The sequence below is a fragment of the Coenobita brevimanus genome, chromosome 30, assembly GCF_032717465.1.
Source record: "Coenobita brevimanus isolate Jiangsu-jjx chromosome 30, ASM3271746v2, whole genome shotgun sequence".
Taxonomy (NCBI): domain Eukaryota; kingdom Metazoa; phylum Arthropoda; class Malacostraca; order Decapoda; family Coenobitidae; genus Coenobita; species Coenobita brevimanus.
In genome coordinates this window covers 25,527,906-25,596,296 of record NC_136983.1, presented here as the reverse complement: position 1 = coordinate 25,596,296, position 68,391 = coordinate 25,527,906, and the positions used below count along the sequence as shown (strand labels likewise).

The 68,391-nt window shown below is 42.0% G+C and overlaps 1 non-coding gene and 3 pseudogenes across 1 annotated transcript; 3 read left to right on the top strand and 1 right to left on the bottom strand.

Moving 5' to 3' along the window:
• The first annotated feature begins 17,055 nt into the window (after positions 1 to 17,055).
• LOC145395260 (NADH-ubiquinone oxidoreductase chain 1 pseudogene) lies at positions 17,056 to 29,569 on the top strand (annotated as a pseudogene).
• LOC145395338 (small subunit ribosomal RNA) lies at positions 26,505 to 27,304 on the top strand. Its single transcript, XR_013896581.1, has one exon. It is a non-coding gene; the product is annotated as a small subunit ribosomal RNA (ribosomal RNA).
• A 267-nt stretch (positions 29,570 to 29,836) lies between the features above and the next one.
• On the bottom strand, positions 29,837 to 31,028 carry LOC145395171 (cytochrome b pseudogene; annotated as a pseudogene).
• A 2,281-nt stretch (positions 31,029 to 33,309) lies between these two features.
• Positions 33,310 to 35,103, top strand: LOC145395259 (NADH-ubiquinone oxidoreductase chain 5 pseudogene; annotated as a pseudogene).
• Positions 35,104 to 68,391: the final 33,288 nt, after the last annotated feature.

The following is a 68,391-nucleotide window of genomic DNA, read 5'->3' as shown; positions in this document are numbered from 1 at the left end:
TTTCGCTTTCCATCAACAATCACCACCACCACAGTGCCTGGGACATTTATGGTATCTTAGGTCCTGCTTCCCATTGTCCTACTATTGATACACTGTGTGTGTCTATTGTCAGTCATGAAATTACAAGGATAGAATCGGGCCAGTATTCACTGTTACAGAGGTATTTCGGAGGTGTGGTATGGCTAGGAAAATTGCGTAGTCTAGCGTTGTTTGTGCAGGGATCCAGTAATGTAACTAGCCAACCCAGATCCATGTAAACACAGTAGATGACTGCAACGATTGTCTGTGATAAACGGTCATAACGAACAGCAACACTGGCAACCTTATGCATGCCTGTCGGCTGTCTGCCATTATAAACCAAGGTTTTAGTATGTAGCCACGGCTACACAAAACATAAAGGTGGCATGGTGCTGCTGGGAGAGTGTAAAATAGCGTATACTGTAGTTTACGTGTGTTTGTGCAGGGAGTCTGGTAATACACTTCACCGACTTATTCACACTCATGCCAAGATAGCAGACAAAGTAGCGGTCTTAGTGACTATACTGACTGACTATTGAAAACATTTTCACCTCCCAGCAGCCTAAATGAGATCCTGTTTTCAGCCAATAGAAACATTAAGTAATACAGTGAACAATGCAATTAAATATGTAAAGTAAGGAGTGTTTTATCCACCGTGTCATCATACAGGCTTATACAGTATAACAGCCAAGAATAAGATGGACCTACAGTAGGATAAAAGTTGAGTGTTGGTGGAGCATCCAAGTAAATGTAAGCAACATTGGTGCACCAGCACCTGGATGGTAAAACTCAACCACTGCGCTTGAGGCAAAATACTCCCTGGTTCCGAAGCTACCCACGTCATCCAGTAGATTTACACAAGGTCATTGATAAGACTGCAGTCTCGTCGTAGTCATGGAATATGATAATCAGTATCAGGTTTCGTTACTCATTATACAAGGAAGGGCCCGGATTTTGTTTGTGTGTGTTTGTGTGTGTGTGTGTGTGTGAGAGAGAGAGAGAGAGAGAGAGAGAGAGAGAGTTTCTCCCTTTCTCTTTCCTTATATATATACATATATATATATATATATATATATATATATATATATATATATATATATATATATATATATATACATAAAAAGAGATTCTCTCTCTCTCTCTCTCTCTCTCTCTCTCTCTCTCTCTCTCTCTCTCTTAAATAGCCTGTAAACAAGGAGACTTGTTATTCGCACACTGTCACAGGTGGGTGATATGAGGCTACCGTCACTGTAGCAAGACACCCAGGGAGAGAAGGATCACCCTATCCTTCCCTGGGTCTATTATGTCGTATTGTAGCAACTTGTAATGACGCCATGAATGCACCACGCTGTATGTGTGTTGATCTCCCTCTCTCTCTCTCTCTCAAAATGCCGGCCCTTCCTTGTATAATGAGTAACGAAACCTGATACTGATTATCATATTCCATGACTACGACGAGACTGCAGTCTTATCAATGACCTTGTGTAAATCTACTGGATGACGTGGGTAGCTTCGGAACCAGGGAGTATTTTGCCTCAAGCGCAGTGGTTGAGTTTTACCATCCAGGTGCTGGTGCACCAATGTTGCTTACATTTACTTGGACGCTCCACCAACACTCAACTTTTATCCTACTGTAGGTCCATCTTATTCTTAGCTGTTATACTGTATAAGCCTGTATGATGACACGGTGGATAAAACACTCCTTACTTTACATATTTAATTGCATTGTTCACTGTATTACTTAATGTTTCTATTGGCTGAAAACAGGATCTCATTTAGGCTGCTGGGAGGTGAAAATGTTTTCAATAGTCAGTCAGTATAGTCACTAAGACTGCTACTTTGTCTGCTATCTTGGCATGAGTGTGAATAAGTCGGTGAAGTATATTACCAGACTCCCTGCACAAACACACGTAGACTATACGTTACGTTACACTCTCCCAGCAGCACCACGCCACCGATATATTTTGTGCAGCCGTGGCTACATACTAAAACCTTGGTTTATAATGGAAGACAGCCGACAAACATTAATGCTAAAGGAATATTGGTCCCGCAGGATGAACAGTGTATGAGTATAGACACACGATGAAATAGTAAAACGCGTCTGGAGTTAAGGAGGGCAGGAATGTGTCAGATCTTGTATGAAAACTAATATATGAATGTTTACAAGAGAATATAATATACGATGATCAGTGTTTGTGGATGTTGTCACAACTATCCAGACTAATGAATTAGCACCTCGAAGAGAGCGACATTATAATTTTATGGTCTGGACATCCGTAACACCGTAATTTCAGGTATTATAATACAAGATATGCATTCATTATGCAAATAAAGTATCTCATTACCTCCATGTAATCCATCAGTATGATGACTGCACAACATTTTTGCATAACAAGCCAATAGCTGTCCAACACTGAGAGTAGCTATAATCCTATACAACAGGATATCTACTTATACCATGGTTTGCGAATATAATTATTGTTATTCCTCACAATAAAACAGTCTAGATGATGCACAACATGGCACGACCGTTGTGTCACATGGATAATCACGAATCTTTTTTATGGCAACCCTGGTTCAGCCACAAAAACGTTACAGCAGTTGAGTCGCACACTCACTAGAGTCAGGTGAACCACATTTCGAGACACCGAACATCACACCTTCTAACATTTATGCTTAACTACATTTGTTCACCACATTGTATGACGAACATTAAGTCTCCAACATTCATCCAATACACGTTATTGCATACGGAGTAAGCAATAACCTCAGAACATCTGCATAATCCCACCCTTCATCTTTCTAAACGAAACACGACAAAGTTTCCATACTTTCGCTCCCACCACCCTTCCTCCCTCCCCTCCTTCCCACCTTGCTTCACAGTAATCTCCTGTCAGAGAAACAATGGGAACCAATGACATCACTATTTTTCTTTCTACCTTCCACTATACATACGTGGCAAACACTTGTCTTTGCAGACAGAGAATGACTTGATAAAACATTGTTTCTGTGGGTACTAGATACTGTAGCGGAGGGGAAGTTCTGCCGGGTCTGGCCATTCACTTACTATTACTACGATGTAAACAAACACAGTGGTGCCACATTTCACCAAACACACCACCCTCTGTACTCGTTAGAAGAGGAGGTAACAGTATATATATATATATATATATATATATATATATATATATATATATATATAAATAAATAAATATATATATATATATATATATATATATATATATATATATATATATATATATATATATATATATATATACATACATATATATATACACACACACACACATATATATATATATATATATATATATATATTTATTTATATATATATGTTTATATATATATATATATATAAATATATATATATATATATATATATATATATATGTGTGTGTATACAGTAATCCCCGTACTATCCGGGCGTTTACTTTCTGGAGATCCCCACTTACCGGACATTATCATCCCGGGATTCTATATTCCCAAAATGGTCCTAAAACCGCAAAAAAATGGAAACAAGTCCGACTATTTCTTTCCCTGTAATTTGAACTTGGCGCGTGCTGCACGAAACAGCTTTGTTTTGGTGCATCATTCCTCCAAGATCCGCCAGAGCACCCCTGCATACTCCCTACTTATCGCCCGTCTCTTGTCATTAGTGCACGCTCGTCGTCATGACTGCCCACATGTTCGCTTTTGTGGTGGTGCCTTACCTGCTGCAGGCTCTCCTACTGCTCTCATGCCTCTTCTTCACGTGTGTGATGATGGCCCTGCTGCCTGAGAAGAGGAAGAGAGTGGTTTTGACTGTGGAGAAGAAGAGGGAGATATTGGAGAAAGTGGATGCGGGATGGTCTTCGTCACACATCCTTCGTGAGTTCAACCTGGCCCGATCTACTTTTTTTGACATCAAGAGATCCAAAGACAAACTCATGCAGTACGCGGCTGACTTCTCGTCGAAAAGCAAATGCAATGTGGAAAGGAAGATAATGTTTACTCCCAAGTATGGTGAAGTCGACCGCTCCACGTTGATTTGGTATCGACAGCAACGTGTTGGTGGTGTGATGGTGCATGGCACGGTGTTGAAGGATGCTGGTGAGAAGTTCGCAAGGCTTCTTGATGCCCTAGACTTCAAGGCATCCGAGGGTTGGATCTTCGCATTCAAGTTACGACATGGCCTAACCAACCGTAAGTCTCATGGCGAAGCTTTGGACACTAACGAGGATGGAGTAGAGGAGTTTCAGCACAAGGTGAAGGGCTTGATCGACAGGGAGGGCCTCAGTCTCTGTTGAGTCTACAACTATGACGAAACTGGTTTATTCTATCGCTCTTTGCCTATGAACACTTTAGCCGATGAGACGGAGAAGCATGTACCTGGCCGCAAGCTCTCCACACAAAGGATATCTGCTTTGTGTTGTGCTAATGCTAACGGCATGCACCGGCTTAAGCCCGTTATTGTTGGCCGTGCAAAGCAGCCTTGGTGTCTTCATGGGGTGATGGATGTTCTTCCTGTCGTTTGGTAAAATTCCTTGAAGGCATGGTTCACAGCCCACATCTTCAAAGACTGGTTCCACCACCATTTCGTCAAGGTCATACATTACCAGACAGAGAAACTGGGAATCGCACGCGACCAGGAAAAGGCCCTCCTTCTCCTCGACAATGCATCTGCCCACCCATGCAACAAGGACTTGGTGGCTGAGAATGGCTGCATTAGGTGCATGTTTCTGCCACCTAATGCTACTGCTCTCATCCAACCAATGGACCAAGGAGAGATCGTGGCAACAAAGAGGCTATACGGACGGAAGTTCCTGGATGAGGTGATGATTGTTCTCGAGGACGAGGACGAGCGCAGGGAGGGATGGGACACGCGAAGCCAGCGGACTTTGGAAAACCTTCGCCGCTACAACATCAAGTCTGCCATTTACAACTGGGCCAGTGCATGCAAGGAAGTCCCTGTCAAGACTCTAGAAAATGGTTGGTCTTGTCTGCTTCTCGGAACAGATGTGGAGCACGATTTCCTAGGTTTTCATATGGATGACTTCCATGTATGTCTACAGCACGATTTCCTAGGTTTTGACGTGGATGATTTCCATGTATGTCTACGAGCGCATGGGGATGATGTTGATGTGGATGAAGTGCGTGAGTGGTTGGATGACGACGAAGGCGATCCTGGGTATCAGACCCTGTCTGATATCGAGATCACATCTTCAGTTGCAGGTGTCAGTACCCAGCTTGAAGTTTCCGACGAGGACGGCGACGATGATGCGGACTCTCAGCATGACACTAGTCCAGCCATCCCCAAGCTGAGAGCACTCCGGGAACACCTAGAGTTCATTCTGGACTAGCTGGAACACCCGGACTGCGACAGGGAAATGGGGCCCTTGGGACTTGTGAAGGAAGTGCGTGCTTTCAGGCAACGCATCTTTAATCGTCAGAATCGTCGTTCCTTGCATCAGTCAATGACTGACAGCTTTTTCAGGCCTGTGACCCCCGCTGTGCCCAGCCCTGGCTCCACTCCGTTACCTCCCCAAGACAGGCCCTCATGCTCCAAGCCACAGCCCAGCACATCAGCCACGGTGGAGTCACCGCTCGATGTGAGTTTGCGCCTATCTTCAGTGTCGTATATATATATATATATATATATATATATATATATATATATATATATATATATATATATACATATATATACATATATATAAATATATATATATATATATATATATATATATATATATATATATATATAGATAGATAGATAGATAGATATAGATAGATAGATAGATACAGATGCAATTGATTCACCATGGGGGATGCGTAGTCTCAATATGAAGATAAACACCAATGTGACCAGGAACATCTTTAATACACTGGTGACATTTCGACAACTCATTTGTCATTTGCACACCTATAGAAAATAAAATAAAATCAAAGTAAACACCATATCTAGGATAAAAATACAAAAACTTAATAAAAAAAAACAAAGTAAAACACCATGTCTGATAAAAATTCAAGTGAACAATTATTATGATTGTCAAGAATACTCCCCCAGTATCCCTGCTTGTCGTAAAAGGCGACTAAAAGGGTTGGCGGAGGGTTAGTGCCCCTCCCCGGAAAACAACTAACTAAAAAAAAAAAACAATAAGCCTCGGACAAGGACTGACCAAACGTTGACGACCAAGGACCGGACAAAGGACATTGCAATTGGAACGTGGAATGTAAGGGGAGCAAATGATGAGGTGAAAGAGAGAGAGATTGTCCAGGTGCTTGAGGATGCGAAAGTGGATGTATGTGGAATAATTGAAACAAAATGGAGAGGAGAAAGTGTGAGAGAATGGGAGTATGGATGGGGTATATGTGCAGGAGTAGGTGAGAATGAGAGGGCAAAGGAAGGAGTATGTATAGTTGTGAGTAAAAGATGGAAGAGGAGCATAAGACAGTATGGATCAGTTGGATCAAGGATTGTGTGGGTAAAGTTGAAAGTTGGAATACAAATGTGGGCGATTTTTTGTGTGTATGCGCCAACGCAAGATCGTGCTAGAAGAGTGAGAGAAGAGTTCTGGACAAATGTAGAAGTGTGCATGGAAAAGTTTGGAAGGAATGAGAGACTGTTTTTGATTGGTGATATGAATGGTAAAGTTGGGAATGTGAAGGTGGATGGAATAGTTGGTGAGTGGGGTGTGCCTGCTGAGATAGGTGAGAATGGGAGTGCGTTAGTGGACATTTGTGCTGGGAGGGGGTTGGTGATAGCCAATACCCTCTTCAGGCATAAAATGATCCACAGGTATACATGGCGAGTGATGAGAAGGGTGGGTGGTGAATTGAGTGAAAGGAAGGCAATGATTGATTATGTGTGTGTGGATGAAAGGATGCGAAGATGTATATTGGATGCAAAAGTTTATAGAGGTTGGGGGAGTGGACTTTCTGACCACTACTTGGTGGTGGCCAGAGTTAAAGTTCAAGTAAGATGGAGGAATAGAAGAAGGGAAAGACGAGAGGAAGGAGTAGTTGCAAGGAGAGTGGAAAGGTTACAAGAGGATGAGAAAAAGGCAGAGTATAAGAGAGAAGTGGAGGAACCATTGGGCAAATATGAGTTGGAGCAGATGGGGGACGTGGACGGTGTGTGTAGAATATTTACAGAAGAAATATGTGCAGCATCTGATGTGGTGTGTGGAAGGAAGAGAAGACGGAGGGGGGTGCAAGGAACAGCGTGGTGGACTGAAGAGGTGAAACGGGCTGTGGCACAAAAGAAGAAAGCATACAATGAATGGATGAGAAATAGGGGCGTGGAAGAAGTTGAGAGGCGGAAGAGAGAGTTATATGTAAAAAGAAAGAGAGAGGTGAAAAGATTAGTAAGAGAGAGTAAGAAGAGAGTGGATGAGGAATTTGGAAAGAATTTGAGTGTAAAGTGGAGGGACTGTAAGAAAATGTTCTAGAAAGAGGTGAAAAGAGTAAGACAGGGTGGAAGTGGAGTTAGCATGGGAGTGAAAGATAAAAATGGTAGATTACTAGTGGAGAAGGGAGAAAAAGTGAGCAGATGGAGAGAACACTTTAAGGAATTGTTGAACGTGGAGGATGAAAGTAATGCAAGTATAAGTGGCTGGGGATTTGCTGGAAGAAGGAGGGAGGTGAGAAGACAGGAAGAAATCAGTAGGATAGAAGTTGTGGAAGCAATGAAGAAAGTTAAATCAGGGAAAGCCCCAGGAATTGATGGAGTGTGTGGTGAAATGCTGAAGCATGGGGGAGAGATAGAAGTAGAATGGATGTGGAAGATGTGCAGATTGGCCTGGGAGGAAGGTAGAGTCCCGGAGGATTGGAAGTCAGGTATAATTATTCTCTTGTACAAAGGAAAAGGGGAAAAAGAAGTGTGCGGTAATCATAGGGGCATTTGTCTTCTTAGTATAATAGGAAAAGTATATGGTAGGATACTTATTGACAGAGTTAGAGAAAGAACAGAGAAATTAGTTGGAGAAGAACAGGGAGGCTTTAGGAAGGGAAGAGGTTGTGTAGATCAGATATTCATTCTCAGATCTTTAGTGGAAAAGTTTCTAGAGAAGGGAAAGAAGTTGTATGCGGCTTTCATGGATTTGGAGAAAGCATATGACAGGGTGGATAGACTAGGATTGTGGAAAGTGTTAAGAATATATGGAATAGATGGGAAGTTGTTGAATGCTGTGAAGAGTATGTACAATGGTGCGAAGACTGCAGTGCGTGTGGATGGTGAACTAAGTGAATTTTTCTCTTTGAAAGTTGGGTTGAAACAGGGATGTGTCATGTCTCCATGGTTGTTCAATCTGTACATGGATGGGGTAATAAAAGAGGTACAAGGTAGGGTAGTGGATGTTGGAGTGGCCCTGGTGAGAGAGGATAGTGTTTGGAAACTCCCTGTACTGTTGTTTGCAAATGATACCGTGTTGTTGAGTGAAGACGAAGGGGAGCTGCAAGGCTTGGTGGATGAGTTTGAGAGAGTGTGTAAGAAACGGAATCTAAAGGTGAATGTAGGGAAGAGTAAAGTGATGGTCTTTGAGAGAGGTGAAGTCAGTGAATGTACAGCGAGGTTGGATGGTGAGGAATTGGAAAATGTGAGTACGTTTAAGTACTTGGGTAGTGTGATGAGTAAGGATGGAGGTTTGGAGGGTGAAGTGCTTGAAAGGGTACAGCAGGAAGAAAGGTTGCTGGTTCTTTGAAAGCAGTGATAAGAAACAGGGAAGTGAGCATGGAAGTGAAAAAGTTACTACATGACAGTATTGTGATACCAACTCTAACGTACGGAAGTGAAGCTTGGACGTTGTTGGAAGGACACAAGTCAAGAGTGAGAGCCGTGGAAATGAGTTATTAAAGAGGAGCCTGTGGAGTCACATGGAGAGACAGGCTGACAAATGAGGATATAAAGGAGCGTTGTGGTGTTGATGTGGATGTGATAGGAAGCGTTATGAGGAACACACTGAGGTGGTTTGGCCATGTGGAGAGGATGGAGGGTGAAAGACTGACGAAGAGAGTGTATGTGAGTGAGGTGGAGGGGGAAAGAGGGAGGGGGAGGCCGAGGATGAGATGAAGAGATGGGGTGGAGAGGTATATGAGAGAGGGGGATGTGAGTTGGGAGCAGGGGAGTGAAATGGCGGGGGACAGGGCGACTTGGAGGCGATTATTTGTGGCCACCCCAAACGGGATTGAGGCGTCTGGCAATAGATAGATAGATAGATAGATGAGGAAATAAATCGTTCATAGCTAACGTTGTTTGGATGCTACTAAGTATAAGGGAAAAAAAAAGTAATAATACATAAGTCAAACCTTAAAAACAAAGAAAGGGGTGAAGAAGTTGTGTGTACCCAGTGTGGGCTGTAGGTGGTGAGAGAGGAGTGATTCAGCCAGGAGGCGTGTTACTTCGTCACGACAAGCGTGAACAACAGTAAAACCAGACTCGCTTATGGGGTGGCTTAACCTCTTAACCGCGGAACGTCACTTTCGTGATGCTTGGGAGCAAGGGATCATACCGCGGGGCGTCACTTTTGTGATTCTGTGTTATTTTGAATTCGCCCGGGCTTTCAAGTGGTGGCTTGTGTCATCTATCAGTACTGCCAATGTCCAACACTAGTCAGCACTCCTAATCTCATCTGCACTCCCATCCATTGTTGACAATTTAGCCATTTTTCCCCGTTCTTGACTCCCCTACCTACCTCCCCTCCATTACCCTCTCCTCTCGCCTGCCCAGCTGTGCTACGCTAAGTAAATATTCCCTGGAATTTTCCACTGATTTCATCCATTGAAAGAAGCCCTATTCCCTATTCTTATACCAAATAATATATACAAAAAATAAATAAGGTAAGTGAGAGTGCCATACACCTGGAATTGGCTAATTATCACCTGACAACACCTCACGTGCACTCGTTTGCTAATTTTCTCTGTTTATTTCCCCGTGAAATATGCCGAATAATCTATTCTCGTATTTAAAAAATATATAAGAAATGAAGGGAGAAGCCTAAGTGATATTTACATTCACCTGGAACTACCTAATTATTGCAGGCCACCACACTGTATTCTATGTTAAGTAAATCTTCCCTGGAATTCTCCACTGATTTCATCCATTGAAATAAGCCCTATGCCCTATTCTTATACCAAATAATATATACAAAAAAGAAATAAGGTTAAGTGATAGTGCCATACACCTGGAATTGGCTAATTATCACCTGACAACACCTCACGTGCACTCGTTCGCTAATTTTCGCTGTTTATTTCCCCTTGAAATATACCGTATAATCTATTCTCGTAATAAAAATATATATATAATATATATATATATATATATATATATATATATATATATATATATATATATATATATATATATATATATATATATATATATATATATATATATATATATATATTTATAAGGAGGGAAGGGAGAAGCCTAAGTGATATTTACATTCACCTGGAATTACCTAATTTATTATGTATTGTCTAGATTTCCTGCTAATCATTTCATAGCTATATATTAGCAGCTCTCACAAGGCTGATGTTGGCAGTATTGCACTCTCCCTAGGCAAGCCACCAGTATCAACTGACTGTTGTCTTTCAAGGTGAAAGTACGTCGGATTAGCGCCTGCCAAATTCTGCAGCTTTTTAGCCCCATTCAAAGGGCCCTGTGACCTCTACCCCCTACTAAAGCTCATGTGGAAAGAGGTAAAGGGCTCACAAATGATAGAGAGTGACTACGATCTTTCTGGTGAATAAAACAGTGCAAGTGGAAATGCAAATAATGTGTACTGTAATTAATGTGTAAACAGCAAGTGAAAGCAATGAATGTAAATATAAGTGAACAGTGGAAAGTAGTTTTAAAGTTACTGCAAGTGATAGTGCCTAACACAGTGTAAATAAAATAGAAATGTAAATAATGTAAATAAAATAGAGAAAGTAAATAGAAATGTAAATGAGTAGTATTATAAGAATACGAGTATATATACTAGGAGTAATGAAAGTGAAAGTTTCACTCTAGCATGTATGAATACTATGAGTTATGAAAGTGAAGGTGTAAGTGACATTCACTTTCAACGCTAGTATACAGGACGAGAAAGTGAATGCTACGTATTTTACTGAAAGAGAAATTGAATGCCTACAGGGACAATAAACTACTATTTTTGAAGGAAACTTATGGATAAAGACTGTAGTTATATATAAATGTTATATAGTAATAGAAATATAAAGTGTGAGGGGGTTTAATGAATAATAAATGACAGAACACCAGCGGCGAATGATAGCAAGTGGGAAGGTCATATACGCGCTTGTAGTTTTCATTGCTTTCACGGTGTTTTTTTTTTGGGGGGGGAGTAGGGATTCCAAACTATTTGAGAATCATAGAATAGTGTTTCTAGTGATAACATCAGGCTGTGGTAATCATATCACGAGTTGTCGGGAAGTGTAAAGTGGAGACTTCGTTACCCAACTTCAGAGGTCTCCACAAGTCCTATGGTACTCGACGAAGGCTCAACAAACACCCCAGGAGAAAGGTGAAGGTATGTGCCATAAGCATATGTGATTTTAATATTCTAGGACTTATAACTGATTTTTGGCAAATATTTTTAGAGAGTCTGTTGGAGTGCGAATATGCCCGCGGGAGTCGCAAATCAAAGCAAAACAAGTCTGCGGTTAAGGGGTTAAGGCTTCACAGGAATTTCGGATGGCAGAGAAAGGTGGCTTAGCCATAGGTAGACCAGTTCTATATGACCGTCCCCGATATTCTGCAATTCTTACTAGTAATTGCCTCTTAGTCTGTCCAATATAAGACGCATTACAGCGACTACATTTATAATTATAGGCAACAGATGATTTCAGAGCGTCAGGGATTCGGTCTTTATGTTTGAACCATTGTCCGATGGTGCTGCTGGGTTTGAAAAATGTTCTAAGACATACTTGAGGGTAAAATTCCCTAACTAAACTCGATATATTATTACGTATGGAAAAACTTTTTGGACCTAAAAATGGCAAGATACAATACACTGGTGATTTGTTTGCTGTGAGTTTAGGAGTAGGTGGATTACGGATCTTATTTAGTTGTCTTCCCATATGGGTATGTGTGAAAGAAATTGGGAAACCATTAGTGAACAATGTTTTCGTAAGAAAACTCAATTCCGAATGTAAAGCAGAATAGGATGAACAAATATTATAAGCTCTGGTCAGCAGGGTTGACACGAAATTGAGTTTAAACTGAATTGGGATTGCTGAGTTGAATTTCGTGCTTAATCCTATGAAAGTGGGTTTACGGTATACTGAAGTGGTGAAAGAATTAGTAGTTTTTTGGAATAGTATATCAAGAAAGGGAAGTTTGTTGTTTTCTTCAATATAAAAAGTGAAATAAATGTTAGGATGCCTTGAGATTAAATAGTTTAGAAAAAGGGGGATGTGGTCTGGAGAACTAAACAATAAAAATGTATCGTCCATATATCTACGGTAAATGAGTGGTTTGAAATGGGAGGGGCATTGCTGTAGCCAGTTTGCCTCATGATAACACAAAAATGACTTTGCCAAGCAGGGACCTACGGGATTCCCCATCGCCACTCCATCAATTTGCTTATAAGATTTTCCATAGGCCACCCTATAAGCGAATCTGATTTTTCTTTTGTTCATGCTTGTCCTGACGAAGTAACACGCCTCCTGGCAGAATCACTCCTCACTCACCATCTGCAGCCCACACTGGGCACACACGACTGCTCCACGACCCTTCTCTGTTTTTAAGGTTTGCCATGTATTATTACATTTTTTTTTAATTATTTTCCTTGTACTTAGTAGCATCCCACAAAAGTTAGCTATGAACGATTTACTTCCTCATCCTATCATAATAAGTCTTCATTTGTATTTTTATCGGACATGGTGTTTTACTTTGTGTTTTTACTTAAGTTTTCGTATTTTTATCATAGACATGGTGTTTACTTTGATTTTATTGTATTTTCAATAGGTTTGAAAATGACAAACGAGTTGTTGAAACGTCACCAATTTCTGAAAGATGTTCCTGATTACGTTGGTGTCTATCTTTATATATATATATATATATATATATATATATATATATATATATATATATATATATATATATATATATATAATATGTAAAGAGAGAGAGAGAGAGAGAGAGAGTTATTTCGTATCAGCTTTTTTCTGTAAGGGCTAAGGCGCTGTCGCTGGGTAGAAGACTTAGGTTTGGAGCACGTAGCACTTTATGCCCGGATGCCCTTCCTGACGTCTACCAGTGAACCTTAGGTGGACTCAAACCTCCGATAGTCTGGCCAGAATGGAGCGTTCGCCCTAACCCACAGAGCCATGGCTGGTAATATATATATATATATATATATATATATATATATATATATATATATATATATATACCCCCTGGGGGTAGGGTTTTTTTCAAGAATACTCCCCCAGTATCCCTGCTTGTCGTAAAAGGCGACTAAAAGGGTTGGCGGAGGGTTAGTGTCCCTCCCCGGAAAAAAACTAACTAAAAAAACAAACAAGGAGCCTCGGACAAGGACTGACCAAACGATGACGACCCAGGACCGGACAAAGGACTTGGTAATGAGTACATGGAATGTAAGAGGAGCGAATGATGAGGTGAAAGAGAGAGAGATTGTCCAGGTGCTTGAGGATGCGAAAGTGGATGTATGTGGAATAACTGAAACAAAATGGAGAGGAGAAAGTGTGTGAGAATGGGAGTATGGATGGGGTATATGAGCATAAGACAGTATGGATCAGTTGGGTCAAGGATTGTGTGGGTAAAGTTGAAAGTTGGAATACAAATGTGGGCGATTGTGTGTGTGTATGCGCCAACGCAAGATCGTGCTAGAAGAGTGAGAGAAGAGTTCTGGACAAATGTGGAAGTGTGCATGGAAAAGTTTGGAAGGAATGAGAGAGTGTTTTTGATTGGTGATATGAATGGTAAAGTTGGTAATGTGAAGGTGGATGGAATAGTTGGTGAGTGGGGTGTGCCTGCTGAGATAGATGAGAATGGGAGTGCGTTAGTGGACATTTGTGCTGGGAGGGGGTTGGTGATAGCCAATACCCTCTTCAGGCATAAAATGATTCACAGGTATACATGGCGAGTGATGAGAAGGGTGGGTGGTGAACTGAATGAAAGGAAGGCAATGATTGATTATGTGTGTGTGGATGAAAGGATGCGAAGATGTGTAAAGGATGCAAGAGTGTATAGAGGTTGGGGGAGTGGACTTTCTGACCACTACTTGGTGGTGGCCAGAATTAGGATGCAAGTAAGATGGAGGAATAGAAGAAGGGAAAGACGAGAGGAAGGAGTAGTTGCAAGGAGAGTGGCAAGGTTACAAGAGGATGAGAAAAAGGCAGAGTATAAGAGAGAAGTGGAGGAACGATTGGGCAAATATGAATTGGAGCAGATGGGAGACGTGGAAGGTATGTGTAAGATATTTACAGAAGAAATATGTGCAGCATGTGATGTGGTGTGTGGAAGGAAGAGAAGACGGAGGGGGGTGCAAGGAACAGCGTGGTGGACTGAAGAGGTGAAACAGGCTGTGGCACAAAAGAAGAAAGCATACAATGAATGGATGAGAAATAGGGGCGTGGAAGAAGTTGAGAGGTGGAAGAGAGAGTTGTATGTGGAAAGGAAGAGAGAGGTGAAAAGATTAGTAAGAGAGAATAAGAAGAGAGTGGATGAGGAATTTGGAAGGAATTTGAGTGTAAAATGGAGGGACTGTAAGAAAATGTTCTGGAGAGAAGTGAAAAGAGTAAGACAGGGTGGAAGTGAAGTTAGCAGGGGAGTGAAAGATAAAAATGGTAGATTACTAGTGGAGAAGGGAGAAAAAGTGAGCAGATGGAGAAAACACTTTAAGGAATTGTTGAACGTAGAGGATGGAAGTAATGCCAGTATAAGTGGCTGGGGAATGGCTGGGAGAAGGAGGGAGGTGAGAAGACAGGAAGAAATCAGTAGGACAGAAGTTGTGGAAGCAATGAAAAAAGTTAAATCGGGGAAAGCCCCAGGAATTGATGGAGTGTGTGGTGAAATGCTGAAGCATGGGGGAGAGATAGTAGTAGAATGGATGTGGAAGATGTGCAGATTGGCCTGGGAGGAAGGTTGAGTCCCGGAGGATTGGAAGTCAGGTATAATTATTCCCTTGTACAAAGGAAAAGGGGAAAAAGAAGTGTGTGGTAATCATAGGGGCATTTGTCTTCTTAGTATAATAGGAAAAGTGTATGGTAGGATACTTATAGACAGAGTTAGAGAAAGAACAGAGAAATTAGTTGGAGAAGAACAGGGAGGCTTTAGGAAGGGAAGAGGTTGTGTAGACCAGATATTCATTCTTAGATCTTTAGTGGAAAAGTTTCTAGAGAAGGGAAAGAAGTTGTATGCGGCTTTCATGGATTTGGAGAAAGCATATGACAGGGTGGATAGACAAGGATTGTGGAAAGTGTTAAGAATATATGGAGCAGATGGGAAGTTGTTGAATGCTGTGAAGAGTATGTACGATGGTGCGAAGGCTGCAGTGCGTGTGGATGGTGAACTAAGTGAATTTTTCTCTTTGAAAGTTGGTTTGAAACGGGGATGTGTCATGTCTCCATGGTTGTTCAATCTGTACATGGATGGGGTAATAAACGAGATACAAGGTAGGGTAGTGGATGTTGGAGTGGCCCTGGTGAGAGAGGATAGTGTTTGGAAACTCCCTGTACTGTTGTTTGCAGATGATACTGTGTTGTTGAGTGAAGACAAAGGGGAGCTGCAAGGCTTGGTGGATGAGTTTGAGGGAGTGTGTAAGAAATGGAACCTAAAGGTGAATGTAGGGAAGAGTAAAGTGATGGTCTTTGAGAGAGGTGAAGTTAGTGAATGTACAGCGAGGTTGAATGGTGAGGAATTGGAAAATGTGAGTACGTTTAAGTATTTGGGGAGTGTGATGAGTAAGGATGGAGGTTTGGAGGGTGAAGTGCTTGAAAGGGTACAGCAGGGAAGAAAGGTTGCTGCTTCATTGAAAGCGGTGATAAGAAACAGGGAAGTGAGCATGGAAGTGAAAAAGTTACTTCATGACAGTATTGTGATACCAACTCTAACGTACGGTAGTGAAGCTTGGACATTGTTGGAAGGACACAAGTCAAGAGTGAGAGCAGTGGAAATGAGTTATTTAAGAGGAGCCTGTGGAGTCACGTGGAGAGACAGGCTGACGAATGAGGATATAAAGGAGCGTTGTGGTATGGATGTGGATGTGATAGGAAGCGTTATGAGGAACACACTGAGGTGGTTTGGCCATGTGGAGAGGATGGAGGGTGAAAGACTGACGAAGAGAGTGTATGTGAGTGAGGTGGAGGGGGGAAGAGGGAGGGGGAGGCCGAGGATGAGATGGAGGGATGGGGTGGAGAGGTATATGAGAGAGGAGGTGTAAGTTGGGAGCAGGGTAGTGAAATGGCGGGGGACAGGGCGACTTGGAGGCGATTTGTTTGTGGCCACCCCAAACGGGATTGAGGCGTCTGGCAATATATATATATATATATATATATATATATATATATTTATATATATATAGATAGATATAGATATATAGATATATATATGCTGGTGATAGGGAGAGCTGGAGCTCCTACACAAGCTATCTAACCATCCCCCACTGCTGACCTTTTCAGTGTGACAGTAACGTGGAGAGTATACCAGCATACTCTCCCAAACATTTCCTCTAACAATCGTATGCACTACTATAAATGCACTTTATATTTCAAACAACGTATCCCACTACATTACAGGGGTTGGCACCAGCAAGGGCATGTGGCCAGAAAACTCTGCCCCCGCTACCTAGTGGTGGCCTTATTGGGGGAGGCGTGATGGGGGTTCCGCCAGCATAGATCATGGGTCCAGGGTGAGAAAGGGCTCGAACCTGTGCTAGAGGATACAGGGCATTGCGGTTCCCAGGCTGCCACTTCAGCCCAGTAGAGAGGGGTCCGAACCTGGGAGTAGCGCCCCAGGAGGCAGCCCTATCAGTGGGTGTATAATGGCAAGACAGTTGCAGTGCCAAAGCACGCATGGAGGGTGTCCCCACAGCTCTCCTGGCGGGGTGCCCCAAGGCCACTACCACAGCCACTGGTAAGCTAGTGGGCTAGGGTCCCAGATCCATTGCCTGGACCTGGGACTGTGTGGTGAGTGGGGCCTGTGGTATATCTACCCCCTTTATTAATAATGTGAGTATAAGTGGTTAGGGAATGGCTGGGAGAAGGAGGGAGGTGAGAAGACAGGAAGAAATCAGTAGGACAGAAGTTGTGGAAGCAATGAAGAAAGTCAAATTGGGGAAAGTCCCAGGAATTGATGGAGTGTGTGGTGAAATGCTGAAGCATGGGGGAGAGATAGTAGTAGAATGGATGTGGAAGATGTGCAGATTGGCCTGGGAGGAAGGTAGAGTCCCGGATGATTGGAAGTCAGGTATAATTATTCCCTTGTACAAAGGAAAAGGGGAAAAAGAAGTGTGTGGTAATCATAGGGGCACTTGTCTTCTTAGTGTAATAGGAAAAGTGTATGGCAGGATACTTATTGACAGAGTTAGGGATGTAACAGAGGAATTAGTTGGAAAAGAACAGGGACGCTTTAGGAAGGGAAGAGGTTGTGTAGATCAGATATTCATTCTTAGATCTTTAGTGGAATAGTTTCTAGAGAAGGGAATGAAGTCGTATGCAGCCTTCATGGATTTGGAGAAAGCATATGACACGGTGGATAGACAAGGATTGTGGAAAGTATTAAGAATTATGGAGTAGATGGGAAGTTCTTGAATGCTGTGAAGAGCATGTATGATGGTGCTAAGTCTGCAGTGCGTGTGCATGGTGAACTGAGTGAATTTTTCTCTTTGAAGGTTTGGTTGAAACAGGGATGTGTTATCTCTTCATGGTTGTTCAATCTGTACAAGGATGGGGTAATAAAAGAGATACAAGGTAGGGCAGTGGATGTTGGAGTGGCCCTAGTGAGAGAGGGTAGTGTTGGAAACTCCCTGTACCGTTGTTTGCAGATGATACTGTGTTGTTAACCCGCCCTGTCCTGTCGACGTATGGGTACGTTGCAACGATTTGCATTTGCCAGTCCCGGCGACGTACCGGTACGTCATGCAATTCAAGGTCCCTAATTTGCACAATTTTCAATTTTTGCGTGTGATTTTTCGTATGTATACACGGGACACCTTCCTCTATTCCTCTACAAGATGCCAAGCAGGGATAATGCCTTACACCGCATAACCTCCCCCCTCCCCCCCTCACGCCATTGTCTCGGCAATTCACCCGTTACCAGTGACCTGGCTAGTAAAGATATTCAGGGCCAGAGTGATTCCCCAATCGATGACAATGTGGAGGACAATGTTTACATAGCATTAGAAGAAGAAACAGCCAGAAATAATGATCAGGTAATGTGGCAAAAAAAGGTCAGGTATGGTGATTAGTTAGTCAGTGAAACTATGCTTATAATGCCTTTATTACTGCTTGAAAACCAATATACTCTCATACTACATATACATTCGAACCAAGTAAATAAATAAATACCGTTTATGAGTGGATACAATAGTTACCCTCCCATAGAACTCGTTTTCTTTGGTGCCAGCATGTTAGAAAACCCATTCAGGTAAGGAGGAACTCCTACATGGACTGGGTATTTTAAACCTGAGGTGAGCGATTTCTCTATGAATTTTCGATGTTTCTCACCATAAGCGAAGGCTTTAGCCAAAAAATTTTTTTTCGAAAATACCTCGGGACTGGGGGATGTCGGAGGTGCGGAAAACCTCAGGACGTGACAGGTTAAGTAAAGACGAAGGGAAGCTGCAAGGTTTGGTGGATGAGTTTGGAAGAGTGTGTAAGAAACGGAATGTAGGGAAGAGTAAAGTGATGGTCTTTGAGAGAGGTGAAGTCAGTGAATGTACAATGAAGTTGGATGGTGAGGAAATGGAAAATGTGAGTACGTTTAAGTACTTCGGGAGTGTGATGAGTAAGGATGGAAGTTTGGAGGGTGAAGTACTTGAAAGGATACAACAAGGAAGAAAGGTTGCTGGTTCCTTGAAAGCAGTGATAAGAAACAGGGAAGTGAGCATGGAAGTGAAAAAGTTACTACATGACAGTATTGTGATACAAGTCAACCATATGGAAGTGAAGCTTGGACGTTGTTGGAAGGACACAAGTCAAGAGTGAGAGCAGTGGAAATGAGTTATTTAAGAGGAGCCTGTGGAGTCATATGGAGATACAGGCTGACAAATGAGGATATTAAGGAGCTTTGTGGTGTGGATGTGGATGTGATAGGAAGCGTTAGGAGGAACACACTGAGGTGGTTTGGCCATGTGGAGAGGACGGAGGGTGAGAGACTAACGAGGAATGTGTGTGAATGAGGTGGAGGAGGGGAGAGGCAGGGGGAGGCCGAGGATGAGATGGAGGGATGGAGTGGAGAGGTATATGGGAGAGAGGGGTGTGAGTTGGGAGCTGGGCAGTGAAATGGCGGGAGACAGGGCGACGTGGAGGCGATTTGTTTGTGGCTACCCCGTACGGGACTGAGGCATCTGGTAATAGATGGATAGACAGACTATGAGTAGTTACAAGAATAAATTTAAAAGAAAGCCTGAGGACATTAAATCATCTAGAGGTGATTGACTGATTGACTGAAAATAATTAAAATCTGGCAGCGCAACTGCCAGGATCATATGCCGCCGGACTACAAAGTAAAAGACGCAGGAAATAAAAAGTGCATATTCAAAATAAATTTAATATCTGTTAGTAGGAATAAAACACTGAAAATAATAAAAAGAATAATTTATAATATATCAATTACTTATAAAAGTGGAAGGAGGCCTGCCTCCTGAAGAAAACTAAAAACATCAGTAAAATCACATGAGGCTTCACTGAGCATCGAGGACAAACAGTAGGCACCATCTGTCCCCTTATGCCTATGGAGGAATCTCTGACGCAGGTCCCCCAGACTCGGACACTCGACCAGTAAGTGACGGACAGTAAGGGGAACAAGGCAGTCATCACAGTACGGTTGAGTCTCACCACCCATGAGGAACCCATGTGTAAGCCGAGAGTGCCCAGTGCGAAGCCTAACAAGAGCCACCTTCAATCGCCGAGACATGGGGGGAAGAACTCTTGGCACAACCACTCCCTGAAAGGTTTCTTTTAGTTTATTGTGAGAAACAACATCCCAGTGTCTCTGCCAACACGAACGAACTGCATACCGCAGGTAAGGTGTTACATCGGAAGCAGGAAGTGGGTATTCGGTTGGGGGCTGCTGAGAAGATGCAGCTTTAGCTAAAGTATCTGCCCTCTCATTGCCCACCATGCCAACATGTGCAGAAATCCAACAGAAGTTCACATGGCGGCCACGACTGCCAAGAAGAAAAAGCCACTCTAAAATTGATAAAACCAATGGATGGGATGCATTAACAGACTCCAGTGCAGACAGAGCACTATGTGAGTCACTAAAAATTACAAAAACAGTTTGGGGGAGAGTACAAATGATTTTAAAAGCATAAAATTGCAGTCAGTTCTGCTGTATATACTGAAGTAATGCCAGGAAGGCTACCGCCCCTACTAAAGGAGGGGAAGACAACACCAAATCCTTCTCCAGTATCAGTCTTAGACCCGTCAGTATACTGTAGACGGGGACAGAACCCTCATGAATAGAGGCATGTTCTAGAAAGAGAGAGAGAGACAGCTGAGAGGGAAGTGAGTCCTTTTTTTCAACAACGGACCTACAAAATGTCACACGAGGGAGTAGCCAAGAACCCACCCTTGGGATCCAATGTGGTCAAATTGCCAGTCTCGGGACAGAGAGGGCTAACATAACAGACTGGATCCTGTAACCAAATGGCTTTGGAAAATTAGGACGGGTGTCATAAACAGAAGATTGGGAATCCTGGGAGATGATGGCACAAGAAATTGAGTCTGGAATGCAGTGAAGATTATACCAACACCTCATCATTAGCAACTGGCGTCGCAAATCCAAGGGGAGTACACCAGCATCCACTAACAAACTTGAAATCAGGGATGATCTGAATGCCCCGGTTGCCAGACGTACACCAGCAAGATGCACAGAATTTAACAACCAGAGACGGGCATCTGTTGCAGAGGAGTAGACCTCACATCCATATTCAAGTTTGGGAAGAATAAGAGACCTATGCAAGAGGAGCAGGGTCTGACGGTCAGCAGCCCAAGAGGTCTGAACTAAAACCTTCAAAAGACTCAAAGCCACCTTAACAGAATGAATATGAGAAACTCAAGTTAGTTGTCTATCAAACACAAGACCTAGAAACCACGTCTCTTCCACACAGGATATTCTCCAACCATAGAGATACAAGTCCGGGTCTGGGTGAACCCTTCATAGACGACAAAAATGCATAGCCTCTGTCTTTGTTAAAGAAATTGGAAATCGCGAGACTCTGTCCAGTCAGAAATTCTATTAAGAGCAAGCTACTACTTCCTCTCTATCAGAGACAGTCTAGAGGCAGTGAAGGAAACTGAGAGGTCATCGACATATAGTGACCCTCATACACCCTCAGGAAGTACACTGATTACATTGTTAATGGCTACAGCAAACAGAATAACACTTAGGATACTCCTTTGTGGTACTCCATCTTCTAGTTCACAGGCATGAGAAAGCACTCCTCCCACTCTGACCCTTAAAAAACGGTTAGATAAAAACCGTTGGATAAAAATAGGCAAGCACCCACGAAAACCAAACTCATCAAGAGAAAGTAAAATGCCATGACGCCAAGAAGTGTCATGTGCCTTCTCCAGATCAAAGAACGACGTGACTTGGTGTTGGTTAGTGGAGAAACCCTCAGAGACAGAAGATTCCAAGGACAGTAGTGCATCAGAGGTAGATCGCAATTTTCGAAAACCATACTGGACAGGGGATAAGTCACCTCTCTCCAAAAACCACACAAGCCTAACACTGACCATCTTTTCCGGAACTTTACATATACATGACGTTAGAGAAATAGGCCGATAATTCGTTGCCTGCAGGTCGTTCTTACCTGGTTTGGGGATGGGGATAACCACAGCAACACCCCAACAAGCCAGAAACTCCCCAGAACACAAGATCTTATTATACAATGAAAGCAAAAACAAAAGGGACTCATCAGACAGGTGATGTAGAAAGGTATAAGGAATATCATCATAACCAGGAGAGGAATAATGAAACTGTGACAGAGTGGCCTGGAGTTCAGAAACTGCAAATGGAACATTGTAAGGCTCTCCCCCAGCAGAGGCAAAATTGAGACTATGAGACTCTAGGCGTCCATGGTGGCAAGCTGAAGGCGTATCTGCATTCTTCTGACACACTGGCAAAATAATCAACCAGCAACTCTGCAACAGCAAAAGGATCAGCCAGTTCCACCTGCTGCAGCTAAAACAGGAGGAGATGGAACAGTAAATTTCCCTGAAATTTTCCTTACCCAGCTCCACACCTATATGACAATAGAAGCCCTCGAATTGATGGAGGAAACATAACCCTTCCAGGATGAACGCCTGGCCTCCTTTAAAACCCGCCTCATATGAGCTCGTGCCCTCCGATACGCCACCATCTACCGAGGATCCCCCTGGTGATGACGAAGTCGAGAGAAGTGACTTGTTTGGCTCTCACTGCGGAACTGCACTCAGAGTTCCACCAAGGAACCGGACATTTAGGAAACTGACCCTTCGTTTTTGGAATACATAATAGGGCTGCTGAGAGCAACACGTTATTGAAATATGACACTGCCTCAGTAAGACAGCCAAATTCATTGACAGAAAGGGAAATGGAACTTAATTCCCTGAAACGTGGCCAGTCAGCCTTATCCAGAAGCCAGCGAGGAAGACGTTGCTGAGGTCCACCTGCACTAGCAGTTAAGAGTAATGGAAAATGGTCGCTGCCATACAGGTCTGGCAACACATCCCAGTTAAAATCTAAAACAGCATCAGCTGAACATAAGAACAAATCAATGGCAGTAAAAGTTCCTGTCTGGCTATGGAAATAAGTCATTTTATTGGAGTTTAAAATGCCCAACTCCTCATCTTCCACTACAGAGGCCAGCATTACACCCCGAGAATTGGCCTCACTGTTACCCCATAGTGGATGATGACCATTCATATCTCCTAGTAATAGAAAGGGAGAAGGAAGGCCATGAATAAGGCATTCCAGATCTGCCCTTTCAACAGTAGCACTGGGAGGAAGATAAAGACTGCAAACTGTATACTGCCGATGTAAAAACATCCGGACAGCAACTGCCTGCAGGGGACCAAAAATATCCAGATGACTATATGGAATATCCTGGCTGTGGAAGATAGCAATCCCTCCATGACGACCTTGGCCCGGTACAGGATCAGAATAAAAAGCACTGCAGCCAGAAGGACCGGGAGGAACAGCATCACCAACCATGGTCTCCTAGATACACATGCAGACAGGAGTAATTTGAGAAAGTAGATGACACAGTTCCTCATAGCTGGCACGTAAACCTCGACAGTTTCACTGGATGATAGAACCCATAGTGGAAGGGAAAATGATGATTAAATGTGGGGCTGTACACCTCCTGACATACGAGCGGGTTTGGAATGATGTTTAGGAAGGCCCATGGGAAGAGACTGCCCAGCACCAGGAACCCGCACCCTATGTTGAACATCCATGGGCAAACGTGAGGACGAGGAAGAGGAAAGTTTTACAACATTCTTCCTCTGAGGTGGAATAACATTCGGCTTGGAAAGTGGCTTGGAGGCTGCCTTGGGTGATGAGGGATGGCCAGTGCCACTATTAGAAGCCCTAGAAATGGAAAGAGTGTCAACAGGATTAGAATCTTGTGAGGATGACTTTGTATTTTTCAGAACTGAAACACCAACGATTTCTCCAACACCATCTCCAGGTGGGGATTTGACCACAGGTGAACCACCAGCTGCATCTTCCACCTGGCTAGACCCCTCAGTCTCTGAAGCAGAGGGAACAAAAGAGAGGTCGATACGAGGTTCAACAACAGAGACCTTAGGTGGCTGGTCGTCAGGCTCTGAGGACTCTGACGAGTTACGGTGACGTTCACTGGGTACAGAAGGAGCCTCGTGCATACTGGACCAGGCAGGATGAGTTACATCAACGTGTACATCCGCCACTACCACAGAAGTGGGCAAACTGTTAGCTTCCAAAGTGGAGGTAGAAACAGTTGGAGCAGTGGGTGGGCGAGGAACATTCTCACATATATTAGTAATTCCAGGGGTAATATCCGTCAAATCAGTAGTTGGGGAAGTGGTCACTATAAAGGGTCGTGGCAAATTCTGGGTCACAGTACGACGTACAGGCGTCCCAGAAAGGACAGAAGCATAAGTAACCCCAGGCTGAAAGAAGAGAGTCTGGGCCCTCCTCTTTGCTTCTGGAAAGGAAACCTTCTCATGTGTATGAATGCTCAAAACCTCCTTTTCAAGGCAGTAGTGAGGACAGTTTTTAGAAGATACAGCATGAGGACCCCCACAGTGATAGCATTTAAGGGGTCCTGGACAGTCACTAGTATGACTCGATTCGCCACAGGAGATAAACACACCAGGAAGGCCAGCCAGTGCATGCCGACAAAATTTGCTAACATGTCCATACCCCTGACAGTGGAAACACCGCTTTGGGTTCGGAACATAAGGCTTCACAAGAAGAGAGAGCCAAGCAAGTTTCACGGAAGCAGGCAACGTTAAACAGTCAAAAGTCAGAAACAGCGTTGGAGTTGGGGTCAGAACACCATAGAACACATAGAAGGTTTACCATTCTCCCTACGATTCTTCTTAATTGCTGTTATCTTTCTAATTTTTGACGTAGAAATCACTCTAATCCTCCCAGTCGCCTACATCTTAGAAATCTCTAATGTCTACTCTTGAAGTATAGTAGGACTATTCTTCATTTTAATCCTCCTCCTAGGTCTTTACTACGAATGAGCCCAAGGAGCACTTGAATGAAGATAATACACCAACCTTACTCTAGGCTATAGTTTAATAAAAATTTTTGATTTGCACTCAAAAGATGTCCCCCTAGACTAGCTTAACCACAGAGATTTAAGCCAGAAGAGAGGCTTCTAACCTCTACTTAAAGCGGTTAAACTCCGTTTACTTCTCTTACACAAAATTTTTAGCTCCACTAAATAGAATGTTTACCAACTCTCAACACACAGTTTCCCCCCGCCCCACTAAATTTTTCATAGAAAGTAAAATTCTTAACATAGTAAACACACCCTCAAATTTCACCTTGTTATAGTTATATATATCAAATCGCCTTATGTACTAGCTTATACAGAAAAATAAAGGTAATGTAGAGCGACAGCCATATACAACTGTAAAAGAACTGGGCCCAGAACATTCCACCACCAGTCCTGCTTATCTAAGTTATGCTGTATACACAATCTAGGGTCAAATAAACATACATATCGAATGGGATTATGCTCTTATATAGCAGAGCTCGATGCGGCCATATCCGTGACGGAACGGGGTTCGGCTTCGCTTGAGGACCATTTCACACATGCTTTCAACGGCAGTGTTCCCAGGGTCCTCAGGTAGCCATCACCTCAAGATCGGCCCCATAATTTTTATTCTAAAATGGGTCTAATGCCACTTGTTAATTTAGTATACCCGGGAGGTCTGAGTCAAGTCTCTCTCATGAATATATAGTGGCCCTTTATTTAGCTGATTAGTGTATTGGAAAACTAAATTTTACTTCACTAAATATAGTCTTTTTTCCAAATTATAGTCAAACTGACAACAAAAACTTTATAACAATTCCGATCTAGAGGAAATTTTGAGCTCCACAAAATATTTTATTATTTTTTTGTTTCAACCCCCTCTCATACTGGAACAATTTTTTTAGAAAAATTTTTAAATTCGCTTTCGTTCTTGATCAAATACACTGTAAAAAAAAACTATAGTAATACAACGCTTTATTTTAACTAAAAGACAAAATTAAGTAAGATCAAACCAGGCTTTCCAATACACTAATCAGCTAAATAAAGGGCCACTATATATTCATGAGAGAGACCTGACTCAGACCTCCTGGGTATACTAAATTAACAAGTGGCATTAGACCCATTTTAGATTATAAGTTGTGAACGGTATCTCGAGGTGATGGCTCCTGAGGCTCTATAAGCATAAGTGCTATGAGCACATGCGGGAGAGCCTCTTCAGGCACAGCCGAACCCCGTTCCATCATAAATATGACCGCATGAGTCAGTGCCTTATAAGATCAAGACGGGACTTCTCATATAGAGAGACTAGAAGCTTGAAGTTGGACTTGGAATGAAATTGATTGCTTGGGGGTGTCTTGGGAAATGGGAAATGTATGTGGTGCTCTTGGTGTTTACCTAGGGTTTCGTATAATTCTGTATTTAAGTCTTATTTTGATGTATATATATATATATATATATATAACAACGGAGAATTAAAAAGAAATTTACTATATTAAAAAATTTACTTTATACACTTTAAGGTTATATACAATTAAATACTACCTGTCTTACCAATATAAATATAAGTTTGATTCTTGCTTTAAATATTCGCTTTTCAATTAATAACATATGAAAACTCCAGTACTCCCAAGCTAACGAGTTCAAAACTTCAAGCTTCAATAGATCTCAGTGTGTATTATTTTCATATCAGTGAAAACTGGAAAAAGTAAATTGAATTATCTCCGGCTAAATCTTGTGCCAGCAGTCGCGGTTATACTCGAAGGGAGAGTGAATACAAATCGATATTTAACTCTTATGCCAATAAACAATGATTTTTTTAATTTTATAAAGGGTGAAATCAATTTTTCAAAGATAAATAAATCAACCCATCCCAATTAATAAGTTAACAAATAAAGGAAATAAACAAGGATTAGATACCCTCCTATACCTTTAAGAAAAATTTATATCTGATTAGTAACAGCTATGTGCTCTAAATTCAAAGAATTTGGCGGTATTTTAGTCTAATTAGGGGAACCTGTCTTTTAAACGATAAACCACGAAAAATCTTACCTATGTTATATAGTTTGTATACCGTCATTGAGATAACTTTTACAGAACAAGTTATTGAAACAATTACGTTAAAATACTAGATCAAGGTGCAGCGAATATATAGGCTAAGATGGGTTACAATAAAATTTATATTATCACGAACAAATTTCAGAATACAAATTTTGAAGGTGGACTTAAAAGTAAGGCTTGCTTTAATAAGACAGCCTGATTTTAGCTCTAAAATGTGCACATATCGCCCGTCGCTTTCATTAACCTAAGATGAGATAAGTCGTAACATAGTAGGTGTACTGGAAAGTGTACCTGGAAAGCAAGATAGAGCTTGAAACAAGCAGCTCGTTTACACCGAGAAGAGTACCTATGGTCTAGGTTATCTTGAAATCAGTAATCTTACTTTTGTTACAAGAACGTTAACATTTTAAGAAAACTAATTTTGCACTTTTCTGAATAGTAGATTTTATCGAAATACGAATATAGTGAAAGTAAAAAGTATTGTGAAAGAAAGTAGAAATAACACTTAAAATTCTTAAAAGTAAATATAAAAAATTGTATCTTGTGTATAATAGGTTTTCAAAATTAGATCTATAAATAATCATCCCGAAAAAAGATAGCTAATTTTAAGAGAAAGTTTTTGTAGCAATAAAATTTTAAACTTAATATTAGAGGTGATATGCCAATCGAGCATTTATATCTGGTTTTCTAAGAAATAAATTTAATTTACGTGCTCAGCTATTTAGCTATGCAACTAAGAAGATTAGGGTAGAGCTTTTTCTTCCAAAATGAAAAATCATAGAAACAATAAATAGACACTTATAAAGGTAGGCTTAAAAGTAGCCATCTTTTCCAGGTTTTTCAACCAATATAACAAAATATTTTAAATTTTACAGGTTCTTTTTATCAAGTATTAGAAAATTAACTTCAACTTAACTTGTTTAGCTACTATGAAATCATTAGTAAAATTTATGTTAAAATATTTTTTATTATAAATAAAATCTTTTAAATATTAAAAATTTATTTAAGGAACTCGGCAAATATTATTTCCGCCTGTTTAACAAAAACATGTCTTTGTGAAGATTTACACAGTCTGGCCTGCCCACTGAATTATTAAAGGGCCGCGGTATTTCTGACCGTGCGAAGGTAGCATAATCATTAGTCTTTTAATTAAAGGCTCGTATGAAAGGTCGAACGAGAGATATACTGTCTTAACAAAAAAAATTGAATTTAACTTTAAAGTGAAAAGGCTTTAATATTTTAGAAAGACGATAAGACCCTATAAATCTTTACATCACACTTAGTATTAAGCCAATTTGTTAGTGTAAGGAAAAATACTAAAAAAATGTTTTGTTGGGGCAACAAAGATATAAATAAACTAACTGTTTTTACTTCTAAACAAAGATTTTTGATAATAAATTGATCCTTTCTAAAGATTAAAAGATTAAGTTACTTTAGGGATAACAGCGTCATTTTTCTTGAGAGTTCCCATCGAAAGAAAAGTTTGCGACCTCGATGTTGAATTAAAATTTCTACATAATGCAGCAGTTATGAAAGAAAGTCTGTTCGACTTTTAAAATTTTACATGATTTGAGTTCAGACCGGCGTGAGTCAGGTCGGTTTCTATCTTCTAAAAAAAATTAAACTACCTTAGTACGAAAGGATTAGGTAGTTAAAATAATTTTACTAAATACGAACATCACTTTTACCTAAACAATCAATTTTGTACTTCAATTTAATGAAACTCATAAACAGGTTTATAAATAGTTCAAGCTAACTATTTTGTGTTCGCAGTTATCGTTGTAAACTACCTAGTCTTAATTATCTGCGTTTTAATTGGAGTTGCTTTTGTAACACTTTTAGAACGAAAAATTCTAGGTTACATTCAAATTCGTAAAGGACCCAACATCGTAGGATTCCTGGGATTACTCCAACCATTTGCCGACGCTGTAAAATTATTCACCAAGGAACAAACAATGCCAACTATATCCAACTTTTTACCATACTACCTATCTCCTGTATTCAGGCTATTTATCTCTCTTCTAGTCTGAGCTATTTTACCTTATCAAACCGGATTAGTAAATTTTAACACAGGAGTTTTATTCTTTTTATGCTGTCTAAGTCTAGGAGTCTATTCAACTATAAGAGCCGGGTGAGCTTCAAACTGCAAATACTCAATGCTTGGAAGACTCCGAGCCGTATCCCAAACAATTTCATACGAAGTCAGACTTGCTCTTATTCTTCTATCCTTTATCTTTTTAATTGGCGGATTCAATATAGAACTTTTCACTCGATTCCAAAAAGACATTTGAATAATTTGATTCACACTCCCCCTATCCCTAATATGACTAGCCTCTTGTCTAGCAGAAACAAACCGAACCCCGTTTGATTTTGCCGAAGGTGAATCAGAACTAGTTTCAGGATTCAATACCGAATACAGAAGAGGAGGATTTGCTTTAATTTTCATAGCTGAATACGCAAGAATTTTATTTATAAGAATGCTATTCGTATTAATTTTCTTAGGGGCCGATCCATGTAGCCTACTATTTTATTTCAAATTAGTTTTTATTGCCTTCGTGTTTATTTGAGCTCGAGGAACCCTACCACGTCTACGATACGATAAACTAATATACTTAGCCTGAAAAAGATTCCTTCCAGTTTCCCTTAACTACCTAATCTTTTTTATAGGAGTTAAACTATTTTGCTTTTCTTTAATAATCTAACTAGGGAGTAGTTTAATAAAAAATTTAGTTTTGGGAATTAAAGACAAGGTAAACACCTTCTCCCTAAGATTACTAAGAACCAATCTTATCTAATGCTTTCAAAACACTTGTTTTCTCTTAAACTAAACAACCAATCTAACATTTTATCTCACCACATTGCTGCCAGAGGCATAATCAAATAAAACCTAAAATAAGAAATTGTTAAAACCTGGCCCGTAATAATATAAGGATCTTCAACAGGACGAGCACCAATTCAAGTTAATAAAACAACTGTAGAAACCAAAAACCAAAACAAAATTTGATTTAATGGATAAAATCTAAGACTCCGAAATTTCGAGAAATGAGTAAAAGGAAGAATTATAAGAATTGCCACTGAGAGCACCAAAGCAATTACACCCCCCAATTTTTGGATCGCAAAATCGCGTAAGCAAATAAAAAATACCACTCCGGCTGAATATGAGCTGGAGTTACCAAAGGATTTGCAGGAATAAAATTGTCTGGATCCCCTAAAAGATAAGGATGGAGCAAAGTAAGCAGCACAAGAGCCATTAACATAACCAAAAACCCAACAATATCCTTAAAAGTGAAATAAGGATGAAAAGGAACCTTATCCACTTGCCTTAAAACACCCAAAGGATTATTCGCCCCAGCCTGATGAAGAAACAAAATATGAACCAAAGTCGCAGCAGCAATAACAAATGGAAACAAAAAATGAAAAGTGAAAAAACGAGTTAAAGTGGCATTTTCCACAGCAAACCCACCTCAAATCCACTGAACCAAAGAAGTACCAATATAAGGAATTGCTGAAAACAAATTAGTAATCACAGTCGCACCTCAAAAAGATATTTGACCTCATGGTAAAACATAACCTAAGAAAGCCGTCGCCATTACCAAAAAAAGAATCACAACACCTACTATCCAGGCATGAAAAATCATATAAGAACCAAAATACATCCCCCGACCAATGTGAAGATACAAACAAATAAAGAAAAAAGGCGCCCCATTAGCATGCAAAGTCCGTAATAATCACCCATAATTAACATCTCGTTGAATATGAGCTACCCTAGAAAATGCCAAATCAATATGCGCAACATAATGCATAGCAAGAAATAGACCAGTAACAATTTGAACAACCAAACACAAACCAAGCAATGACCCAAAATTCCAAAAAATAGAAATATTTCTCGGAATAGGCATATCAACTAATGCCCCATTAGCAATTTTTAACAATGGATGAAACTTACGCAACGGTGTTATCATAAGTTATTAACCGCAAAGGACTAGAAGACGAACTTATTACCTTAACAACTACAAACAGCGTCAATAGCAAATAGCTAATAATAAGCATCGTAAACATAGCCCTAGGTTCATTATAAATAGTCCTCACATTCATAGCAGAATTTCTAATATCAGAATACTTAGATAAAAAAGTTGTAGTTGACTCTCCAATTTTATTTGCCACTATCACAGGATCCACAAAAATCAGAAAAAAACTCATAATCAATGCCAAAAAAAAGATAAAAAAAAATTCTCTTCTAACCTTAAATTGCTCATTAGCCGCTAAAGACGCAACATAAATAAACAACACCAATATTCCACCCAAAAAAATCAAAAATAAAATATACGAAAACCAGTAACTCTTAGCAAACAATCCAGTAGTAATTGAGATCAAAACCGTTTGAATTAATAGCACAAGACCCGTTGACAAAGGATGAATTAAACGCATAAAAATCAAAGAAAACAAAATAATAAAAGGAAGACCATACATTATCACTCCAATCTCTTGGTGTTTTAAGAAAAAAATTTCATTACTGGTTTATAAGACCAGTTTTTATTTAAACTATTAAAACTAATGTTAACTTTAAATAACTTGTTCTTATTTATTGCATTCACTATAATTTTCAGGTGACTATGAGCTTTCGCTTCAAACCGAAAACATTTATTAAATACTCTCCTAAGATTAGAATTCATTATACTTGGAATCTTCTTCTTAATATCCAACTGTCTTTCCTCAATCGGAAACGAATTATTTTTCTCTCTCTTTTTCTTAGTCCTAGCAGCCTGCGAAGGCGCCCTGGGTCTAGCTCTACTAGTCTCCATTGTTCGCTCCCACGGAAATGACTACTTCAGAACCTTTAATAGATTAGAATGCTAAAATACTTATTCATACTTCTTATATTAATGACATTCGTAAGGGACTGGTCTCTAATTCAAACAGGAATCCTAGCCGTATCGTTTTTATTCGCCATCTTATACAATCACGACTTTTTCATATATAACCTAGGATTTAGACTAGGCACAGACTACTTAAGCTACATTTTAATCCTACTAAGCATTTGAATTATAGCACTCATTGTTATATCCAGAGTAAAAATTACATTCACTTCAAACTTTCCCAAACTATTTCTTTTAGTCAACTTAACCCTATTAGTTTTCCTAGTATTAACTTTTAGATCTATAAACTACCTACTATTTTATATTACCTTCGAAGCTTCACTAATCCCTACTCTAATCCTAATCTTAGGCTGAGGATATCAACCAGAACGAATTCAAGCAGGAAGTTATATACTATTCTATACCCTATTTGCCTCCCTACCGCTCCTAGCCTCCTTGCTTTACATCTATAAAACAAACGGGACACTCACCATCGGAGCTCTTTACCAAAGAATCAGCCTAAGAATACTATCCCTTATTTGATTCATCTCCTCTATTATAGCCTTTATCGTGAAACTACCTATATACTTATTTCACCTTTGACTACCCAAGGCACATGTTGAAGCTCCAGTAGCAGGATCAATAATCCTAGCCGGAGTCTTACTAAAACTAGGAGGTTATGGCCTAATCCGAATCCTACCTTTATTTACCGAAATAAACAAGAACTTAAGATGACTATGAGTTAGATTAAGAATCCTAGGAGGATTCTTCGTTAGTATTATCTGTCTACGACAAGTAGACATAAAATCCCTCATCGCCTACTCTTCTGTAGCCCACATAAGATTAGTACTTTGCGGGCTCTTAACCTTTGGGTGATGAGGAATAAACGGAGCTGTTGTAGTAATAGTAGGCCATGGTCTATGTTCTTCAGGGCTATTCTGCCTTGCAAACATAGTGTACGAACGAATCGGAAGACGAAGCCTTCTAATTAATAAGGGCCTATTAAACTTTATGCCAAGAATAGCACTATGATGATTCTTACTGAGAATCAGTAATATGGCCGCACCTCCTTCCATTAATTTACTAGGAGAAATCAATCTGATCATAAGAATCATTAGATGAAACAAATTAACTGCCCTAACAATTAGATTGCTATCCTTTTTCAGAGCAGCTTATACTCTCTACCTTTATTCACTCAGACAACACGGTGTATTCTCTGGATCTCTATACTCCTGTTGCTCAGGAAAAGTACGAGAATACTTAGTTTTAAGGCTTCATTGAATTCCCCTAAATATCTTAATTCTAAAAAGGAACCTGATTATACCTAACATCTAATCAAGCCTTTACCGCCTTTTTACATTTTAACTATATTGCAACTCAGCTCGTTCAGGTAGTTTATTACTAAAACGTTAGTTTGTGGCACTAAAAAAATAAAAATCTTATCCTGAACCATGATTTGAAAAATTTCAATACACCTAACAAGAATAGTTTTCCTAATATTCTTCTCTCTAATCTCATTATTCATATCCCTCCTATGCTTATTCGACAAAACATGCTATGTTATTGAATGAGAAATTCTAAGAATCAACTCATCTTCTATCGTTGCTACATACATTTTCGACTGAATATCTTTAATGTTCATAGGATTCGTTATATTTATTTCAGCAATAGTACTTTTTTACAGAGGAAGATACATAGAAGGAGACCCCAACATAAACCGATTTATATACTTAGTTTTAGCTTTCGTTCTATCAATAATCTTAATCATCAGCCCTAATTTAATCAGAATTCTTTTGGGATGAGACGGCTTAGGATTAGTATCCTATGCACTAGTAATTTACTATCAAAACGAGAAATCCGCAAACGCCGGAATACTAACCGTCCTATCCAATCGAGTCGGAGACGTGGCAATTCTCTTAAGAATTGCCTTAATATTCGTTGAAGGAGGCTGAAATTTCATTTTCCACGTATTTTACCTGGATGACAACTCCACGCTATTAATAAAAAGACTTATTATTATAGCGGCAATAACTAAAAGAGCTCAAATTCCATTCTCCGCCTGGCTTCCCGCTGCTATGGCAGCCCCAACACCAGTATCAGCTCTAGTTCACTCCTCAACCCTTGTTACAGCTGGAGTCTACCTCCTCATCCGATTCAGGCCCGCATTATCAGAAACAACTTTACCAACACTACTACTATTTAGATCTCTAACAATATTTATATCAGGTCTAGGAGCTAATTTCGAATACGACTTAAAAAAAATCATTGCCCTATCAACCCTCAGACAACTAGGAGTAATACTAAGGATCCTAGCCCTAGGGTTTAAAGACCTCGCATTCTTCCATCTTCTCACTCATGCACTGTTCAAAGCTCTTTTATTCATGTGCGCCGGAGCCATAATTCATAATGTAAAAGAATACCAAGATATTCGGCTAATAGGAAGACTAGTAACCTCCATGCCCCTAACCTGTATATGTATAAACCTGGCAAATCTAGCATTATGTGGAACCCCATTTCTAGCAGGATTCTACTCAAAAGACCTTATCCTAGAAATTGCCTTTATAAGATGAATCAATACTGTTATCCTATTCCTCTATATCTTCGCAACCACATTAACAGTATGTTACACCTTCCGCCTAATCTTTTACTCTATAACCGGAGAATTTAACTTAGCCAGATTCAGAAACATTGACGACTCATCCTCCATCATAACTTCACCTATATTAGCTCTTAGAAGAGGAGCAATTCTCAGAGGAGCACTATTATCTTGACTAATCTTTCCAGAATCCTACATCATTTGCCTTTCTCCCCTTATAAAAAACCTAGTACTAACAATCAGAATCCTCGGGGGACTAATAGGCTATCTACTCAATATTATAAACGTAAACTTCAAATTAAACTCACTCAATCTTTATCCTCTAGTAGTATTTTCAGGTTCTTTATGATTCCTACCGTTCCTATCCACCTTCAACCTATCCAAATCTAGCCTTAGTCTAGGCCAAAACTACTCCAAAATAATCGATAAGGGATGATCCGAAATCAGAGGAGGCCAAGGAATCTTCCAAACATTAATAAACTCGTCCAAACTACATCAAATAATTAGTGACAGAAACTTTAAGTCTTTTATAAAAATCTTCCTTATTTTAACCCTTATACTCTCATTCTTTATTATTTACTTTTATAATTTATTTGTAGAATATCGCGTTGAAGTTGCGAAAGAGGTGAATACATCTAAAAGTGCTTAGCTTCTAAAAAAATATTTTAACTATACAGCGAAAACGTATCGTGTTATACTTACACCACAGAAGCCTTCTCTTGATAGGAAGGTAACTTCAATTCAATCATTAACAGTGACTAGCCTCTCCTTTGGCTTCTACCAAAATTAGAGACTACATAGTCAAAGCTTTTTTTTTTTTTTTTTTTTTTTTTTAAATGCGAGGAAGAAGGAACCAAAGGCCATGAGCCCGCAGTAACAGTTCCCTCCAAGAGAAAAACAAAATACAATAGAGAGCCAAATTCAAGATCCGATCATTTTGAGATGCCTGGATACACTGCGTTTGAAAGACTGGAGATCATAGGCAGGAGGAAATACAGACAGAGGGAGACAGTTCCAGAGCTGACCTGTTGCATGAATGAAAGACTGGGAGTAACGGTTAACTCTTGCATTAGAGAGTTGGACAGAAAAGGGATGAGAGTTTGCTGCCAGACGGGTGCTACGCGCCCGTCGTAGAGGTGGAGGAATGCAAGCAGACAGTTCAGAGGAGCAGTGACCATTAAAGTAGCGATAGAAAAGAGTTAAAGATGCAACAGTGCGGCGAAGAGACAGAGGTTGAAGGGAGTCAGTAAGAGGAGGAGAGTTAATGAGACGAAAAGCCTTTGACTCCACCCTATTGAGAAGAGCTGTATGTGGGGAGCCTCCCCACACATGAGAGTTGTACTCCACACAGGGGCGGATAAAACCCCTGTATAGAGTCAACAATTGTGCAGGGGTAAAGAAAGAGCGGAGTCGGCTTAGCACACCCAATCTCTTGGAAGCAGATTTTACAAGAGATGTAATATGATCTTTCCAAGATAAGTCCCGAGTAAATGAAACCCCAAGCATGTTCAAGGATGATGCAGGATTAATCTGAATATTATTAAACATTAGTGGGTATACCTGTGGAAGATTTTGTCGGGTTGATAGGTGTAAGAACTGAGTCTTAGAAGCATTAAAGACAACCATATTATTTTTACCCCAGTCAGAGATATGAGCCAAGTCAGACATTAGGTGTGCCATAGCCTCATCCCTTGTTTCTTGAAGTAACTGTTGAGATGGGCGTTGCGGGAACCGAATGGAAAGGTGAAGGATGGAGTCATCAGCGTATGAGTGGATAGGGATAGATGTACAGCTTAGAAGATCATTGATGAATAAAAGGAAGAAAGTTGGTGATAGGACAGAGCCCTGAGGAACACCACTGTTGATAGATCTAGGAGAAGAACGATGGCCATCTACGACAGCAGCTATAGAACGACCAGAAAGGAAGCTAGCGATGAAGGTACAGATAGAAGGATAGAAACCGTAGGAGGGCAGTTTGGAAATTAAAGATTTGTGCCAGACTCGATCGAAAGCCTTTGAGATGTCAAGTGCAATGGCAAAGCTTTCGCCAAAGTCCCGAAAGGAGGATGACCAGGAGTCTGAAAGGTAGGTGAGAAGATCGCCAGTGGAGCGTCCCTGACGGAACCCATACTGACGATCGGAAAGAAGGTTGTGATAGGAAAGATGCCTTAAAATTTTTCTATTAAGAATTGACTCGAAAACTTTTGAAATACAGGACGTTAAAGCAATTGGACGATAGTTGTAGGGTTGGGAGTGGTCACCCTTCTTTGGGACTGGCTGAATGAGAGCAAACTTCCAGCAAGAAGGAAAGGTACAAGTTGACAGACAAAGGCGAAATAGTTTGCCTAGGCAGGGTGTAAGCACAGAAGCACAGTTTTTGAGAACAACAGGAGGGACCCCATCAGGCCCATATGCCTTGTTAGTACTGAGGCCAGTAATGGCAGAAAATACATCAACTGAAGAAATTTTAATGTCAGCCATGAGGAAGTCAGAGGGGGGAAGTGATGGAGGAACAGCACCGGAATCGTCTAAGGTGGAATTGGAGGAGAAAGTCTGTGCGAAGAGATCTGCTTTATCAGTAGAAGAAATAGCTACAGAACCATCAGAGTAGAAAAGAGGAGGGAAGGATGATGAGGTAAAGTTGTTAGAAAGATTTTTGGCAAGGTGCCAGAAGGAGCGGGAAGAATTCGAGTTGGAGAGTTGAGAGCATTTAGTATGGATGAAATTATTTTTAGTAGAGCGAAGAACAGACTTAGCACGATTCCGGGCAGAAACGTAAAGATTATGTGATTCAGGGGTGGGTTGGCTCCGTTACCTTTTGTAGGCCTTCTCCTTGTTGCGGACAGCATTAGAACAAGCGTGATTAAACCAAGGCTTTCTTGCGTTAGTCAAAGGATATGAGAAAGGAATGTATGCTTCCATGCCCGAGAGAATAACCTCCGTAATGCGCAAGGCACACTCAGATGGCTCACGGCCATGGAAGCAATAATCATTCCAGGGAAAATCAAAGAAGTACTGCCTGAGGGCCTCCCAGTCCGCAGCTCCAAAATGCCAGAGACGACGTTTCCCTGGTCCGCAGGCCGTACTGGAGCGATAGGACAGGTTAAGGTAATAAGGTTGTGATCGGAGGAGCCCAACGGAGAGAAAAGATTAACAGAGTAAGTAGAAGGATTAGTTGTGAGGAAGAGGTCAAGTATGTTGGAGCTCTCTCCAAGGCGGTCAGGGATACGGGTAGGGTGCTGTACAAGCTGCTCTAGGTCATTAAGGATAGAAAAGATGTAGGCTTGTTCACCAGGTGGATCCGTGAAAGGAGAGGAGAGCCAAAGGTGGTGGTGAACATTGAAATCTCCAAGAATGGAGATTTCAGAGAAAGGAGAAATGGACAGAATGTGTTCCATCGTAGAAGTAAGATAGTCGAAGAATTTTTGATAGTCAGTAGAATTAGGGGATAAGTAAACAGCACAGATATATTTAGTCAGAGAATGACAGGAAAGCCGAAGCCAGAGAGTGGAGAATTCAGAAGAATCAAGTTCAGGAACACGAGAGCAAGATAAGTCGTTGCGTATGTATACACAACAGCCACCTTTGGCTTTGAAATGAGTATAGAGAAAGTAGGAGGATACAGAAAAGGGTTTGCTGTCAGTTGCCTCAGACAGCTGAGTCTCCGTTAGAAAAAGAAGGTGAGGTTTAGAGGAGGAGAGGTGGTGCTCAACAGAGCGAAAGTTAGATGAAAGGCCGCGAATGTTGCAGAAATGAAGAAGAAGAGAGTCAGACAGTGGTTCCAGGCACCTCGAGTCGTCACCGGGAGAGGGGCAGATGGCGGGGGCATTTATGGTCCCCCCCCCTGGGGACTCCGAGGCTGGGTGAATTGACGCCATTTTGGTAAATTTTGAATAGGAGGTGTAGTGTGTACTGTGCATGTAGTTTGGTGAAGATAGATAGAGAAATTTGTACTGGAGAGCATGCTGGCCTACTCTCTGTGTAACTGAGACACTGAAAAAGTTCAGCAAAGGGGGATGGTCAGGAACTAGTCCTGAGGGCTGATGAAACGGGAGCTCCAGCACTCCCTGTCATCAGCTTTCCATCCACCTCGGGTGTACTGCCCTGCTCGACTGGTGCTACAGTCTACTCCACGTAGGCCGAAACTAAGTGCAAAACTTCGCTTTCTAATCTACTTACTTATTTTTTTATCCACCTCATCAATAAATAAAAATGTAAAGGAACAATCAAACTACATCAACAAAATGCCAATATCATGCAGCAGCCTCAAAACCAAAATGATGAGTCGGAGAAAAATGACACATATAAAGACGATACAAACATACCATCAAAAAAGTAGTACCAACAATCACATGTAAACCATGGAAACCTGTAGCTACAAAAAAACAAGATCCAAAAACCGAGTCAGCAATAGTAAACGAGCCTCAAAATACTCAAAAGCCTGAAGAGTCGTAAAATAAACACCTAAAAACACAGTAATACCAAGACTCTGAAGAGCCTCACTATGGTTAGACCCCATAATAGCATGATGCGCCCAAGTCACTGTAGCTCCCGAAGACAAAAGAATAATAGTATTCAAAAGAGGAATTTGAAACGGATTAAACGGAATAATTCCCTTAGGCGGCCAAGTCATACCAATTTCCACAGCAGGGGCCAACCTTCTGTATCCGGTTAACCTTTACATCACCATAAGAGCGTAGTTCTTCCAGTAACCGTGATTCAGGGTATCGGAGGAGGTCCCGGGAGTAAATGACCCCCTTACACTGGTTAAAAGTGGCATGAGGTGTACAGGATACACTGTGACTGGAAATGGAGGTCACAGTCTGGAGATGTGAACTCTCTTCTGGGGAGGAAACCTCAATTAGAGGCTACCGTCCCCTTGAGTGGATATCACTGGTTCACGGTGACAGGCAGACACAATTGCACGGTACAGGTTGAAGATGTCGATATCCAGTGCTGAGCCACCTGCAGAGGATTTCAGCACTAGATACTTTTTAAAATTTTCTTTTACTGTGTCTTCTCGGTCGAACCTCGGAGGCAAACCAACATGACGGGACCTCTTTCCAGTCCCAGTTGAACGCTGGGGCAGAGGAGGGAAGTCCCTAGGGGCCTGAAAGGGCTCCAGAGTGGCAATAAGTGGCGCAGAGTCTGAGAAATGGCTGGGGAAAGATCCATCGTTGTCAACAGTTTTATATAATAATGCCATGTGATACAGCAAAAATCTTCATTCCCCCACCCCTCCACCCACCATGAAGCCCAACAAGGGGAGGTCGTATGCCAGGAACAACACCACTGGCCACCCCCGAGGTAGCGGGAAAGTATACACGAGTAACCACCAGGGGACCTGGGCAAGGGTGATTCCAGGACGATAGGAGCCACCAGGTCCCCCACTGCCCACTTGACCCTAGCCATCGCATGACCAGCCGATTGACCCAGTCAAGCCCAACCAGGCTGCCCATCTAGCCAGAATAAGGGACCAAAGAGGTGTATTGCTAGCAGCAGGGCGCATCATGCAGCATCGCTCAACCCCCAGGAGTCCAATCTCCCAGCATTACAGGACGCCATACACGGCAAACACGTGGAGAGGCAAGAGTCCCACCCTAGATGGCAATGGGCAGGGCCTAACATCACCATCAGGCCTCCTCCACCTGTGATGTAGGGGGCGCTTGGTCCACGTGGCCAACAAATGCCGAACCCTACAAAGGTAGGTGGCATAGCTAACCATGCTTCAAGCCCCGCCACCACGTCAAGGTGACCCCCCACAGCGTGGAAATCGCCCAGGGGGATGAGGGTGGGTTCATGGAATGTGGAAAGTTTGAGGGGAAGAGTGAGGGAAGTCGTTGAGGCATTCAGTAGGAGATGGGTGGATGTGGCATGTTTGCAGGAAGTCCGGTACATGGGTGGATCAGCCAAAATGAATGTTGGGAAGGATTGTTACTATAAGTTGTTTTGGCATGGGGGGACAGACGGATATAGGGGCTTTGGTGTAATGGCAGCGAAGAAACGGGTGGAATATGTTATGAATGTTATAAGAGTAAGCAATAGGATACTGGTAGTGAAAATTCTGGTCGGTGGAATGGTAACTGCAATTCTATCGGCATATGCTCCACAGGCAGGCTTGGATGAAGCAGAGAAAGATAGCTCTTGGGATGACTTCATACGTGTAGTAGGTTGTATGTGGCATGATGAGATAGTGGTTTTGGGAGGGACTTAAATGGTCAGTGTAGGTGAAGCAGCTCAAGGTTATGAAGGAGTACATGGGGGATGTGTGTATGGTATAAAGAATGCGGAAGGGGAAAGGATACTCGAGTTTGGGGAGGCAATGAACATGATTGTGCGCAACACACATTTTAGGAAAAGAGAGAGTAAGTTAATTATGTATGAGTCTGGGGGGAAATAGCAGTCAGATAGATTATTTTCTGAGCAGGAGGGCTGATAGGAGGTTAGTGAGGGATATTAAAGTTATAGGAAGTGAGATGTGTTTGCAGCAGCACAGACTATTGATTTGTGATATGGTGCTTAAAGAACGAGTGATGAAAAGGAGGACTCATGTACCTAGGAGGAAAACATGGAAGCTGGAAAACCAAGTAATAAGGGATGCCTTCCATATGAAGATGAGGAGTGGTGGCTGAACAGGGAGCCATAGACAGAGGCGTTAAGGAACAATACGGAGCCCTCAACAACAACCTCTTGAGAGTTACTGATGTAATATGCAGTTGGACAAGAGGCCCACCAAGACATAAAGTAACTTGGTGGTGGGAAGAGTGTGTAGAAATTGCAGATGAGGAGAAAAGAAGGTTTTTCCGGGAATGGAAGGGTGGTAACAAGGAGGAAGCGTAGGGCTAGAAGAGAGGTATACAGGGCTAAGTCTGAGACACAGAAACTTTTACTTGATAATCTAAATCATGGGGAAAGGAAAAATATGATATTTATGGTGGCAAATCTGATGAAGAGGGATAATCGGGATATTATAGGTGAGCAGTGTGTGAAGAATGATGAAGGAAGGGTAGCACTGAACAGTTGGGATATTAAAGATGCATGAAGAAAGCATTATAACCGGTTGTTGAATGAGGAGTTTGACTGGGACAGGGAAGGTTTGGAGCCAGCAGATCCAGTGTTTGGCCCTTGGCCTTTGATTGACGCTGCTACTGTGAGTGATGCAATAGGCAGGATGCAGGTTGGGAAGGCAGCAGGTGTGTCTGGGTTGATTGCCGAAATGTTGAAGGCCCCAGGAGATATAGGGGTGAGGTTTGTCACTGACCTGATAAGTATGATTATAATACCGTAGGAGTGTGTTGTCCCAGATGATTGGTTGAAGAGTGTAATTGTAAATGTGTATAAAGGGAAGGATGATGCCCTGCAAAGAGGAAATTACAGAAGTATAAAGCTTTTAGATCAGATAATGAAGGTAAAGGAGAGAGTTCTAGAAGGTATGATTAAAGAAAGAGTAAATATTGATGAGATGCAGTTTGGGTTTATGCCAAGAAGGGGGACCACTGATGCCATATTCATTGTTCGACAGCTTCAGGAAAAATATATTAGGAAGAAAAGGGATATGTATGTTTTTGTTGATTTGGAAAAGGCCTTTGACAGAGTTCCTAGAGAGGTGGTGAAGTGGGCAATGAGAAAGCTTGGCTTGAAGGAGTGGCTGGTTAGGGTGGTTATGGCTATGTATATGGGTGCTCGCAGTGAAGATTTGAGTGATGAGGTTTCCGTGAACGCTGGTGCGCATCAGGGGTCAGTTTTGAGTCCCATGTTGTTTATCATGGTACTTGAAGCCCTCTCACGTGACTTCAGAAACGGACTCCCGTGGGAGACGTTGAATGCTAATGATTTTGTGTTGATTGCAGAGAACGAAAGGGAGACGGAGGAAAGGTTTAGGAAGTGGAGAGATGGTATGGGGCACAAGGGCTTAAGGGTAAATGCAGATAAACCAAAAGTGATGATATCTAAGGTTGGTGGTGGTACTGTCAAAGACGAAATAGAGTGGTCATGTGCAGTTTGCCACAAGGACGTGGGAAGTAGTTCCATCTTGTGTAGTGTTTGTGATAAATGGGTGCACAAGAGATGTAGTGGGATAAGAGGTAGACTGCAAGATAATGCTGATTTTATGTGTGCAGCGTGTTGAAGAGAGCAGGTGTAGATTGTCAGGCATGAAAGGATTGAACTTGCTGGTGAGTCTCTTGAGTGTGTGGAGGAGTTTGGTTGTTTGGGAGACGTGTTGTGTGCTGGAGGTGGGGCTAGGGTGAGAAGTGGTTGGAAGAAGTTCAGGGAGCTGTTGCCTCTCCTGACATTGAGAGGACTCTTCCTACGTGCTAAGGGGTCTTTGTATGCGGCATGTGTTAGGAGTGTAATGCTGTATGGTAATGAGACCTGGGCAGTAAATGAGGAGGATATTCGCATGCTCAGACCTACAGAAATGACAGTGATTGGGTGGATGTGCAGTGTGTCCCTGTGTGCAAGGCCTGGGGGGGGGGGGCTGGGTTCACGATGGAAGAGTTGAGACGTAGGATGGGAGTGGAGTGAATTGAAGATGTTGAGTTTTTCACTAGGAGTGACAAGGTTGGGCAAAATTAGAAATGATCATATTTGGACATGTGGAGAGAATGGAGAATGAAAGACTGACTAAGAGGGTGTATGTAGGTGAGGTGGAGGGAGGGAGAGGGAGGGGTAGACCGAGGATGAGGTAGAGGGATGGAGTTGAGAGGTATATGAGGGTGGGGGGTGAGTTGAGGGGAGGGTAGTCAAATGGTAGGTGACAGAGCGACTTGGAGGCGTTTTGTCTGTGGCCACCCTTTGCGGGATTAGGGCGTCGAGTTATAGATAGATAGATGGATAGATCATATTAGAAGGACAGCGCACTTATGTCAGTTTGGGTACAGAGCTAGAGAGGCGAAACTGAGATGGGTTGGACATGTGCGGAGGATTGATGAGGAGTATGTCGGGAGGAGGATGCTGGAAATGGAGTTACCAGGCAGGAGAAAGAACAGAAGGCCAAAGAGAAGATTTATGGATGTAGTGAGGGAGGACATGCAGGTGGTAGGTGTAAAAGAAGAAGATGCAGAAGACAGAGTAAGATGGAGACGGGTGATCCGCTGTGGCGACCCCTAAGGGGAGAGCCGAAAGGAGAAAAAGATTATATATATATATATATATATATATATATATATATATATGATCGGTTGGTGCGTTCATCGTCCACTTAGTGTAGTGGTACTCTATTTTGGATAACGCTACAGTCAGTGACTAGCTAAATGATTTCCTGCAAACCAGCAAATCATTTAATACGCTGGATGGTAACCTTATAACCAATCAACACGTGTTTCCTCCCCGTCAACAAGTCGGTTGGCGGAATGTTAGTGCCCCTCCCCGGAATATCGCTAAGTAAAAATTCAGACAAGGAGCCTTGGACCAGAATAAACAGGAGACGACCAAGGACTGGATAAAAGGCACTGTATGGATTTACAACATGGAATCAAAGCTGGAAATAGCGCTGCTACTATTTTAATGTGATGGTGGTAAGGCCATTACTTTTTTGAGCCAGTAGCAGAACTGAGAGCACCGCTACTTTTTGGCTGTACTCACACGTTACCGCGCTCCTCGCTACTCACGCGACGAATACAGGTCCGGAGTCGGTGAGTACATAGCCTACAGATATGCCGACGGTTTGGTTGTATTTATTAATGACGAAAAGTAATACTTTCGTCATTTCTGTCAATGATGTTTGTTCTACATTACATCAGTAATTTATTAATGATTTTTTATTAGTAATGTGCGATAATTGGACAGGAATTTGCTAGTTAATTATCGATCATTTAAATTAAGTGAAGATAAATAAGGATGTCAGCTAGATGTAGGCAGTGCTAACACACACACACACACACACACACACACCTCTAACTATCCCCGTCTCTAACTCCCGCTCTTTCCCTCACTCTCTCAGACTAATTCCTACTCACTACATTTTTATTTCGTAACAGTATGTTACTTTCAGTATAAAGTAATGGAAGAAACATTGCTATTGTGTAAATAGCCTTAGAAGAAAGCCCCAGTTCATTTTTACTTTCGTTTTCGTACATATCTTATATAGGTATCATTGAAAATATAATAAATCTTTATAATATGTATCAATGGTAGGCCACTTTTTTTTCCTTTTATTTCAGTATGTTCCTTTCAGTAGGTATACTAGGTAACAGTGTAAAAGAACAACTGTTACATTACAGAGTAAACAGCTTTTTCTTGTACCTTCGGGTCTAAGCTTCATTAAAGTGACACCGACATGTATATGATGATTTTTTTTTTTCAATATAAGTATATACTGACATTACCAGTACATAACAAAACCACTCAGACTAATATTATCAAAACAGTACATACTGTATTGCTATATTACAGATTTTTAAAAATCTTTCCTTCGTGTACCTTTTGCATATCCAAAGTAGCGAGAGCGGGAGCGGGAGCGCCGCTACATTTCATATCAAGTAGCGAAACTACTGTAGTAACGCCACTACTTTTTCGAGCTAGTAACGGGAAAGAGAGCGCCGCTACTTTTTATTAGTAGCGTTACCAGCACTGCATGGAATGTAAGGGGTGCGAATGATGAAGTGAAAGAGAGATTGTCCAGGTGCTTGAGGATACAAAAGTGGACATAACTGAATTAACTGAGACTAAATTGAGAGGAAAGAGTGTGAGAAAGTTGTTGTATGGATGCGGCATATGGGCGGGAGTAGGTGAGAGAGGGCAAAAGAGGGTATATATGTATTGCTGTGTGCAAGAGATGGAAGCAGAATATAAGAGAGTATGAATCAATTGGTTCAAGGATTGTGTGGGTAAGGGTAAAAGTGGGAAAATAAAGGTGGACGATTGTTAGTGTATATGCGCCAAGGCAATATCGTGCAAGGAGGGTGAAAGAACAGTTCTGGGCAAATGTGGAAGCATGGATGGAAAACTTTGAGAGAAATGAGAGTGTTTTTGATTGTAGATATCAATGGAAAAGTAGGAATTGTGAAGGTGGATGGAGAAGTTGGTGAGTGAGGTGTGCGTGTAGAAGTGGATGAGAATGGCAGTGCTTTAGTGGACATTTGTGTGGGGAGGGATTGGTGATCGCCAATACACTCATTAGGCACAAAACGATCCTCATGTAGATGCGGAGAGTGATGAGAAGGGTGGGTGGTGAACTGAATGAATGAAAAACATTGATTGATTATGTCTGTGGATTAGTAGAATAAGAGGGTAGTGATGAATGCAAGATCATACAAAGGTTGGGAGAGGGACTTTCTGACCACTACTTGGTGGTGGTAAAAGTCAAGGTTCAATTGCAATGGAGGAATAGAAGGAGCGAAGGACAGCAGGAAGTAGTTCATACAAGGAGGGTGGTAAGGTTGCAAGAGGATGGAGAAAAGGCACAATATAACAGAGAAGTTGAAGAGGAGCGATTGGGTAGATATAATTTTGAGCAGACAGAGGAGGTGGAAGGTGTGTACAAGCTTTTCACCAAGAAATTCTGTGCAGCATGTGAGGTGGTGTGTTGGGTGAAGACAAGTTGAAAGAGGGTGCAAGGGACAGCCTGGTGGAATGAAGAGATGAGGCAAGCTGTGGCGAATAATAAGAACGAACACAGTGAGTGCATGGAAACCAGAGGCATGGAGGAAGTTGAGAGCTGGAAGAGACAGTTTTCTGTAAAGAGAAAGAGAGAGTGAAAAAAGAAGAGAATGGATGAGGACTTTGGAAGGAATCTGAGTGTAAAGTGGTGGAAATGTAAGAAATTGTTCTGGAAAGAGGCAAAAAGAGTTGGAAAGAATGAAAAAGAAATTAGTAGAGGAGTGAAAGACAAATAGTAGACTGATAGTGGAGAAAGGAGAAAAAAGGAGCAGATGGTAAGAAAACTTTAAAGAACTTATAAACATAAAGAATAAAAGTAACGCGAGTATAAGTGGTTGGAATGGCTGGGAGAAGGAGGGTGGTAAGAAAGGAGGAAGACATCAGTAGGATGTTAGTAGTGGACGCACTGAAGAAAGTCAAAATTGGGAAAGACCCAGGTATTGATGAAGCGTATGAAGAAATGAAGCATAAGAGAGAGAGATAGTAGAAGAATGGATATGGTAGATGTGCCCATTGGCCTAGGAGGAAGGTAAAGCCCCTGGGGATTGGAAGTCAGGTATAATTATTTCCCTGTACAAAGGACAAGGGGAAAAAGAAGTGTGTGGTAAGCATTGGGGCATTTCTTTTCTTAGTGTAATAGGCAAAGTATGTGGTAGAACACTCAATGATAGAGATAGGGAACTAACAGATGAATAGTTGGAAGAGAACAGGGAGGTTTTTAGAGAGGGAAGAGGGCTTAGGTCTTTAGTGGAAAAGCTTCTAGGGAAGGGAAAGAAGTTGTATGTGACTTTCATGAATTTGGGGAAAGCATATGACAGTGTGGATAGACAAGGCATGTGGAAGATAAAGGAGAATATATGCAGTAAATGCGAAATCACTGAATGCCGTGAAGAGTATGTGTCAGGGTGTTTAGGCTGCTGTGCGTGTGGATATTGAACTGAGTTAACTTTTCTATCTGAATCTTGGATTGAAACAAGGATGTGCCTTGTCCCTATGGTTGTTCAATCTGTTTATGGATCGGGTTATAAAAGAGATACAAGTAGAACAGTGGGTGTTGGGGCGGCCCTAATGAGAGACAGCAGCGTCCGGAAACTTCCTATATTGTTGTTTGCAGATGATACTGTAAAGTGAAGGCGAAGGGGAACTGCAAGATTTGATGAACGACTTTGAGAGAGTGTGTAAAAGTGGAACCTAAAAGTGAATGTGGGAAAGAGTAAAGTTATATTATTAAAGAGAAATGAAGTCACTGGATGTGCAGCGAAGTTGGATGGTGAGGAAATGGAAAATATAAGTATATTTAAGTACTTGGGTAGTGTGATCAGTAAAGATGGAAGTTTGGAGGATGAAGTGCTTGGAAGGGTACAACAAGGAAGAAAGGGTGTTGGTTCTCAGAATGCAGTGATAAGAAATAGGAAAGTGAGCAATGAAGTAAAGAAGTCACCACATGATAGTACTGTGATACCAACTCTAATGTATTAGAAGTGAAGTTTGGACCTTGTTGAAAGGACACAAGTCAAGAGTGAGAGCAGTGGAAATGAGTTACTTGAATGAAGCATGAGAAGTTACATATAGAGACAGATTGACGTATGAGGACGTGAAGGAGTATTGTAGTGGGGATGGGGATGTGACAGACAGCATTAGGATAAATACACTGAGGTGATTTGGCCATGTGGAGAGGATGGAGAGCGAGAAACTAACCGAGAGAGTGTGTGCATCAGTGAGGTGGAGGGGGGGGACCGAGGATGAGATGGAGGGATGAAGTGGAGTTGTATGTGATTGACTGATTGAGTGATTGTATTAAAATCTGGCGGCGCAACTGCCAGGGTCATATGCCGCCGGACAACAAGGTAAAAGACGCAGCAAAATTAAAAGTGCATATTCATAACAAAGTTAATATCTGTTAGTAAGAATAAAACACTGAAAATAATAAAAGAATAGTTTATAAAATATGAATTACTTATAATAGCGGAAGGAGGCCCGCCTTCTGAAGAAAACTAAAAAATCCGTAAAATCGCTAGAGGCTTCAACAAGCATCGAGGACAAACAGTAGGCACCATGTGCCCCTTTATGCCTATGAAGGAATCTCTGATGTAGGTCCCCCAAACTCGGACACTTGACCAGCAAGTGATGGACAGCAAGGGGAACAAGACAGTCATTACAGTATGGTTGAGTTTAACCACTCATGAGGAATCCATGTGTAAGCTGAGAATGCCCAGTGCAAAGCCTAGCAAGAGCCACCTCCAACTGCCGAGGTTTAGAGGGGAGAACCCTTGGCACAAGCACTCTCTGAAAGATTTCTCCTAGTTAATTATGAGCAACACCATCCCAGTGTCTCTGCTAACAAGTACGAATTGCGTACCACAAGTAGAGTGTTACATCAGAAGCAGGAAACGGGTATTCGGTTGGGAGCTGCTGAGATGACGCAGCTTTAGCTAATGTATCTGCCCTCTCATTGCCCACCAGACCAACATGTGCAGGAACCAAACAGAAGCCCACATGGCGGCCACGACGGCCAAGAAGAAAAAGCCACTTTAAAATTGATAAAACCAATGGAAGGAAGCATTAATAGACTCCATTGCAGACAAAGCACTACACAAGTCAGTACAGATCACAAAATTGGATTGGGGGAGAGTAAAAATTATTTTAAGAGCACATAAAATTGCAGTCAGTTCCGCCATAGATACTGAAGTAATGCCAGGAAGGCTACCACCCCTACTAAAGGAAAGGAAGACAACACCAAATCCTACTGCAGTATCAGTCTTGGACCCGTCAGTATAGACGGGGACAGAACCCTCATGAGTGGAGGCATGTTCTAAATAGAGAGAGAGGGACACCTGAGAGGGAACTGAGCCCTTCTTATCAACAACAGACCTACAAAATGTCACATGAGGGAGTAGCCAAGAACCCACCCTTGGGATCCGATGTGGACAAACTGCCAGTCTCGGAACAGAGAGGGCTAACATAACAGACCGGACCCTGCAACCAAAGGGCTTCAGGAAACTAGGACGAATGTCATAAACAGAAGATCAGGAATCCTGGGAGACTACAGCACAAGAAATTGAGCTTGGAATGCGATGAAGACGATACCAACAGCTCATCATTAGCAACTGGCATCGCAAGTCCAAGGGGAGTACACAAGCATCCACCAACAAACTTGATTTCGGGGATGATCTGAATGCCCTGGTTGCCAGACGTACACCAGCATGATGCACAAAATCTAATATCCTGAGTCGGGCATCTGTTGCAAAGGAGTAGACCTCACACTCATATTCAAGTCTAGAAAGGATAAGGAGGGTCTGATGATCAGCACCCCAAGAAGTATGTCCCAAAATTCTCAGAAGACTCAAAGCTTTAATACAAGTTGCCTTCACAGAACGAGTATGAGGAACACAGGTTAGTCAGGTATCAAGCAGAAGGCCCCAAAACTGAGTCTCTTCCACACAGGATATCTTCCGACCACAAAGATACAAATCAGGGTGTGGGTGAACCCCCAAATATGACAAAAATGCTTAACCACTGTCTTTTGAAAAGAAAAATGTAAGCCATGAGACTCAGCTCACTCAGAAATTTTATCAAGTGCCAGCGGCAACTTCCCCTCTTTCAGAGACATTCTAGATGCAGTGAAGGAATTTGAGAGGTCATCTACATATAATGAACCCCGCACACCAGCAGGATGTATTATTGCGGACAGGAGTTCTTAGCCACCCTCGTTCAGCCAACCCGTGTATGTGGCAGTGTCGCATTCACGAGCACAGAAGTTGCCTTCGATGCATTTCTGTCGAAAAATATCCCTTCAGCTTTGGGCTTGTACTAATGGATAAAGCAATAGTAATATTTACTTTGAAGGTTTGACTCTGATATCACGAATATATCATACTGATTATTTAATAACTTGTTCCTCGTATAGAGCCAAGCAAGTGACAAATATGTATATTTGGTTCTACTCCACGACGTCCTGTAGGTTTGAACCAGCGAACACAGAGTGAACAAGTTTGAAACATTCACTTGTTAACAGGAGAAAGAGAGAGAGCGAGAGAGAGAGAGAGAGAGAGAGAGAGAGAGAGAGAGAGAGAGAGTAGAGGGTGAGGGTGCCTGTGAATTTTAGAGGAATGAGGTGGAGAAATGAGGTGCTCAACACAGTTAAACAGGGATTTTCCCTTTCGTTTCGGTTGGCTTTCTGTGCCTAAAGGACTAAATGAAGGTAAATTATGAAATATAATGACTGGATGACGAAGTGGTAATAGGGTCTGGCTAATGGTTGTTTCGCCCAAGGTGTGCAGTGGTAAGCCTAAAAGGCAACGGTCACTGTTAAAAGTTGGATATTTTAGGTCCCACTTATTTTAAATATTTCAATGTATGTTTACAGTACGTGTATACCCCAGTGGACCTATTTTCTATCTATCTATCTATCTATTGCCAGACGCCTCAATCCCGTTTGGGGTGGCCACAAACAAATCGCCTCCAAGTCGCCCTGTCCCCCGCCATTTCACTCCCCTGCTCCCAACTCACACCCCCCTCTCTCATATACCTCTCCACCCCATCTCTCCATCTCATCCTCGGCCTCCCCCTCCCTCTTTCCCCCTCCACCTCACTCACATACACTCTCTTCGTCAGTCTTTCACCCTCCATCCTCTCCACATGGCCAAACCACCTCAGTGTGTTCCTCATAACGCTTCCTATCACATCCACATCAACACCACAATGCTCCTTTATATCGTCATTCGTCAGCCTGTCTCTCCATGTGACTCCACAGGCTCCTCTTAAATAACTCATTTCAACGGCTCTCACTCTTGACTTGTGTCCTTCCAACAACGTCCAAGCTTCACTTCCGTACGTTAGAGTTGGTATCACAATACTGTCATGTAGTAACTTTTTCACTTCCATGCTCACTTCCCTGTTTCTTATCACTGCTTTCAAAGAACCAGCAACCTTTCTTCCCTGTTGTACCCTTTCAAGCACTTCACCCTCCAAACCTCCATCCTTACTCATCACACTACCCAAGTACTTAAACGTACTCACATTTTCCAATTCCTCACCATCCAACCTCGCTGTACATTCACTGACTTCACCTCTCTCAAAGACCATCACTTTACTCTTCCCTACATTCACCTTTAGATTCCGTTTCTTACACACTCTCTCAAACTCATCCACCAAGCCTTGCAGCTCCCCTTCGTTTTCACTCAACAACACAGTATCATCCGCAAACAACAGTACAGGAAGTTTCCAAACACTATCCTCTCTCACCAGGGCCACTCCAACATCCACTACCCTACCTTGTACCTCTTTTATTACCCCATCCATGTACAGATTGAACAACCATGGAGACATGACACATCCCTGTTTCAACCCAACTTTCAAAGAGAAAAATTCACTTAGTTCACCATCCACACGTACTGCAGCCTTCGCACCATCGTACATAATCTTCACAGCATTCAACAACTTTCCATCTACTCCATATATTCTTGACACTTTCCACAATCCTAGTCTATCCACCCTGTCATATGCTTTCTCCAAATCCATGAAAGCCGCATACAACTTCTTTCCCTTCTCTAGAAACTTTTCCACTAAAGATCTGAGAATGAATATCTGATCTACACAACCTCTTCCCTTCCTAAAGCCTCCCTGTTCTTCTCCAACTAATTTCTCTGTTCTTTCTCTAACTCTCTCAATAAGTATCCTACCATACACTTTTCCTATTATACTAAGAAGACAAATGTCCCTATGATTACCACACACTTCTTTTTCCCCTTTTCCTTTGTACAAGGGAATAATTATACCTGACTTCCAATCCTCCGGGACTCTACCTTCCTCCCAGGCCAATCTGCACATCTTCCACATCCATGCTACTACTATCTCTCCCCCATGCTTCAGCATCTCACCACACACTCCATCAATTCCTGGGGCTTTCCCTGATTTAACTTTCTTCATTGCTTCCACAACTTCTATCCTACTGATATCTTCCTGTCTTCTCACCTCCCTCCTTCTCCCAGCCATTCCCCAGCCACTTATACTCGCATTACTTCCATCCTCCACGTTCAACAATTCCTTAAAGTGTTCTCTCCATCTGCTCACTTTTTCTCCCTTCTCCACTAGTAATCTACCATTTTTATCTTTCACTCCCCTGCTAACTTCACTTCCACCCTGTCTTACTCTTTTCACCTCTTTCCAGAACATTTTCTTACAGTCCCTCCACTTTACACTCAAATTCCTTCCAAATTCCTCATCCACTCTCTTCTTACTCTCTCTTACTAATCTTTTCACCTCTCTCTTTCTTTCTACATATAACTCTCTCTTCCGCCTCTCAACTTCTTCCACGCCCCTATTTCTCATCCATTCATTGTATGCTTTCTTCTTTTGTGCCACAGCCCGTTTCACCTCTTCAGTCCACCACGCTGTTCCTTGCACCCCCCTCCGTCTTCTCTTCCTTCCACACACCACATCACATGCTGCACACACTTCTTCTGTAAATATTCTACACACACCTTCCACGTCCCCCATCTGCTCCAACTCATATTTGCCCAATCGTTCCTCCACTTCTCTCTTATACTCTGCCTTTTTCTCATCCTCTTGTAACCTTTCCACTCTCCTTGCAACTACTCCTTCCTCTCGTCTTTCCCTTCTTCTATTCCTCCATCTTACTTGAAGTTTAATTCTGGCCACCACCAAGTAGTGGTCAGAAAGTCCACTCCCCCAACCTCTATAAACTCTTGCATCCAATATACATCTTCGCATCCTTTTATCCACACACACATAATCAATCATTGCCTTCCTTTCACTCAGTTCACCACCCACCCTTCTCATCACTCGCCATGTATACCTGTGGATCATTTTATGCCTGAAGAGGGTATTGGCTATCACCAACCCCCTCCCAGCACAAATGTCACCCCATGAATATTTTTATCAATGGACATTTTCACCACTCGGAGCACAATCCTCCATGGATCTATTTTCCTTAACGACTTTTTTTTTTTTCAAAGACGCCAACTTTTCTACGTAACCTATTTTCCCACAAACTAATTTTCCCCATTGATGTATTTTCTCCCCACGGACCAATTTTTCCGTCGACCTTGAATCTCTCCATGGATACAGGTTTCCTACATGGACATATACCCATGGATGTATTTTTCATAAATGAACCTATTTTCCGACATAAACCTGTTATCCGACGTGGTTATATCACCCACTGATGCGTGCAGTTGAAACAGACCTCTTAACCAACAGACGTATTGCACGATGAACCAGTTGTAACCCACTGGATATATATATATATATATATACCTACTTCAGCATAATTCCAGAATAATATCCCCTGTGGACCGATTTTCCGCACACTAAACTCTTCTCAACTCGGACATTAACTCATATCACCTAGTCCCAGTGGCCTGTTTTCCCACAATCCGTCCATCCACCTACACACCCACCCATCAACGCACATACCCACAACCTTACTCACTCAATACAGAATGTCTCAAAAGTAGGACGACACAAACCCGTCTCTTGCCTTGTCCTACAGGTAGCCCCACCACCCACCCCATTTAATGCACAAACCCCACTTAACCAGCCCAACAACCCTTTCCCTCCCTCTCGCCCACCCACGCCATCTAATCCGCCTGTGAAACAACCAGCCTACAATAACCAATCCACCCACCCAGTCACCAACCTACCAACCCGCATATCATGCTCCACAAGTCAGATACTTGCAATTCAACACACACACACACACACACACACACACACACACACACACACACACACACACAGAGGCGGGGTGGATTTCCTTATACAAAAGATGAGTCTCACCGCTTAACTCTGTCGGTAGAAGATAGTACCGGGTACTCTTTACAGGGAGTTTGCCAGGCCGTAGATAAGAGGCTTCATTCCGGCTACATACACATGATTTTATGCGATACGAGTAAATAAGGTGCTCGAGCTAAACAGGGAATTTTTCCTTTGGCTGATGACGAAGGAGTTTAATCCCAGGATGACGTCTCGTCGGACATAATGAAAGATGGATTTTATTCTGGGTAAAGCCAGTTGACTTTGTCAAATAATTTGGCAGGCCGCGTAACTTCTGTTAAATGCCTTATGTTTGCATTTTTTTCTCTCTCTGGTGGTTGGCACCTGGAGATTTTTAGCAAACTCATGAGTATTTTTCTCAGTAACTGGATATCCCTCTCTGGACAGAGAGGCAAATTACTTTCTTAAGCACAGCTTTTTGTTAAATCAACAGCATTTATCTCCTAATTCATTATTCCAACGAAATCAATCCTAATATATATATATATATATATATACATATATATATATATATATATATATATATATATATCACAAAGCAAGGCAAGTTCTAGTGACTGATGGACGAAATATTCACACTGTGGCCTGTTTTGAATGGATCACAGTAATCCAGGGTTTCTCATCCCTTGCATTTCCCTGTGCCAGTCTGCCTCCACCTCTTTTTTCCAAAATTCACAGGCGCCGACCATATACTCTCTCTCTCTCTCTCTCTCTCTCTCTCTCTCCTGTTAACAAACGAATGTTTCGAACTTGTTCACTCTGTGTTCGCTGGTTCAAACCTACAGGACGTCGTGGAGTAGAACCAAATATACATATTTGTCACTTGCTTGGCTCTATACGAGGAACAAGTTATTAAATAATCAGTATGATATATTCGTGATATCAGAGTCAAACCTACAAAGTAAATATTACTATTGCTTTATCCATTAGTACAAGCCCAAAGCTGAAGGGATATTTTTCGACAGAAATGCATCGAAGGCAACTTCTGTGCTCGTGAATGCGACACTGCCACATACACGGGTTGGCTGAACGAGGGTGGCTAAGAACTCCTGGCGGCAATAGTACACTGATCACCCTGTTGATGGCCACAGCAAAGAGGGTAACACTAAGGATACTCCCCTGTGGTACCCCACCTTCAAGTGCTCAGGCATTGGAAAGCACTCCTCCCACTCGGACCCTTTAAAAACAGTTATTTAAAAAATGTTGAATTAAAATAGGCAAGTGCCCACGATGACCAAACTCATGAAGTGAAAGTAAAATGCCATGACGCCAGGCAGTGTCGTATACCTTCTCCAAATTAAAGAAGACTGTGACCTGGTGTTGGTTAGAGGAGAAAGCCTCACAGATTGAAGATTCCAAGGACAGTTGGGCAACAATGGTAGATTGCATTTTACGAAAACTATACTGGACTGGTGATAAGTAATTGCCCCTCTCCAAATACCACATGAGCCGGCCAGTAACCATCTTCTCCAACACCTTGCACACACAAGCAGTCAGAGAGATGGAACGATAGTTTGTTGCCTGCAGATGATGCTTTCCGGGCTTTGGGATAGGGCTCCCTAACTCCCCAAGAAGATGGAAACTCACCAGTACACCAAATTCCGTTATACTATGCTAGCAAAAAGGAAAGGGATTCATCAGACATATGACGTAAATAGGCATGGAATATCATCACAGCCTGGAGACGAATCATGACACTGTGACAAAGCAGCATGAAGCTAAAAGTAGGAAAGGGAACATTGTAAGACTCTCCCCCAGACAGGATTCCAGGCACTGACGTTGTCATGCCAAGCGATTCAGTATTCTTTTTAGAAACACCAGCAAAATGCTTGACAAACGCTTCAGCAACAGCAAAGGGATCAGCCATAGTCGCACACGCATCAGATAAAACAGGAGGGGAAGGAACAGGAAACCTGCCAGAAATCTTTGTGACCTGGTTCCACATTTGGGTGAGAGAAGTCCTTCAGTGAAGGGAGAAAACATATATACTTCTGGCACGAAACAGGTCCGGTCTCCTTCAATACACGACGTGCATGAGCAAGCACGCACCAAAAAGCCACCAAGTATTGAGTGATCATATGAGGGTGGCGAAGATGAGAGATTTTTTTTTTTTTTTTTTTTTTAAGGCGGCGCAACTGCCAGGGTCATATGCCGCCGTATAACAAAGAAGTAAAAAAAGCAAAAACAAAAAACAGAGGAAAAGCCACACAATCAAAAAGGAGAAATTCTAAATATCCTTAAGAAGTCCTGCCTCCTTCACAAAGGAGAGGGTTGCCCCTCCCAAGGCACAGGCATCCTCCCCAAGCACGGAGGAAAGATGATACACACCACCATCCATTTGGTGGTCAGAGAGGAACCGACGCCGCAAATCCTCAAGACTAGGACACTCCACCAACAGGTGCCAAACAGTCAAGGGAACCAGACAGTCATCACAGAATGGAGGAGGAGCCCTCTCCATTAAAAAACCGTGAGAGAAACGGGTGTGGCCAATGCGGAGGCGGCACAAAGCAGTCTCCCATTGACGAGGGAAGCCCTGGTAACTGAATGAGCCCACCTTCTGGCAAATCGAGCGCAACTTATTGGCACCCACAGCATCCCAATGTTCCTGCCAACAGCATCAAACCCTGAAGGCAATAAAGGAGCGCATATCTGCAGCAGGCAGACGATACAGAGGGGACTGTGCAAGAGGGGGACGAGCCGCTGCCGCCTTGGCCAGCTGATCAGCTCGTTCATTCCCTGCCACTCCTACATGAGCTGGAACCCAACAGAAATCTACACGACGTCCACGACGCCCTAAAAGGAAAAGCCACTCTAAAATGGATAAAACCAAAGGATGAGAGGGATTAAAAGACTCCATTGCAGAAAGAGACTTCGTGAGTCACTAAAAACAGTAAAAGCAGTGTGGGGGAGAGTGAAGAGAATCTGAAGGGCAAATAAAATAGCAGTCAGCTCAGCCGTAAAAACAGAAGCAGTCACAGGCAGGCTCCCACCTCGACAGAAGGTGGGAAACACCACACCAAAGCCCACACCCGCATCAGACTTAGATCCATCAGTATAAACTGGTATGGAGTCCCCATGAGAAGAGGCATGCTCCAAAAACAGAGAAAATAAAACCTAAGAAGGAAGGGAGGCCTTACTGGATGAGAAGAAACGACAAAATGTCACCCTGGGGAGAAGCCAGTAGCCCACCCTCGGGACACGGTGGGGAGTGATCGGCACAGAAGGAACAGAGAAGCTAGACATAACTGACTGCACCCTGAAACCAAAGGGCTTTGGAAAGGATGGCCGAGTGGCAAAAATAGGTGGCCGAGAATCTTGAGAGACCTTGACAAAGGGCATGGAGTCTGGGAGACGAGATAAGCGATGTCAACATCGCATCAAAAGGGAAGAGCGGAGCAAGTCTAGAGGGAGGACACCAGCATCAGCCAACAAACTCGAAATCGGGGAAGATCGGAATGCCCCAGTGGCGAGACGAACACCAACATGATGTATGGAATCTAAAATACGAAGCCGGGCTTCTGAGGCAGAGGAATAAACTTCACATCCATAATGAAATTTGAATAAAATCAGAGACTGATGCAAGAGGAGGAGGGTCTTGCGATCAGCTCCCCAGTATGTGTGCGCTAAAACTTTCAAGAGACCCAATGCTCTGAGACACTCAGCTTTTACATACCTCAAGTGAGGGACCCAAGTCAACCGGCTGTCAAAAATCAGCCCTAAAAACCGGGTTTCCTTTAAACACGAAATACGACGCCCGTCTAAAAAAAGGTTTGGGTCAGGGTGGACTCCATGAACACGGCAAAAATGCATGGCAACGGTCTTCTTGAAGGAAAATAGAAAACCTCGTTCATCAGCCCATCTAGAGACACGGTTGAGAGCCATCTGCATCCTCCTTTCTGCCATTGACATCCGTGAGGCAGTGACAGAGATTGATAAATCGTCAACATAGAGAGAGCCACGAACACCATCAGGGAGCACAGAAATAACGCTGTTAATTGCCACTGCAAAAAGGGTAACACTTAGTATGCTCCCTTGTGGCACACCATCCTCAAGGGGACGTGCAGTAGACAGCTCACTTCCGACTCGGACCCGAATAAAACGATTAGATAAAAACTCCCAGATAAAAGTGGGGAGTCGCCCACGGAGACCAAACTCATAAAGAGATTGTAATATACCATGACGCCAGGAAGTGTCGTACGCCTTCTCCAAATCAAAGAACACTGTGATATGATGCTGGTTAGTTGCAAAAGCCTGGCAGATGGAAGATTCTAAAGAAAGGAGAGCATCTGTGGTCGACCGCATCTTCTGAAACCCACACTGGACTGGAGACAAGTAACCACCCTTCTCTAAGTACCACATAAGCCGACTATTCACCATCTTTTTGAGGACCTTACAAAGGCAAGATGTCAGCGAGATAGGGCGATAATTAGTGGCCTGCAAGTGATCCTTACCTGGCTTAGGAATGGGGAGAACCACAGCAACACCCCATGAGGTCGGAAACCCACCAGTGCACCAAATTCTGTTATACAGTGACAACAGAAAATGAAGAGCTGCATTAGGCAAGTGGTGTAAGAAGGCATATGGGACATCATCTGTCACGAATCAAATTCGCGACATTTCCCTTTTGTGAGAAGCCACGAACTATTAGTGGAAAACTCACTGTGTATCGCACAGTTAACCGTCTCTCTCTCCATTTCGGGGTATACTTTTCAAAACATTCGTCACTGTTTCAAAAGTGACCGATTTAATGCATGTCACTAAGTGCTCTACTGAGCGATACTATTGTTTCTTTATTGTTCGCCCCTGCTTGCCTCAACCGTTAGCCACGCCTTCTTCCGGTGGCTTGTGCGTCCTGCCCATACATCATTTGAATTGAGTCGAGTGTTTTCTCTGACGGAGAGAGGTTCTGTGCTCCAGATGTGCGAGAGAAGAGGTCGCTAGCACCCAGACTCCACTGAGTATAGTTTCTCCAAGTTCCCACCCCCTTGGTGATACACAGCATTCATCGATTAGTATTTCCTTTTTGTATTATCCTAGTTTTAAGAGCTTAGTTAAGGTGTTTTTCCTAGGCGTAAGTATTTAGCTTTTGCGTGAGTGAGTGAGTGCGATCTCATTAATCTGATTTTGAATTGTAACGTTAAATTTATTTTGTAATCAATAAATTTAACAGTTCTTTATCTTGAGCTTAATGTAATGTAAACTCTTGTTTCATTTCTCTACAATTAAGCTTATTTTCCATATAGCTCCTAGCTTGCATAAACGTTTGCCTTTCATAACTGGTACTTAGGCCAGTCTTGTATTAAACTTAAAATCTGTTGTGCCTCCTAGGAGTTAAGCACCAGCAAGAACCTGATACTATTATTAGTATTAGTTATTAATTGTCAGGGGTGAAGAAACTTTCTCCAGAGGCTAACAGTAACAGCAATTGAGTAATTAGTCTCTGCTGTGTACTGTTGAGAAAGTTTGTAAATTCTCGTTCTTAGATAATCGTGCGAAGCAGGCCAGCGTAAAGTAATCGTTGCTTGATTTAGCAAGACAATCATTGTCCCTGCTCTGCAATATTATTGAACATTATTATCAATTAAATAATAATAAGCATTTATTTTAAAAAACCCGTGATATTTTAAAAACCACGTGACATCATCCAAGCCTGGAGACGAGTCGCGGCACTGCGACAATGCTGTCTGAAGTTCAGAAGCAGAAAAAGCAACATTGTACGACTCCTCCGCAGTAGATGGAAAACTAATGCCCAAAGATTCCAGGAGCTGTCGGCGGCGTGCCGACGGGGATGAGGTGTCCTTCCTAGAGACATTAGCAAAATGAGCTGCAAATATCTCTGCAACAGACGAAGAATGAGCCACCACCACACCTGCATGAGATAAAACAGGAGGAGAGGGAACGGGAAATTTCCCTGAAATCTTCCTCACCCGTTTCCACACTTTTGTGAGAGGAGTCTGTGAAGAAATTGAAGAAACAAATGATGCCCAAGACTTCCTCCTAGCCTCCTTCATAACCCGCCGGGCAAGAGCTCGGGCCCTCCTATATGCCGCTAAGTAACCAGGGTCACCTCGGCGATGACGAAGTCGGGAGAAAGCAGCACATTTAGCCCGAACAGCAGAAGCACACTCATTGGTCCACCAGGGAACTGGACGGCAAGGAAAGTGACCAGTTGTTCTCGGAATACTCTGCAGTGCCGCCGAGTGTAGTAAGTCTGTAAAATACTCAACAGCAGCATCAGTGCTGACAAAATCCTCCACACATAGGTTCGGAGAACACAGCTCCTCAAAAACCGGCCAGACCGCCCTATCCAAGCGCCAGCGGGGAAGACGGCGCCGAGGCTCACTCTGTGTCGATCTTAATAAAATAGGGAAGTGGTCACTGCCATGTAAGTCCGGTAACACAGCCCATGTAAAATTCAGGTCTACCCCTGCAGAGCACAGAGACAAATCAATAGCAGTAAAAATACCCGTTTGACTATGGAAGTAAGTAACTTCACCAGAATTTAAAATGTACAGATCCACATCCTCCACAATGGAGGCTAACATAGTACCTCTAGCATCAGCTGTGGAGCCACCCCACAGGGGATGATGACTGTTCATGTCAGCCAGCAAGAAATAGGGTGAGGGAAGTGCACGAATAAGATTTTCAAGATCAACCCTCTCAATAGTGGCACTAAGAGGGAGGTACAAAGAGCACACAGTATAACGACGGGAAAGGAAAATCTGGAGAGCAACAGCCTGCAGTGGAGTGTTAAGACTCACAGCAGTGAAAGGTATGTCACTGCATACTAGAATAGCCACACCCCCACTATGACCCTGTCCAGGAAGAGGATCTGAATAAAAAACCTGGTAACCAGGTGGATTGGGAGGCGCAGCATCACCAACCATTGTCTCTTGTAGGCAAACACACACAGGTGAATACTCAGCTAGAAGCCAACGGAGTTCCTCCCAGTTGGCTCGTAAACCACGGCAGTTCCATTGAATAATATTAGCCATTAAAACTATCGAAATAAAAAGGGGCAGGGGAGAGGGACAAACAGAAAACCATAAAAAATACTAAGAATATCAAAATGGAGGAACTATATACACAAAAGAAAGGGTCACTTAGTGGAAACCACTGAGCGACCCTGGGAGACAATCTTCTTGGGAATGCGGATACGCCCACTAAGGGGCTTGTCACGGGCAGTAGCATGGCTAGAACGAGGGCCTGGGGTCTGCGAAGTGTTGGGAGACTTCACAGACACCCGTCGCTGCCCAGCAGGAAAAGAAGAGCTACTCCGAACCCTGCCCGGGGCCCCCAGTGAACCAAGAGGTCGAGCAGGAGGGATTGGGGTCCTGGCCTCCAAATGTGGAGGGGGCAGGACAGGATCCTCCGAGGTAACCGGAGAAGGAACATCCGATACCCTGGAGGAAGAGGTGCCAGACTGACCTGACACCCCAGAAGCCCCCAAAGACCCAGAAGCAGGGTCCGAGGGCTGTTGCACAGATGGTGTGGGAAATATTTTCCCCCAGAGCAGTTGTGCTCTCTAAATTTATCATAGTTTATCCCTGGTTAAAGGCGGAGGACGGAGAGACTGTTGTTAACTATTCAAGCGGTTTTAATAACCCAGAAACGACGTTCTCTTTAATAATTCTTGTTATTGATAAATTAAATGCTACTGCATTTAACCCCCGTGGACAACTATGCATTGTAAATACATGTAATTATGTGGTATTTTCCACTGACCTAAGCTGCGTCTGCGCGATAGGTGACGTGGCAAGCAGGGAAAGATTTCCCTGTTAAGGCAGATGTGGAATTAAGATATTTACATAGTTAAAGGGAATAATTGGTCTAACTTTAATTTAAGTGGAACTAAGATTAATTTGTTAGATTTACCCTGTACATATCATGATGTAATTTAACTGTATTTAGTACTGTAAATAACTAAAAGTTGGCAACCTACCATTCTATGAGGGAGGTAGAATTGCCGCGATCACTCACTCTGCTCCTAGTTCTCGTGGAGCTAACACACTCTGCTCCTAGCTCTCGTGGAGCTAACACACTCTGCTCCTAGCTCTCGTGGAGGTAGCACGTTGTACATACACACCATAAGGACGCTTGCATCCCCAAGCAACTCTACCAGGCAGCCTCATCGTCATCGGTTAACGATCACTCCCTCTTCATATAGCTAAGTAACCTTTACGAATTGGCCAATTCAAGGGGGGATTAGCGAAGAGATAAGATAGAAGATAGTATTGTAGGTGAGTTAAATTTAATTTACGTATCACCTAACTCTGAGACTTGTTTGATTTACTTAGACAACTTTAGGGAGGAGTAACGACCTACGAGTTGTGTAGCGAGAAAATTCTTGCATAGCGGTGTCCCGGCAGGGATACCGAGTTGTATACATTAAACAGTTTTTACATTTTGGTGCCCAGAAAGAGGGCCCAGATTGGTTTAACAGAATTACTCTACATTTTTCACATTTGTGGTGCCCCGAGTGAGGATAATCGATGTGTGCCGGAGCGCTGAATGTGTTTAAAGTTGCTTTTAATGGGCACAGCTACTACTACGTTCGGTTGCAATGAAGTAGTGGAGAATATTTTAGCAGTGGTAGGAGCCATAGAGGGCTCTTGTAAATCCTCAGTAGCCATAACCCTCCTCGAGCCAAGGAACCTGCCATATGGCTCTCCAGTTTGTTATGGAACATATAAATTAGTTAGCAGAGCTGTGAACCGAAGTTTGCAACGGGCCAGGAAGGGAAGGGATTTCATACATTTTAATGCCAAGCCCTTCCAAGCAATGTTGAAATCTGATGGTATACATTGGAACCATCATGGTAGGGAAGCGGTTCTGCAGAAATTTATAAATTATGTAGAACATAAGAAAGGAGAGTTCTATGCTGTACAAGCTATGGGTGGGCCTATGGAGTATTGAGGTAATAAATTTTGAGCTCGGGGGAATGTGGGTGTTTTGGCAATTGAGTGTGGGGATGAAATAAAACCCTAGAGGTTTAATAACCCTGGGGAATAGGTTGAAATTATAGACCTAATCCCTACACTCCTCAAAAATTAAATTAAATAATTAGCTGAGCTGTAATGTATATTACGAAATTGGGAGAGGGGATAATTTGTACAATGAGGACTTAATCCCTACCCTCTTCAAAATTTAAAATAATCAAATCATTACTAAGTTGAGGTAAAATTGTGGTTGGAATTCATAATTAAATTATTAAATTAGAACTCCGTCAACATGTCTGTTTCTTTATTGCAAAGATCTTCTAGTAGTAAGGCAGGATGGGTAACTAGAGCCATAAATGATTGTAACCAGTCGTTGGACCAAATACCTCTGTCCAAGGAGAGAATAAATAGTCTCCTAAATATTCTGAAAGATCGATGGAGTAAGTATGAAGAGAGTTACTTAACTTTAGAAGCGGCTATAGTAAAGGCTGAGAATAAGGAACTCTTAGAGTCAGAAACTACTAAGTTTGAAGACAAATTAGAAGAATACTTAACTGTAGTAAAGACACTAGAGTCTGAATTAGCTGACACTGCCGCGGAAACACAAGTTGTGGCACAGCAGAGTAGAGCTGTGTTACCACAAATAACGCTTCCGGAATTTGATGGAGAGCAGAACTGGAAATCCTTCTGGGATCAGTTCAAATATTTGGTACACGATAGAACAGATCTCCCTAAAGTCACCAAACTTACTTATTTGTTAGGACAGGTCAAAGGAACACCATATCAACTGATAAAAGAATTACCAATAGAAGAAAATAACTATGAAGTGGCTTTGACCATCCTTAGACAGAATTACAAAGACAGGGAACAAATTATAAATCATTTATTGCGGGCTCTAATAGAATTACCCACGCCTAGGCACGATTTTGATTCCTTGCAAAAATTTAGAATTGCACTAAGTTGTAAATTAAGGGCCTTAGGTACTTACGAAGATATTAAGACATCAGATTGGGTGCTTTCAAGAATTGTATCCTTAAAGCTACCACCGAAAACCAAGGATGCTTTGTATGGTAGGTACCAGAAGGATAATTTCTCCTGTGAAGAGATAGAGGAAGGCTTGATGCAACTCTGTAAACATTTGCAAGGAACATTAAACACTACTGAGGTCAAACAGAAGACTGAAGTAAAGAAAAAACCCACTAACCAACTGTTAGGGAAAGTTAAGTCAGAGAAGACTAAGTATGTGCCTAAAGAAGAGATAGGTACCTTCCTTAGCTCCACGAAGGCCGAGGATAAAGTATTAAAGATAAGGAATAGACATGCTGAAGATATTAAGGAAATAAAACCTTCCATGGTAAAAGACAGGAAATTTTGTGTCTTTTGTGGTGAGCAACATTCCAGTGTATTTTGTCAACTGTATCCTGATTATGCTTCTAGAGTAGGGAAGCTTTAGGAACTGGGGTGTTGTATAATCTGTATGAACTCCGAACATACTGCCGCGGACTGTAAGACTAAATTAAATCTTTGCTTTAAATGCAAAAAGGATCATCATCATAGTGCTTTATGCCCTAGGATGAAAACTGAGGTTCCTAAACCGGCAAGCGTCAATATGACAATTGCAAAAGGGAATGCTCCATTAGTAATGCCAGCTGCAGTACCAATAGCAGATGTGAAAGTATTGTTTGAGAATAGAAACCAATTGGTATGTACCCTGTTTGATACGGGTGCTCAGAAAACTTTCATATCTGCAGACATTGTGGAGAAATTAAAGTTACCAGTTATCGGCAAGGTAAATCTAGCCATTACAGGATTCTTAACAACTAGGAAGGCTCAGTCCTTTGATTTAGTTAGACCTGTAATACAATTAGGCAGATATAAATGCCGTATAACAGCAGCTGTGCTTGATACTATGGAGACAAGTATATACATAAAGGGATTGAAGGAAACCTCTGATCATCTGCAAAGCTCAGGGATAAAGATGGCTAAACGGAATGTGGAATCAGATACTGTGGGTCCCATAAAAATGATAATTGGTTCTGATTATTGTGGAAGATTCCTACATAGGACTTTCAAAGGGAATAAGGTACAGTTGTTCAAGAGTCCAGGAGGTAACCTTATTATGGGTCAGTTGCCTTTTCCAAAACAAGTTAAAGGAGAGGCCAAGCTAGTAGACTCAGTCTTTGTTACCCCCACACAGTCATTGATGGTAGCTAGAATAGGTGCAGAATTAGAACCTACTCAGATAAATGACTTGTTGGATGAAAACATTGAACCTGTACACAAACTGTGGGACCTAGACAGTATAGGTATACACTCTGAGGAACCAACCCCTGAAGATAAGATAACTTTGGACTTGTATAATCAGTCTGTGGAATTTAAGGATGGACAGTATTGGGTAGGATTACCATGGAAACTAAACCACTCAGAGTTACCAACAAATTACCAAGCAGCTAAAGCTCAGTTAAATTCTCTTCTAAGAAAGTTGAGAGATAAACCAGAACATCTGACCCTATATGATAATATTATAAAGGATCAATTGAAGAATAAATTTATAGAAGAGGTAGAATACCCTGTTAACCACAAAGAAGGACACTACTTACCACATCATGCTGTAAGCAAGGATTCAGTAACTACTCCCATAAGGATGGTATTCAACTGTAGTAGTAAAGCGTCCAAGGGATCAGCTAGCTTGAACGATTGCTTATACTCTGGACCTACACTAACAGAGAAGTTAGGGAATGTGTTACTAAGATTTAGAGAGAAACCTTACGCTTACACAGCAGACATTAGTAAGGCTTTTCTCAGAATAGGACTGAGAGATGAGGATAGGAAATTTACAAAATTCCTCTGGCCTCATGATCCTCAAAATGAGGATAGTCCATTGAAAACTTACTGTTTCCGATCGGTGCTCTTTGGCTCTTGTGCTAGTCCTTTCCTACTTTGCAACACTTTAAAGCATCATTTTGAAAATGCCAAATGTCCAGAAATAGGGCAGGCTTTTTATATGGATAATTTGCAAGGTGTTGCTGATACAGAATCGGAAGTCTTGAAGGCTTATGAAGTAGCCAATTCCGAATGTGGGAAGGCAAATTTGCCGTTACAGAGCTGGAATACAAATTCACCGCTTTTGAGGAATAAAATACAAGAGGACTATCCAGATACTGACATTCCCAAAATTCAAAATGTATTAGGTCTTAACTGGGATACAACAGCTGATGTAATAATTTTGAAACCAATTAAGTTCTCTGATGTCACTCTCACCAAGAGGTCCTTGTTAAGTCAGGTTTCCAAGCTATTTGACCCATTAGGATTGGTCAGTCCTATAGTTATTAGGGGCAAATGTTTAGTACAGGAGGCTTGGCGAGAAAAGTTAGACTGGGACACTGAATTAGGTGAGACATATGTGGAACAATGGGAACAGATTAGAAAGGAGTTTGAAACTACATCAAGCATATGTATTCCCAGGAAAATAAACAGTAATGAGAAGTCGCACTTACACATATTTTGTGATGCTTCTCAAAAGGCTTATGGAGCAGTAGCTTATTGCGCAACAGGAGAGGATAGTAAGATTATAATGTCCAAAGCCAGAGTTGCGCCAATTAAAGAAAGAACCCTACCTCAAATGGAATTGGCTTCCATAGAAGTAGGAACTAAATTGGCCAGGTATATAACCACTACTCTTGATACTCAGTTTGAGGATATTTACATATGGACTGACAGTGAGATTTGTCTTTACTGGATAGGGAAGGAAGACAGTAAAATTCCTTTTGTCCGTAATAGAGTGAAGACTATTAAAGAGCTGTCTCCCAAATTTAAATTCATGCATGTGTCCTCCAAACAAAATCCAGCTGATCTGCTCTCAAGAGGTTCGACCGTAAGGAGACTGATCAAAGATAACTTGTGGTTTAAAGGTCCTAAATGGTTACTCACTAAGGATTGGCCTGAACAGAAACAGTACAGTATTGCCGAGGTTAGTGTAGTGAACTTGGATCCTATAGTACCTGAGCCAGAAGTGATTGACATCAGCCGATTTTCATCAATAAGACAACTTCTAAATACTACTAAATTGGTTGTTGAATTTTTGAATAAGAAGGTGGGGTTTCAGAAATTAGATCCCCTAGAATACTGGCTGAAAAGAGTACAAAGAAATTCTTATGGGGAAATATATGAACTTTTAGGCCAAGACACTGGAAAAGGGAATAAGCTGATGAAGAATTTAGGCTTGTTCTTAGACGGAAAAGGTCTGATAAGATGTCGAGGCCGATTGGTAAAGGCTGACTTGCCTATCCAAACCAAACATCCCATTTTATTACCTAAGAGTGGGTGCTTTGTACAACTTATTATAAAGGAAGCCCATGATTCCACTCTCCATGGAGGTGTACCACAGACCTTAGCCCAAATTCGGGAAAGGTACTGGATTCCTAAAGGTAGACAGGTTATTAAAAAATATCTCAAAAACTGCATCATTTGTAGGAGGTATGAGCAGAGACCTCTTAACTACCCTGGACCACCAGCCCTACCGAAGGAAAGGGTGAACATAAGTCGGCCCTTCCATATAACAGGAGTGGACTACACAGGGGCTATAACTGTTACGGGTGAGGAAACTCCCCATAAAGTTTACATTTGTTTATTTACTTGTGCCTACACAAGGGCAGTCCATCTAGAATTAGCGGAAGACCTAAGCTCAGAGACATTCCTCAATGTCTTTCGCAGATTTGCCGTTAGAAGGTCTTGTCCTGGCAAGTTAATAAGCGACAACGGAACTAATTTCGTTGGAGCAGCTCCCATACTGTTGAACATAATGAATGACCCGAATGTTAAGTCGGCGCTGGGAATCAGAAATTGTATTTGGCAGTTCACAGCTCCAAGAGCTCCATGGCAAAATGGATTTACCGAAAGAATGATTGGTATTGTCAAGAACTGCCTGAGGAAAACATTACATAGAACTAAGATCGCGAGAGAAGATTTAAGAACAGTAATAACTGAAATTGAAGCCAGGATTAATAATAGACCTCTGACTTATCAAGATGACACTAGCGACTCGCTAGAGGCCTTAACACCGGCTCACATGTTACATGGCAGGAAGCTCCATCCAATGCCTTGTGTGGATATCCAGGAAGAAGTTGATGATGCTAACATAGAAAATAATGATTTAGGACAACACCTTCGGGAGGGATATCAACGCCTGAAAAGGGTGCTGGATACATGGAATAGACATTGGAGCGAAGAGTATCTTTTGAGCCTACGAGAGAGGTTTTATGGAGCTCAAGCTGCCAGCAACAAATCAGTTATTAACATAGGAGATGTGGTCTTAGTGAAGACTGAACAGCCAAGATCCCAGTGGCCATTAGCTAAAGTGATCTCCACACACCCAGATTCGGAAGGGGTGCCGAGACTCGTAAAAATAAAATGCAGGGGACATACCAGTATAAAAACTATTGATAAACTGGTACCCCTTGAGTTAGCAGCCACTCCGGATTCAGAGAATGGTAAAGATCAAACGGGTCAAGAGGCGCGACCTAGTAGGGCTGCAGCACAGGGTTCTCGAGAACTATGGAGGGAACTCTTGGCTAAGGGTCATATTACATGATACAACGTAT